Genomic DNA, 67,224 nt, shown 5'->3' on the forward strand with positions numbered 1-67,224 from the left:
AAGAAAGAAAGAAAGAAAGAAAGAAAGAAAGAAAGAAAGAAAGAAAGAAAGAAAGAAAGAAAGAGGAAGGGAGGGAGGGAGGAAGAGAAAGAGGGGAATGAAGGAAGGAAGGAAAAGGGAGGGAGGGAAGGAAGGAAGGAAGGAAGAGAAAGGAAGGAAGGAAAGAAGAGAAAGGAAGGAAAGAAGAGGGAGGGAGAGAGGAAGGAAGGAAGGAAGAAAAAAGAGACAGTGAATTGTGGAAGTGAAGGTGCAGAGGGATTTGCTAACAACTAGAGGAGTTAAAAAATCAACAACCCTCTTTAAGGCACTATGGGCTGATCCTTGCAGGGAGCTATGGATTCCCAGAGGTGGGGGAAGGAGGAAGAATGCTTTAGGCATATGGAAAGGTAACAGAAAGGTAAGTGGTGGAATGCTGTGTATGGGGAATAGCAGAGGAGACAGGTTTGGGGCAAGTGTACAACTGGCCTGGAAATATAAGTCAGAGTCAGATGGTGAAGGGCTTTAAATACCAAACAGGGGAGTGAGTGTTGTATCTTACAGGCAATAGGGAGCCAGAGAAGCTTCAGCAACATGGTAGGACTTGTGCTTACGAATAGTAATCTGGTAGCTCTGTAGAGGATGACATTGGGAGAGGAGACACTTGACCCAGGATGATGGATCCAGAATCTCTTAGGAAAGTCAGTATCCCCCTCCTGATGAGACAGGAAAACGAGCTGAGCCACCCCAGCCTGTGTCATTTAACCAGTCCTGGAACAAAGCCTGGTGACTCAAGCTTGGCAATGTAGTTGGGTTACGCTTTGCAGGCTCTACTTGTGTCCAAACACAGAGGAAACAGCACCAGCTTGGAAGGCAGGAGGCTTGGGTTCAAGCTCTGGCTCAGCCACAACCTCACCGTGGGACCTGAGGACAGGGAGAGGGAAGAGCCTGAGAGAATGGTCTGTGTGAAACGGATGCCCGTAGTGATCACCAAGCCCAAACCCAGGGCTCCAGTGTACTCAACTGAGCCGGACTCAGGTACTCCTTTAGCCTGACTTGTGTCATATTTCCTTGCAGAGAGAATCAGAGCTTTCTTACCACTGCAGAATGAATGATGAGAAGAGCTAGTGGTTCTGGAGAGAGCGCCTTGTATCTGAAATCTGAGAAGTTGGGTTCAAATCCCAACTCAGCTCCCAAGAGAAGTCATTTCCCTTCTCTAGGTCTCAGTTTTCTTTACTACTTTAAAGAACAGATGAGACTCCAGAAGCTCTAAAACCCCTTCCAATCTTTGCCTTCTGTGTTTTCTGGAGCTCTAAGGTTCTAGATTCCAAGGTCCTATAATTCTATCTTTCCTGCTCTGCTATGCTCCAAGACTCCTTCCAACTCTAAATTTCAAGATTTTTATGAGATGAGAATGTGTGCCCCATCTCCTGGGTTCCAGGTTTTAATCCTCTCCATGCTTATTTTTCTCAGGCCTCTGCCTACCCCTCCAGGTACCTGGTTGTGGAATGCTCAATGACTCTTCAAATCATGACATTATTTTTGAGATTTCTAGTGAGTTTTGGGCAAGCAGAAGACCGTGTGGTATGGAGCAGAAAACAATGGATTTGAAATCAGAAGCTTGGGATCAGAGTTCAAATCCCAGCTTTCCTACTTATGTGGCCTTGGGCAAGTTCCATAACCTTGTGTTTCTGAGATATGAGATTTGGACTAGATGAGCTCAAAGATCCCTTCCAGCTCTAAATTGACTGGGGGGTGGGGCAGGTAGAAGAATGACCCTGAGGTCACTGCTATCTCCCCTCTCCATCCCGCACCCCATCTAGGCAGTAATAGAACCAGTGGAGAGAAAGGATTGAGGAGGGGGAAAGACTGAGAGAACATTCGTCCTTACTTAAGAAAGTTAATCCTTCTGGTGTTTTTTTCTACTTACAAAATGGTAGAGTTGTATTAGATGGTCTTAAAGTTCTTCTGCAATTCGGATTAAAATGCTATGAAATTCTACAATCTATAATCTTGTGTCAAGAATGAAAAGTTACAGTTGCCACCTATTGACTGTAGAGGGCAGACAGATGCTTACATTTTGCTTTTTCTTAGACTAGAAACATATACATATATTTAGAACCCTGTTCACTGTTTTCCATGATCCCAATCTGTTCCTTGCCCCAGAGGCCCAACTTTGATCACCAGTAGTCTTCCAGTGATACTCTCTGATTGTAAATCATGAAATGCCAGAATCTCCAAAAGGGCACAGAAAGAAACAGATAAGGATATGTAGGTTGTAGCTTATCGCCAATGGTCATTTAAAGGGAGAAAGGAGAAAAGATCCTACTAAGTGCTTTGCAAATATTATCTCATTTGATTATCACAATAACCCTGGAGGCAGGTGCTATTATTATCCCCATTTTACAGTTATGGAAAAGTGAGGCAGACAGATGCCATGTAACCTGCTCAGGATCACCTGGATAGTAAATGCTGTAAAGTATCACAAAAGATATCATTCAAAGAATATTGTTGGAAAAGGAAGTGGGCTGGTCATGTCACAAGAGTAAAGGATAATAGATAGAAAGCAGTGTGCTATTCTCTTTCCCATGAAATATTCATAGTTACAAATCCCCATAGTTGCCAAAGTGATATTTCTTTTCTTTTTCTTTTTTTTTTTTAAACCCTTAACTTCTGTGTATTGGCTCCTTGGCACTGACTCTCAATCCACTTAGCTACCAAGCTGCACCCCCCCCTTTTTTTTTAAAAACTCTTACCTTCTGTCTTGGAGTCAATACTGTGTATTGGCTCCAAGGCAGAAGAGTGGTAAGGGTAGGCAATGGGGGTCAAGTGACTTGCCCAGGGTCACACAGCTGGGAAGTGGCTGAGGCCGGATTTTAACCTGGGAACTCCCATCTCTAGGCCTGACTCTCAATCCACTGAGCTACCCACCCGCCCCCTAAAGTGGTATTTCTGAAACAGGTCTCATCACATTATCCCCTCATTCAAACAGCAACAGTGACTCCCTATTGCCTCTTGCTTCTAGGATCTAATCTAATTTCCTCTCTGGTATTTAAAAATAAATTAGCTATTTATTCATTTTTATTGAAAAATTTTAATTAATCAATTTAGAATATTTTTCCATGGTTACATGATTCATGTTCTTTCCCTCCTCTCCTCTCCCCTCCATCCCCCATAGCCAATGAGCAATTCCACTGGGGTTTTCATGCATCACTGATTAAGACCTATTTCCATATTATTAATATTTGCATTAGGGTGATCACTTAGAGTCTACATCCCCATCAACCCATGTGTTCAAGCAGTTGTTTTTCTTCTGTGTTTCTCCTCCCACAGTTCTTCCTCTGAATGTGGCTAGTTTTCTTTCTCATACGTCCCTCAGCCTTGCTCTGGACCCTTGCATTGCTGCTAGTAGAGAAGTCCACTGTAATCGATTGTGCCATAGTGTATCTGTCTCCATGTAGAATGTTCTCCTGGTTCTGCTCCTTTCACTCTGCATCAGTTCCTGGAGGTCGTTCCAGTTCACATGGAATTCCTCCAGTTCATTATTCCTTTCAGCACAATAGTATTCCATCACCAGCATATACCACAATTTGTTCAGCCATTCCCCAAATGAAGGACATTCTCTCATTTTCCAATTTTTTGCCACCACAAAGAGCGCGGTTATAAATATTTTTGTACAAGTCTTCTTCCTTATTATCTCTTTGAAGCATGCTATTTATTTTTAATGTATTTTTTAAATTTTGAGTTCCCTTTTACCTCTCATGATGACGGCCCAGGATGCAGTGGATGACCTTGGCATCTTTGATGTTTGACCAAGCCCTAAGTATTCCATAGCACCTGCTTTGGTGGCTTTCATAGATGTTGGAACAAATTGTTCTCACCTTGGGGAAGCCTTCACATTCTTAAGGTAGACATTCCCCCTAACTCACCAATGGGTCTGAGGTCTGCTGGTTACCCTCAGCCTGGTTTAGTCCATGTGGGATGTGCTTTAGTTTCCTGGGGCCACAGGTGAGAGTAGGGTAAAAAAGGGATCCCCAAAAAGGGAGCAGTCCTGAAAAGGGATCGGCAAGCCCTCACACCAGTCCTCCCTGAACATCCCCTTTCTACTGAAACATGTTAAAAAGGAAGATTACTAGTTGGTCACTTGAACCCCCTAGGCAGGATTTATGGGGGGACATCGACAAGAGTCCCTTAGGAGCCCACGTGTATTGGGAGATCTGCACCATTGGAGGGATTGCCCCTGTTGATGAGATCATCCATCCAGGATCAGGGAAGTATAAGAAGAATAAGTCACTCAGTAGCTCCCAAACTCTTCTTCCTGAACAAAGAGATCCCAAAGGTAAATGGGAGCCATTCACCCGGTATGCCCCTCTGGACAAATCACAGAGGAGTTTGTATGAGATGATAAATAGTTTTACTTGGGAAAAAAGTGTAGCTCAACAGAACATACCCATTTCATGTCCTTAATTGGCTTAGCAAAAATGCAAAGCCAGCAAAGTGCTGTTCTGGGACAGTTTGCTCAAGAGGAGTGATGGGGATAAATGGGGCCAAGGTTGTTTAAGTAGAAGCTTCACAGCTTTATGGGGCTGTTTGCTTATAATGTATTAACAACAATACTGGCTGACATTTTATGGAATGCTTTTAAGATTTACAAAGTACACTATGTACATGAACTTGTTAGACCCTCCCAGCCTGTGAGGTAATTGCTAAAGGTATTATTAACCCCATTTTACAGATGAGGAAACTGAGGTGGAGAGAAAAGAAATAACTTGCCCAGGATTATGTAGCTAGGAAATAGGATCATAGGACCTCGGGTTCTTAGAACTAGAATTGAGAAGGGAGATAGAAATCATGTAGTCCCCAACTATCTCATTTTACACATGAGGAAACTGAGGCAGAAAGGGGTTAAATGGCTTGTCTGAGTATTTCTAGTAACAGAGCAGGGAATACAATCTGAGGCAGACTCCAAGTACAGAATCCAATTCACTAATGGACAACATTCTGTGGTTGCATTTATGTAGAAAATCAGTATTGCTTAGTGGAACGAACACTGGCCTGGCAGTCAGGAGACCTATGCTGAGTCAATAGTTCTGTCCAACTCATTATCCATGAAACCTCATACGCTAGCTACTTAACCCATCTGGGTCTCAGTTTCTTCATCTATAAAGTGGGGCTAATACTATGTGTTTTCCAGGTCTGTTGCAAAATAGAATAAAAAAGAATTAGGTTTGTCCAACTTGGCTCCAGAAGACAGAATTAGGAACAACCCATGGAAGAGTTTGAAAGGCAGATCAACTCCAAGTAAGGAAAACTGTCCCACAGACACCTATAGGAATCCCTTAAGTAGATCCAACTTCCCCAGAAAGTAGTGGACTTCCCCTCCCCTGAGGTCTTCAGGCTGATGCTGGATTTGGGGGAGATTGTAGGCAATGAGGTGGATAGAACTCTGAACTTGAAACCAGGAAAATGGGAGTTTACCTTCTACCTCAGTCACTTTCCTGTCGGTGGAATTTGGAGCAGGCCCTGCCCTGAAACTCTCTTGTCCTCAGTATTCTCATCTATTAAATGGGGATAACAATAGCACCTTCTTCCCAGAGTTGTTGTGAGGATTAAGTGAGATAGCCTATGTGAGGTTTTATTGTTGTTCAGTCCTGTCCAACTCTTCCTGGTCCCATTTGGGGTTTTCTTGTTGAAGATCCTGGAGTGGCTTGCCATTTCCTTCTCCAGCTCATTTTACAAATGAGGAAACTGAGGCAAACAGGGTGATGCAATTTGCCCAGAGTAACACAGCTAGTAAGTGTCTAAGGCCAGATTTGAACTCAGAAAAAATGAGTCTTCATGACTCCGGATCTAGATCTCTCTCCAGAGTGCCATCTATATAAATGCTAATGTTCTTGGGAATTTTTTAAATTTCCTTTTATTATTTGAGACTCAGGGCAGTTCCTCCAGCAAGTCTTGGTTAATCTGTCTTAATATTAACCTCCCCTGAACAAAAGTTGTCCCCTGGGATGTACAATTTGATTTAAGAGCCTTAGGCATAAAGAATCTCAGTCATCGCTTCTTTCTTTCTTCCTTCCTTCCTTCTTTTCTTTCTTTCTTTCTTTCTTTCTTTCTTTCTTTCTTTCTTTCTTTCTTTCTTTCTTTCTTAACCCTTAACTTCTGTATATTGGTGGGTGGGCAATGGGGGTCAAGTGACTTGCCCAGGGTCACATAGCTGTGAAGTGTCTGAGGCTTGATTTGAACCTAGGACCCCCCGTCTCTAGGGCTGACTCTCAATCCACTGAGCTATCCAGCTGCCCCTCATCCCTTATTTCTTAGTGAGATGTACTTCTTCCTTTTCAAGCAGCCTATTTATAATTTAAAATATAGTTTAGTCTGTAACCTGACTTAGTTTCCCTCTAAAGTCTGTTTGATAAGGTTTGTTTCCTTAGTGGTGGACATATGAGATCATGGCTGTTTAACTACATTTGTTCAACTTTTAGGACCTTGAGGGAAGTATGGGCTTCTTGGTCTATCTTTTCTTTAGCTTCTAAGATCCAAAAGGACTATAGAAGATTGAAATAGATAAATGAATTATTTCTCTGTCACGCTGATGTAAGTTTGCCTTACATCATAAGAAAGCTTGAGAGACTCTTACTCAGATTTTCTCTAAGCCCTGAACCTATGCTTGAGCAGAAAATAAAATTCAGGTTTGGTCTCTATACTTTCTGCCTTGTGGTGAAGATATAAGTGTCAGTAATGAACCCAGAGAGGGGCTATTTTCCCTGTAACACTAGGCATTTTTTGTGTTTTAGGGAGGAGTTCCCTATGGCTTCCAACTATGAGGTTCCAAAGTATAAAGTATCATAGATATAGAGCTGGAAAGGACCTTTAGAGTCATAAAATTCAAATCTGGCCTCAGACACTTCCTAGCTGTGTGACCCTGGGCAAGTCACTTAACCCCCATTGCCTAGCCCTTACCACTCTTCCACCTTGGAACCAATACACAGTTTTGAGTCTAAGAAAAAAGATAAAGGTTAAAAAAAAGAGAGTCATAAAATTATAGGATCATAGATCTTGAATTGGAAGGGACGTCAGATTCCATCTAGCCCTCATTTTAGAGGTGAGGAAACCAAGTCCTAGAAAAATTGAGTAATTTGTTCAAGGTCTTAGGGGTAGCAGTGATTTGAAGCCAAGTCCTCTGACTCCCAATCCAGTCATCTACACTGCACCATGCTGCTTCCTAGAAAGTGTCATAAAAATGGAAATAATGATTAGAACTTGTTACAGGGCAGCTGGGTGGCTCAGTGAACAGGGAGCCAGGCTTATAGACAGGAGGTCTTGGGTTCAAATTTGACCTTATACACTTCCTAGCTGTGTAACCCTGGGCAAGTCACTTAATTCCCATTGCCTAGCCTTTACCTCTCTTCTGCCTTGGAACCAATACATGGTATTGATTCAAAGATGGAAGGTAAAGACTAAGAAAAAGAAAAGAAAAGAAAAAAAAAAGAACTTGTTACAATAATATGAAGGAATCATTTAAGAAGAATTCATTCAGAGAGATAATCAGAAGTAAAAAAAAGTTCAAGAATTCAAACAAAGGACCTTAAAAGCCTAAGGAAGCCTGTCCCTCCCTCTCCCAACCCTATGTTGCCTTTTCTTTTCTGTCATCAGAACTGGGATTCCTCTGGCTAACAAGGTTCTTGGAAGATGCCTCCTGAGATACCCAGTTCCTCCCACCATCTTCTGGTCATTGGTTTGGAATTCCTTAAGAGAACTTTTCTTGTTTCTCCAGAGTAGGTATCTTCGAAGTGTCAGGCTCAGGCTTGACATGAACCTTCTCGGTGGCTCCCAGGGATCTGCAAGTCCTGAGAGAGAAAAGGCTCTTACATGAGAGGAGCAGAAAAATCCATCCCAATTTAAGTGAAGCGATTCATTCACCAATCAATAATACATAATCAATTGGCACAGTGAACGATACTGATTCACGGCTCCACCAACAATTCACCAGTGTGCCTATCTTCCCCAGACCCCTCTAACATAGACTCTTCTCATCTTTTGTACTCTTTATCAGTTTGAAAGGTGTGAGGTAAAACCTTAGGGTTATTTTTTATTGGAATTCCATTATTGCAATCCATAGACTATTGCCAGGGCTGGAGATATAAAGACTCATCTCCTGGAGTTCAGATCTGGCCTCGGATACTTACTAGTTGTGAGACTCTGTTTGCCTCAGTTTCCTCATCTGTAAAATGAGTTGGAGAAGGAAATGGCAAACCACTTCAGTATTTCTGCCAAGAAAACCCAGAGTAGGGTCATGAAAAGTCCAACACAGCTAAAAAGCAACTGAATAACCAGACAGTCTATTGTCCCACCACATCGTACTAGAGTAGGACCTCCATAAAAGGGGGACTCTGTTTTAAATTCTAAGAAGGACATCATCTTGGAGACCAGATTTTCTAGGCAGGATTTAAACAATAGTAAGGCAACTGGAGCCAAGTACCTCTACATGGTAGGCAGGCTCTGAGTGATTAAAAGCAGAAGCAGATATTCTACAATTTTTTTTTCATTGTCACTTTGGTTCCCCCCGTCTCCTTTTGGTTCACTGGTACAAGTTACTTTTGAAAAAAATCTCATTTTTTAAAAACTGAAACAAAAAGGAAAAAAAAAAAAACCTTTTCCCAAACCTCTTTCAAGACAGAAAAAGGTGAAAGGGAGGAAGGAAGACTGGATCTGCTCTATGGCCACCCAATCTTGTTGGTCTAATCCCAGAGCTCTGAGGAGGCCCCAGGCTCTTCTCTTTTGAGACTTGTCTGGACTGGTTGTAGGGAAATTCCTGCTGGTCTATGTATCGGCTGCTCCCTTCTCCTCAGCATCCTTATCCCTTATCCTCCTTATCCCTTATATCTCCTTATCCCTTCTCCTCAGCATCTCCTGGGGCCTGGGAAATAAACAAGAGAAAAGAAACATCTCTATAAGTAACTCAAAGATGGAGCAGTATGACAGATGAGTATGTTTGTTCTAGGGAAAGGGAAAATAATTTCCTTTGTCTGAATATGTTTAAGACCAAACTTTTTGTTGTTTGGTTGTTTTTCAGTCATGTCTGACTCATTGTGACCCCATTGGGGGTTTTCTTGACAGAGATACTGGAGTGGTTTACTATTTCCTTCTTCAACTCATATTAAAAATGAGGAAACTAGGAGCATGAATAGGCAATTTTCAGATAAAGAAATCAAAACTATCAATAAGCACATGAGAAAGTGTTCTAAATCTCTAATAATTAGAAAAATGCAAATCAAAACAACACTGAGGTATCACCTCACACCTAGCAGATTGGCTAAAATGATAGCAGGGGAGAGTAATAAATGCTGGAGGGGATGTGGCAAAATTGGGACATTAACGCATTGATGGTGGAGTTGTGAACTGATCCAACCATTCTGGATGGCAATTTGGAACTATGCCCAAAAAGCTCTAAAAGACTGCCTGTCCTTCAATCCAGCCATAGCATTGCTGGGTTTGTACCCCAAAGAGATCATAAATAAAAAAGACTTGTACAAAAATATTTATAGCCATGCTTTGTGGTGGCAAAAAACTGGAAAACGAAGGCATGCCCTTCAATTGGGGGAATGGCTGAACAAATTGTGGTATATGCTGGTGATGGAATACTATTGTGCTCAAAGGAATAACAAACTGGAGGAATTCCATGTCAACTGGAATGACTTCCAGGAATTGATACAGAGTGAAAGGAGCAGAGCCAGAAGAACATTGTACACAGAGACTGATACACTGTGGTAAAATTGAATGTAATGGACTTCTGTACTAGCAGCAATTCAATGATCCAGGAAAATTCTGAGGGATTTATGGAAAAGACGCTGCCCACATTCAGAGGAAGAACTACAGGAGTGGAAACACAGAAGAAAAGCAACTGCTTGAATACATGGGTGGTGTAGACTTGAAATGACCACACCAATGCAACTATCAATAATATGGAAATAAGTCTTGATAGATGACACATGTTAAAACCAGTGGAAATGTGCATTGACTATGGGGTGGGGGTGAAGGGGAAAGTAAAAACATGAATCATGTAACCATGGAAATTTTTTCTAAAAAAATAAAATATTAAAATGTAAAATAAAATAAAAATGAGGAAACTGAGGCAAATAGGGTTAAGAGACTTGCCTAGGGTCACACAGCTTATAAATTCCTGAGTGCCAATAGTAAGTCTCAATATTAGTCACTCAACAAATACTTATTACAGAATCATAGATTTATAAAATATGAAACCTAGAAGGAACCTTAGAACATAGACTATTATAATCTATCAGCAAGCATTTGTTGGGTTCTTAATTATATATCAAGTATCATAATAAGCTCTGGGGATATACAGGAAGGTAAAAAATAGCCTCTGCCCTCAAGGAGCTTATATTCTAAAGGAGGAGACAACAAATAAATAACAGAGGGAGTGGATGAAAAGAGACCTGAGAAGGAAGATATTAACTCCTGGGGGAACTAGGAAGGGCTTCCTGCAGAAGGGCAAACTTGAGAAGAATAGTTGGCATTCCCCAGTAATTAATGGTCAAAAGAAATAAACAACCAGTTCTCAAAAGAACTGCAAACTCTTAACTATTGTAGGAATGTTCCAAATCACTACTATGTGGATGCAAATAAGGAAAGCAAATAAAAATAACTCTGAGTTTTACTTTATGCCTTGCAAACTGTCAAAGATGACAACAGATGAAAATAGTTTATATTAGAGAGGTTTGGGAAAGATAGGCATACTGGTGCATTATTGGTGTAGCTATGAGTCAGTATAACTATTTTGGGAAGCAATTTGCAATTATGCAAATAAATTGACCAAGATGTTTATACCCTTTGACCCAGAGATTCCATCACTACCAAGGAGGTCATTGATAAGAAGAAAGTTCCTAAACACACCAAAATATTTATAGCACTACTTTTTGTGGTAACAAAGAATTGCAAACAAATTAAATGCCTGGGAAATGGCAAAATAAATTATGGCACATAAATGTAATGGAAAATTACTGTGCTATAATGATTTGGAAGCAAAATTACTATGTATAATGATTTGGAAACAAAAAAACCATGACATTAATTAAATTGCTAATGTTTCTATAGCATATATATATGTATTGACAATATGCACACACATACACATAGTGCTTTAAGTTTGCAAAGTATTTTTACAAAAAATTTTGCAAAGCAATTTATTTTGACCCACACAATAATTCTGTGAGATAGGTGCTACTATTATCCCCATTTCACAGATTAGATAATTGAGAGAAAGAGACTTCCTTAGATTGGACACCCAGATTTGAACTCAATTTTTCCTGCCTCCAAGATCAGTGCTATCATAGAACACAGAATCATAGGATGATAGACTTAGAGCTGGGAGAGTCTTTAAAATTGATCCAGCCTACAGACGAGGGAAGCTAGCCCCAGAGAGGTGATGTCATTTGCCCAGGATCAGTCATATAGGTAATAAATGTCTTAGGTAGGATTTGAATCCAAGTTTTCCAGATTCAAAGTCCCCACAGCTGGAAAGGAGCTTAGGACATGGAATAGTAGAGGTAGATGGGGGTAGGAGTAGGAGGGAAGGGAATTAATGTTTATATTACACCTACTATGTGCCAGGCACTATGCAAAATGCCTGATTTGAGGTTCGGTGAGTCTCACAACCCTGTGAGGTAGGTGCTATTATTATCTCAATTTTACAGATGAAGAAACTGAGGCAGATGAAGATTGAAGGTCATATGGGGGGCAGCCACATGACATAGTGAATAGAGCACCAGGCCTGGAGTTGGGAGGCTGAGTTCAAATATGGACTCAGACACTTCCTAATTGTGTGATTCTGGGCAAGTCACAACCTCAATTACCAAGTCCTTACCTTTCTTCTGCCTTGGAAGCAATACACGGTATTGATTCTGAGGTGAAAGGTAAGGATTTAAATTTTTAAAAGAAGTCACAGAGGTAGTGTTTGAAATGATCACTTGCAATTGTCTTAAGATTGGATCTGGGGGGCAGCTGGGTAGCTCAGTGGATTGAGAGCCAGGCCTAGAGCCGGGAGGTCCTGGGTTCAAATCTGGCCTCAGACATTTTCCTAGCTGTGTGACCCTGGGCAAGTCACTTGACCCTCATTGCCTACCCTTACCACTCTTCTGCCTGGGAGCCAATATATAGTATTGACTCCAAGATAGAAGGTAAGGGTTTTAAAAAAAAATTGGATTTGAACTCAGATCTAGGTCCAGGACTCTATCTATCCACTGTGCTGCCTCCAAGATGGGGCTTTAGAACATAGAATGTCAGCACTGGAAGAGCCTTAGAGATCATCTAGTCCAACTTTCTCTTTTTATAATTGAAGAAAACGAATGGCGTATGGGGTTAAATGACCTGCCCATGGGCACACAGCTAAGAAGTGGTAGTGCAGGATTTGTCCCTTGGGGTCTTCTGAGCCTAAGGCCATCACTCTTTTCACTATGGCTGTTATTTCTAGCATCATAACCAGTGATTAAATGGAGGGGGGGGGGGAAGGGGTTATACAATCAACTGACACCGGGCATCAGGATCTCAATTAGAATGGGGTGAATGGAGCTGGCCTCCATGTACAATTCCCCTCCTGGGACAGGTGTTCCTCACCAGGAGAGAGAGTTTCTGGGGTGCCACTGTCTCCTCAGGCTCCCTAAGATTTTGAGTGCCCTCTTCTGGTACAACTGAGGTAGGGACTGTGCCCATTTCAGCAGCACTTGTGGCTCTTCCCACCTCCCCTCACTACCCTGTTTACACCCCTCTCTGGACCTCTTTCTATTCTCTCCTGGGACTGAGTTTGGTTCTCTTCCCCACTCCCACCCCGACCCACCAAGTGAATTTCCCCCAAGGTAAATTGCAGCTAGTTATGGCTTTGCTGTGCATAAATGAACTTTTCCATAATCTCTTCATCCTCTTCACGAGAGTGGCACTGTGGATAGAGTGCCAGGTCTGGAGTCAGGAGAACCTGGGTTCAAATTTGACCTCAGACACTTGCTAGTTGTGGGATCCTGGGTGAATCACAACCCCTGCTTACCTAGCCCTTGCCCTTCTGCCTTGGCAGAAAGTAAGGGTTGGGGGCACCTGGATGGCTCAGTGGATTGAGAGCCAGGCCTAGTGATGGGAGGTTCTAGGTTCAAATCTGGCCTCAGACACTTCCCAGCTGTGTGACCCTGGGCAAGTCACTTAACCCCCACTGCTTAGCCCTTACCACTCTTCTGCCTTGGAGCCAATACACAGTATTGACTCCAAAATGGAAGGTAAGGGTTTAAAAAAAGAAAGAAAGAAAGGGTTAAAAAAAAAAGACTATGAGGCTCCAGTCTCTCCTTTTCTCTCCCCTACTAGGACATCTGCCCTGCCAGTTGTTTAAATTGTAGCAATGGCTGGCTTTGTATTGAAGCAGCCATGCTCTCCTCTGTCCCCTCCTTGCAGCCCTTACTGTTCTCTTTTCAGTTCCTCATCATGCCCCAGAAACCTCTTCCTGGAAGATGGCTTCAGTCCTGGAACTCAGACTTCAGAAGTACCCTGTGGCTCTAGGGTCCTACTCTCTGACTGATGGGTAGAGAGCTCCTCCCAGAACCCACCTTTAAGCATGGCGCCCAAGCTAGCCATCTCTTCATTTCCCACCTGGCTGCACTCTCGTGGACTCTGTCATACTGAAGCCTCACCAACCTGCAAATTCCCATCAGCCCTGGGACTGCCATTTCATCAGTCCTCTCTGTCACTAGGACCCCTATGAGTGAAGGACAGAGGGGAAAGCTTGTCCCCAAACCTCTGTTTGAGGAAGCTGCCCCAGCCAGGCATCTCTTCACCCCTTTAGCCTCCATCATGCCCCGGCACTGGGTACCTTCCCTCCCCACCTCTCCACCTCCTTCTTTTTTCCCTTTCCCTTTACATGTTGTCTTCTCCAGATAGACAGTAAGTTCCTTGAGGGCAGGGATTGTCTGCTTTTGGATTTGTATCCTGAGTGCTTAATATTTACCAGCTAACTGACCAAAGCAACTTGCCCAGTGTCACCTAGCTAGCTCAGAGCAGAGCTGAGAAAAATTTCCAGACTCCCTGCCTCTACCTAGCATGGTACTCTTTAAGGCCCACGTCCCTCTCCCTCAGTTTCTGGACCTTTCATCTTGGTCACATTCCTCTGCTCCTACTCCATCTGGCGCCCTTTGGAAAATGTGGCCCTCACTGACCAGAAGCAGAGAACTGTGGGACGGCTGCCACATTTCTTTTAATCCAGCCTAAGATCAAATCACCCTTTTTTGGCAGTCACATCACACTCCTGTTGGTGCATAATATTGAGGTCCTCTCATCTAAAATCTTTAGGTCTTTTTCATGTGACTTGCCTTTAAGTGCCATCTTCCCAATCCTGTTCTTGGGCAGCTGGGTTGGTTGTTTATTTTTTAAACCAAGTACAATCTCATTCCATTTATCCCTGTTGAAGTTCAGGTTATTATTTTCGTTTTTTAATTTTTTCCCATAGTTACATGATTCTGGTTGTCTCTCACTCCTTATTATTCATTTTAAAGATCCCTAGATCTAGACTTAGAAGCGACCATAGTCCAACACTCTTATGAAAAGAAACCACTCATTAGATGAAGAAACTGAGGCCTGAGTGACTTGCCCAAAGGTAGGCATCATCAAAGACAAGATTTGAACTCAGGTCCTCAGACTCCAAAATCGCTGTACTAAACTGTGTTCCCCCCTACCCTCCCATTTGATTTTCATTCATATTCTGGTCCCTTGAGAGGCTAGAGGGAATAGGGAGAATGATCCTCCTTGAGAAAATAGAATACAGAAATATAAAAGAATATTACAGGAAGCTATTCAAATCCAGGAAAAAGATAAATGTATTTGGAATCAAATCAAGCCCAAAGAAACTGTAACATAACTGGATCTGGAGGATGTAAGACACAAACACTGTTTTCATGATTGGAAACTCTTTATTTTGATGCCTTTACACTCCCAGCATGTTACATTTCTTGCTACATAGTCCTTGATCATATTTATCAGCTTGAATAGTTGAAGAAACTGTAGATCTCTGTGTGACTCAACAGTTTGGTCAAAGTATCCCATCCCCTCTGGCTCAGATGGTGGTTCTGAGCCTAGATGGCTCTTCTTTGAATTCAGATGCTGTTTGGGGAAGCCAAACCAATAAATACCACTTGGCTGGAGATTGTCTAGCAAACTGGGAGCCCAAAGTCAAGGGCCATTGCAGACCAGATCAAAGCTGGGAGGAGCCCCAAGGACACTCTACCGAGACCAGCCTTGTCTTCCAAGGCTTTTCCAGTGAAGTCTTCTTTCTTCAGAAGATCAGAACCAGGCAGGTGGGAGGACACAGACCCTCTCCAACCCTCTCCTATTTCCCTTTCCCTCCCTTTGATTATTATTTTATCTCGAGGCAAATAGGGTTAAATGACTTGCCCAGGGTCACACAGCTAGCAAATATCTGAGGCTGGATTTGAACTCAAGGAAAATGAGTCTTCCTATTTCCAAATCAGTGCCCTATACATCGTGCCACCTAGCTGCCCCTCCTTCCCCTTAATTATCGCCAACCCTTAGAATGAAACTGGCATGAGCTTGGGACCTGATGATCAGACTTCTCAGGTGATGCTGCAGGACATGTTTTTCTTTCTCTCTGCCAGGGTGTGTAGAAGTGTAGGGTTCCTGGGGTTGTTCTGCAGTGATTGATTTTGTGATTTCTGGATTGATGGTCCCAAGTGCAGCCTGATGCCAGCTGAACTCCAGAAACCAACGTCTCAGTCTGACCTGCGGAAACCTGTGAGGCGAAGGACAGAAAGTGAAAAAATGTTTCTCCCTCTCTCTGCCGCCAAAGTAGTCCCTTAAAATGAGAACAATGGAGTTGCTTTGGGTTCGGGTCTCCAAGATGTCCTATTTGACCCATTTATTTCTTCTTAGAACTAATTCGATTTAGTGATTAACTGCGTAGTTGTTTCAATGCATAATAACAATATACATAAAAACAGGAATTAGTTGCAATCGGTATTCTACTATTTTGATAGCATGCAATAAATACCTCTGGAGGGTCATCGGGGTAGAGCTAGAATATCATGTCATCTAAGAGTCCTTAACCTGGGATCAGTCAACTTTAAAAGGAAATTTAAAAAAAATGTATATTTCAATCTAATCAGTTTTCTTTGCAGTTATAAGTATTTTATTCAAAATCTTCACTTTAAAAATGACTAAATAGGGGGCAGCTGGGTAGCTCAGTGGATTGAGAGCCAGGCCTAGAGACAGGAGGTCCTAGGTTCAAATCTGGCCTCGGACACTTCCAGCTGTGTGACCTTGGGCAANGGAGGTCCTAGGTTCAAATCTGGCCTCGGACACTTCCAGCTGTGTGACCTTGGGCAAGTCACTTGACCCCCATTGCCCACCCTTACCAATCTTCCACCTATAAGTCAATACACAGAAGTTAAGGGTTTAAAATTTTAAAAAAAATGACTAAATATTATTAAGTATTTATTAAACAACTTAATTTATGAGTTTAATGAAAGAAATAGCTAAATGTTATTAAATAATTTCATTAATTAGCTTAATTAAACAGAGCTAAACATTATGAAATATAAAATAGTTTAATTTATTATTTAAAATAAATGTTTAAATATTTTAATTAAGTATTTTCATTTAGCATTTTTAATAAATATTTAAATATTAGAATGAAATAGTTTTATATATTAGTTTATTTAAATACCTAAATATAGCCATTCAATTAATTGATTATTTAATATTAATAATTGATTATTTGATATTAATAATTTAGTATTAGTGATAATTAATAAAATAATAACAATAGATTTTATTAAATAAATTATTTATTTTAAAAGTTTTTTGCCCCTGAGAATCCATAGGGTTTCCCAGACAGCCAAAGAGGCCCAAGACCTAAAAGGTTAAAACCCATTTGATAGAGTAGAGGCAGCTAGTTGGTTTGGTGAATTGAGAACCACCTAGCTGCCCCACCACTGATATTTGAGCTACACCCCAACCCCGCAAGGTAGATACTGAAAGGATCATCATCTCCATTTTATAGAGGAATTGAGGGGCTTGGTGGAAACCACACAACTGATAAGGGTCAGAGGCAGGACTTAAAACCTGGTCTTCTGAACTATCGGGTCATAGATTTAGAGATGGAAGGGACCTAGTCATGGCGAAGCTTTTAGAGGGGTGGGTGATGTGAGAAATGCCTTCAAGTGCCTGTGAGAGAGGGAGGGGAATGGCTTGGCCCCGAGTTCCTCTGGCTTTCTAGTAACAAACTCTTGACGAATTCTGTGCTGGGGTGATGGCACACGTGTCCACAGAATGGGCTCTTAGTCCCCCCTCTGGCACCTGTGCCATAAATATGCCATCACAGACCTAATCCAATCTCTTGTTTTACAGCTGAGGAAGCCGAGGTCCACAAAACTCATGTGTCTTGCCCAGGGTCACACATTTAGTAAATATCTGGGAAAGGATTCAACTTCAGCTCTCCTTGACTCCAGTTCCAGCACTCTACCACTGGGCCACCAAGTTGACTTATTATAATTTTTTTTTAAACCCTTAACTTCTGTGTATTGGCTCCTAGGTGGAAGAGTAGTAAAGGTGGGCAATGGGGGTCGAGTGACTTGCCCAGGGTCACACAGCTGGGAAGTGTCTGAGGCCAGCTTTGAACCTAGGACCTCCTGTCTCTAAGCCTGACTCTCAATCCACTGAGCTACCCAGCTGCCCCCTGACTTATTATAAATTAAGAGCCAGAAGTTTTGGGATTCAAGTCCTGGATCTGTTAGATGACTGATTTTTATTCTTCCAGGCTTCACTTACTTCACCTAAAAAAAATGGGGATTATAACCTCTCTTCCTGCTTCCCCTCAAGATTTATTATGAAAATAAATGAGATCATGGATGTCAAAGGGCTTTGGGGATAACAAGTCAGGGAGGGATCATCATTATTACCATCAGGAGACTTTGCCAGAGCAGAGTATCAGTGTCTAAAAGCAAAGGAATCATGGGGATTCAGGAAAAGTTCAAAACTTACCTATGAGTCTTATTTTCTGAAAGAGGGGGATAAAGCCTTGAAGGACTCTGTGAATCCGGTACACTGTTTAGAAACAAAAATGGGATTCATTAAGGTCATTGAATCAGAGCTAGAATAGTATTCAGAGGCTGTTTAGTCCAATGCTGCAATTAAGATAAGTGACTGACCCACCAGTTCAGGGCCCCTCTACTCCCTTATCTCTCAGATATTCCCTAAACTTTCTGTGGAAAGAAAAGCAGAACCATAACTAGGGCAAAGTGACAGGAGCTTTGTCATAGGGTGACAATTTCCATGAGGTAGCATATTTTCTCTCTGCAGTTTCCCTCTGGTCCATTGCCCCAACTCCTTCCTGTCCCCCATAAACCCATATCATTGTAGGGCAACAACACTGGGATGTTACTCTATGGCTCCTGTCACTGTGACAACTATCTTCCTGGATCATTTTTCTCCTATTTGCTGCTTAACATTTCCACCTCATCTTGTCTAGAGGGGTTGAGAGTCAGGAATTATTGGTTAAGATAGTTTCGGACTTATAGATTGGAATGCCTTGGACGCATCTTATCCTACTACCCAGGGGAACTGCATCTGATCACTGCAGTCTGTTCTCTGCTCCCCCAACCCCAGTCATTCACTTGACTAAATTCGTCCCAGAAACAAGAATTGCTAGTTATGGCCTTCATAGCACCACTTGACTTTACTACTTAGTGTGGAGTAAGACAATAGCCTCCCCTGCTTCTGGATCCATGTTCTAGGTAACTGCTAGAAGCAACGAGCCCAGAGTGGTTGAGTTACAACCATATTTCTAGGACTTTTCTTAAAGAGCAAAGCTGTGACAACTGGGAAATTTGTGTTGAGTGTCCTCCTGGTCCTTCTCTCACTCTCTTTTCTTTAACCTTTATCTTTTGTCTTAAAATTGATGCTAAGGATCAGTTCTAAGGCAAAAGAGCAGTAAAAGCTAGACAATTTAGATTAAGTGACTTGCCCTGAGACACCCAGCTAGGAAGTGTCTGAAGTCAGATTCGAACCCAGGACTCCCATCTCTAGGCCTGACTCTCTATCTTTGGAATAACTTAGCTGCCTCTGTCCCTCCATATTCTCTCTCTCTCTCTCTCTCTCTCTCTCTCTCTCTCTCTCTCTCTCTCTCTCTCTCTCTCTTCTTACCTTCTGTCTTAGAAAGAAGCAAGGTAAAGGCCTGGCTCTCTATCCTAGCTGTCTCTTATGTACTTAGTTTTGCAAACGATCTGAAACTCTTTTTGGAAGTAGATTAGGTATAAATGCTAAGTGAGGCCAATATCATGGACACTTTGCAATATGCTGCTTACAACTACAGCAGGCCAAGTTACCATGTGGTGGGACCACCCAGATCCATGGGGTATCTTAAGTCTTACTTACCTAGACCAAAATATATTCCAATGGTTTCCAGAGAAGCAAAGGTGAGCAAGCCAACGCCCAGAGACATAAACCAATCTGGGAAGTCAATCAAGGGAGAAAGTGGATTAGTTTCTGTACTAGCTCTCATGTGCCTCTCACTCCTCTTTACCCCCAAGCCTGCCTTACCTGCAGAATAGTGATAACAAACTAGCAGGGACCCAATAGCAAAACAAAGGAGAACAAAATGGAAAAATTCATCTGAAAAGGCAAGAACCAAAAATTAATCTGTCATACTCAATAGAAATGATCCACTTAAGAAATTTAAATAATTAAAGGAATAATTAAATTTAATTCATTAAAAACTATATATAATATTGATGTAAATAATTAAAGGAATGATTGGATTTACAAAAAGGAGTTTCCACAGGGAGTTATTAACTTATCTGTAACTGAAAACTCCCTGAGAACAGGGACCATGTGTTACCTAAAAATTATATCTCCCTTGCACCTAGTATACTGCTCTGTATACAGTAGGCCTTTAATAAATGTTGATTAAGTTTGAACTCATGTCCTACCTGTGCAACTCTGCATCTTAGTTTCCTCAATTATAAAATGTAGAGGTTGAACTAGATAGCTGCTAAGATCCTTTCTAGCTTTAAATGAATAAATCACCTACGAATTCTGCTTTACCATCTATTCCCCACAAACTCTTAATGAATGCTTACATTTATCCCAGTCTCATTTTTCTTAAGTCAAACAAAATTTTCCTTTTTTTTAACAGATCATGAACTTAGAATCCTAGAATGTTGGAGTAAGCACAGACCTTCCAGGTCATCTAGTTCAGCGATGAAATATTCAAATAGCAGGCAACATCTTGATTTAGAAAACCACAAATTAACATTATTTATGTTGTGTTGTATTTTTATTTTGTTTAACATTTTCCAAATGCAGAAAATAACATTTCCCAGAAATAGTTCCTCTGGAGTTTGACATCCTTGATCTAGTCCAACCCCTTCATTTGACGAGTGAGTTCAATTGTGTTGAGGTCACTTGGTCTTTCCTTCACAGAAACCTTCCTGTTCACTACCATTTGGATTTATTGTTGTTGTCACTTAGTTGTGTCCAACTCTTTGTGACCTTGTGTGCCAGGTCATGCCAATACTATTTATGGAGTTTTCTTTGCAAAGATACTGGAATGGTCTACCATTTCCTACTTCAGGGAATTAAGAAAAAAAGAAGTTAATTGACTTGCTCATAGTCACATAGCTAGGTCAGATTTGAATTTACATCTTCCTAACTCCAGACCCAGTGCTCTAGCCACTGTGCCACCTTGCTGCTTCCAGGATAAGTTCACTTTATATCCATCCTTTGAGGTCGAAACAAATCATTTGTTTTATTCAAATTCTGTCTTCTGAGCTTCTTCCTACTTCAGACCTTCTTAGAATTTCTCCCTAGCTTAATCTTCTGGTTCCATAGTTTTGTTCATTGCTCCCTATTCAGTCATTAAATATTAGACTAAGGAAGGAACTTAGGTCTTAGAGATAATCTAATCCAACATCATCATTTTACAGATGAAGAAACTGAGGCCAGAAAGTTTACTTTGTCCATCATCCCACAGGTGGTATCAGAGTTGGGATGTCAGACCTAGAAAGGACTTTAGAATATTAAATGTCAGAGTTGGAAGGAAAAAAAATTTTTTTTAAACCCTTATCTTCCATCTTTGGCTCCAAGGCAGAAGAGTGGTAAGGGCTAGGAAATGGGGGTTAAGTGACTTGCCCAGGGTCACACAACCAGGAAGTGTCTGAGGCCAGATTTGAGGCCTGGCTCTCAATCCACTGAGCTACCCAGCTGCCCTCTGGAAGGAATTTTAAGAGACCATCTAATCCATTTCCTTCATTTTATATATAAGGGAATTAAGAGATAGAAAGGAAAAGTCACTTGCTGAAGGTCATGAAGCTTACTAATGTCTCAGCATTGTGGGCAGCTAGGTGGTACAGTGAAGAGAATATCAGTCCTGTGATCAGGAAGACTCATCTTTATGAGTTCAAATCTGGTCTCAGACACTTACTAGTTGTGTGACTCTGGCCAAGTCACTTCATCCTGTTTGCCTCAATTTTCTCATCTATAAAATGAAGGAAATGGCAAACCACTCCACTATCCTTGCCAATAAAACCTCAAATGGAGTCAAAAAGAATTGGATATGACTTAAAAATTACGTAAGAACAACAACAAGATGAGCTACAGAAGGACATGTCAAAGCTCTTTACTAACTTTGCCAAGAAAACCCCAAATGAGGTCACAGAGTCAGACATGACTGAAACAAACAAAGAAGATCTCGACATTGTGGGAAGGAGGTCAATGTTTCTGTCCCATTTTTATTATCCAAGTGTGGACAATAGGCTACAATGAAATATGGTCCACTTAATTTAGAACTCTGATGCAGAGTGGGGAGAAGAAATTTTGAGTCTTGCTGAGTGCTGCTCACCGTCTTTCTTTATGTTAACTCTTCTTGACTCAGTCTCTTCCAATTCTGTCTCTTTAAAAAAAAAAAAAAGGATGAGTGTGTTACAAAGACAATGACTTTTCAGGGAGTGGTTTCCACTTGAAAAATTAATTTCTTCTCTTTTTAATTTTGTTCCAATTCAATTTTCTCTTTCAATTCAATGGATTCTTTTTCTGGAACCAAAGGAATAGCTCTAATTCATTTACTCTACAAGCTCACAATAGAGGATCCGGCTAGGGAACACAAACCCCCAAATAAGAGTGTTTAGTCTACTCTGTGACTTCTAAATCCAGGGCAAGTCTTATTGATGTTACCACCTACGCTATTACCACCTTGGATGGCATCACCCACTAGACTGTAAAGCTTCTTTCTTTTTAACTTTTTAAAAATTTTCAGCTCCAAATTTTCTCCCTCCCACAACTCCCTTCCCTACCCACTGAGAAGACGAGAAATGATGCCCATTATACATAACCTAAGTCAGGCAAAACATTTCCACAGAGTGTAAAGTTTCTTGAAGGCAGGTAACTCTAAGGTTTGACTTTGGTGCCTTCCCTCTTCCCTTTCTTCCCTCCCTCCTTCTCAATCCTAGTAAAATCCAGTTCTCCAGATACCTTGTTTTCAGCAAACTCTCCCACTAAGAGGATAACTAAGGATGGCTTCCTAGATATATTTAATATTTATTTTTTTAACCCTTTCCTTCTGTCTTAGAATCAATACTGTGTATTGATTCTAAGACAGAAGAGTGGTAAGGACTGGGCAATGGGGGTTAAGTGACTTGCCCAGGTTCAAACAGTTAGGAAGTGCCTCAGGCCAGATTTGAACCCAGGACCTCCTGCCTCTAGGTCTGATTCTGCATCCACTGAGCCACCTAGCTGCCCCTGGGATATTTAATATTAAGAATTGACATTTATATAGTGCTTTACAATTACAAAGCACTTTCCATACATTTTCTCATGAGGTGATCACAACACTCCTATAAGAAGAGTACCTCAAGCCGAATGACAAGTAAACTGACTTGACCACCATCACATAGCTCATTGCAAAAAAGGCAAGGACTCAAACCCAAGTACAAATCACATTCCCCTACATTACTGCCCAGGAACCCTTTAAGACCCAAATGAATGAATGGTGGCATGTCAGACACTAGGTTAGGGGGCAGAGACTCCTTCCCAGTGTACCTCCATTTCCACCTGGTAAATGGTTGTCCATTCAACCTGTATGTAGGACCACCCTGCGGTGTTGGGGTACTACTCACTCCCCACAGCCTCTGAATGTCTCTGGTAATGTTTTACGCTACAGGAAACCCAATATGTCATCTTTACGATTTTCCTTTATATATTTACCGTCTGATGGTACAACTTCTCTTCTTCTGAGCTCTGTAAACAAGAGGATGAACATGAGTTTGCACTCTGCCACTATCAAACAACTACATGGACATTACAGTTGTTTCTCCAATTGTTCGTAAGTGGGATATTTACCTGGTTCGTCATAAGGCTCTATCTCACCAGGTGTACCTACCCCGTCCCCCAAACAAAGAAAAACTCTCAGTATCTAATATCGGCATTGGTTTTAGCATTATGTTCAGAAATGGAGAAATAAAGAGTAAGTTTACTAGGGCATTTAGGAGACCCAAGGCTGTTAGAAATATCTTTTGATGAGCTCTAAGCAACTGTCAAATGCATAAAGACCAGTATTCAAGTGATAATTGGCTGGACTTTCTATAAAGTGGCTAATGGAAGCTGTCCAACTGCAAAGAACCAACTGATTCAGGACTTCAAACAAGAACAACGATCATTATTAAGGCTTAATAGATAAGGAAGGTCTAATATACTCCCAATAGGCTGAGAAATAGTGAGTTCAAAAATAAGTTAAAGTAAATTTTCTTGTTGATAATGAATAAATTGCTTTCTCTAGGACATCATTCTCAATTTTATCCCTTTGCTTCCCAGAGAAACATAGGAATTTCTTTGGCCATTCTTACCATTGTGTTGCCATTTTTCCAAACTGATGCCATTAAGAACTTACTGCAATAAGGGGCAGCTGGGTGGCTAAGTGGATAAAGAGCCAGGTCTAGAGTCCAGAGGTTCTGGTTTCAAATCTTGCCTAAGACATTTTCAGCTAATTGACCTTGTGCAAGTCACTTAACCCCAGTTGCCCAGTCTGTAACACTTCTGCCTTGGAACCAATACTTAATATGGATGCTAAGACAGAAGGTAAGGGCTAAAAAAATAAATAATAATTTATTACAGCAAGATAATGCATATAAAACATGTTATAAATTTGAGATTGCTGTATAAAATACAAGTAATAATGATGGCCAACATTTATATAGCCCTTTAAGATTTACAGATATTATCACATCTGATCCTCATGACCACCCTGTGATTAGGTGCTATTTTCATCCCCATTTTACAGATGAGAAAACTGAGGCTGGGAAGTTAGATGATTTTCCCAGGCCACACCACTAGTAAATGACAGAGGTGGGGTCCAGACTCTGAACTTTCTGATTACAAGTCTAACACCCTATCCATTATGCTACCCATCTGCCTTCTAAGTGTGAATTATTAATGTTACTTTGGATATCTCTTTGGTGATTCTTTTCTTAAAAGCATAGCATTTAATCTGACTTCTTCTGAAACGATGGTGACCTTCCCTCATATACCCCATGGTTAATGTTGAATTGCTTTCAAAATTATTTTAAAATTAATTTTTATTCATTTTACCTTTACATACTTTGTATTTACCTACCTGTGTAGGAGTTAGTTTTCCCCTTCTCCACAATAAAATGTAAGTTCTTTGAGGGCAGTAGTTGCTTTATTTTCATCTTTATATCCCTAACTAAAATCATACCTTGTGTATGTAAGGCAATATGGTTAGACTTGGAATTAAGAAGAATTAGGTTCAACTTCTGCCTTTTCTGCTAGCCGTGGGACTATGGGCAAAGTACTTAATCTCTCAGCCTCAGTTTCCTTATGTGTACAATGAGGGGGTTGAACTTGATGGCCTCCAAGGTCCCTTCCAGCTCTAAATCTAAGATATTAGGAAATGTCTTTTGAGTTGAATTAAGTTACCTTCATAGAGCTGAAGTTCGCCCCTCTTGATCTCCGACTCATCTTTGACAATATCTGGATGAGAACACAGACTTTCATTAATGTAGGCACAGAGGAGGCAAGAGAGAGAATATCATGTTCAGGGAACAAGGCTTTTTACCAGCTACCAGAAGGAGGAATAGAGATGAATAACCCTTAGTCTCTCTCTGTTGCTACAGAACTTGCAATCTAACAAGAGAGAAGAACCATGAACCCAAACAACTAGAATAAAAAGAAAATGAGAAAGGACAGAAAATGTGATCAAAAAGATTACATTCCTTTGGAAATCATGGACAGTATTGTATAAGTGGAAATCTTGAACCTTTGGACTCCATCTCCCAGAATTCTTTCCTCGTCCCAAAATTCCTTTTCCCTTTTCGTTTATGTTCATCCTTACATTATTGTTTATAAGTTTTGTGACTCCTTCCTCTCCCTCTCTCTCTCTTTCCTGCATGCGCGACTGGGTTAGCACCCTTCTTACTCTAGCTTTTTTACTTTAGTTATTATTAATAAACTTTATAAAATATAATACTTAGTTATTGTGTATATTAATTTTAATTCTCATAGTATTGGAGGAAGTAGTGTTGAGTGGTGACTTAAAGGCTGGAAAGGAATTGGATTGGGTTAAATTGAGGAGAGAGAGCATTCGCTATCTCTAGGGCACACTAACCCAAAGGAAAAGAACAATTTGGAGGGTAGAACTAAGATGAAGGGCTCTATATAAGGAAGAATTTCTGACAATCGGAGTCTTCCAGCAATGGAATGGATTCCCTTCCCAGAAAGAGTTCCATCAGACACTGGGTGACTGACTACCTGTCAGGGATACACGTAGAAGGGATTCCTATACTCATAAAAGGTTTGAACTAAAAAGCATCTCTTCTAACTAGAGCTGTAGCTAGGGTTGAGTGACTTGAGCTTGGCAAGAGGGTTCCAAATCGTAAAGGATGTTAGGAGCAGTTGGGATTGAAAATTTTAGCAGGTTAAAAATAATTAAACAAAGCATCATGTTAGCCAGAACAATTAGTCAGTTAAAAGATGGTACTTCCTCCCCCTTATAGCAATATCCCAAGAGAATCTTGGACCTGGACCTTTTGGGTGTCTTCCAAAGAGATAACATCCTTGGTGTTTCGCCAATGGACCAGCACGTTCCCCAAATGATGACTTCTGTCCAAAGGTCAAGGATCTTTTCTCAAGTCTCTCCCACCATTTCCCAGTTGAATTTGTCTTAAAAAGTTGGCATAAGGATAAACTTGTGGTTGCCCCAGTGCAGGATCATGGTAATGGCTCTGCTCCCAACTCTAAGAATCTCGAAGTGCTTTGATTTGCCTTCCACATGGCTCAACTTTGACACCACTCCTACCTAGTGAGCTTACCTGGAAGGGGTTTTCTTTTGATCCCATGATGTTCTTCATCGCTGTTGCTGTCTATAAGAACAGAGCACAGAGTTGAAGACAGCCATAAAGTCAATAAAGCTTTTCAAAAATTAAAAATAATAAAGAATTTTAAAATGAAATTAATAGAATTACTACTAAACGACTATAAAAGTCAGCTATGTTTCAGTGACCTCAAACGTCTCCCTGAAGAGGATGGAGATAAAGAACACAAGGCAAGAGATAATTAGAATGGAACAAATGGAAATGCTAAGCTGTGTGAGTGAGGATCAAACCACATCTAACACTGCCCTAAACATTCCAAGTGAGGATTATTTACTGATAATAGTAACAACTGAAATTTCAATGGAACATTGTTGTTGAGTTGTTTCAGTCATGTCTGACTCTTCATAACCCCATTTGGGGTTTTCTTGGCTCCTGGAATGATTTGCCATTTCCTTCTCCAGCTTATTTTACAGATGAGGAAACTGAGACAAACAGGGCTAAGTGACTTGTCCAGGGTCACACAGCTAGAATATTTAAGGCTGGATTTGGACTTAGGAAGATGAGTCTTCCTGATGCCAGGCACAGGGCTCCATCTACTGCTGCTCCTGTTACAAAGTCACACATCCCCTTTGCTCATTTATTATCCCTTTTTTGGGTCCTCAATAAAAGAAATTCCTTACCTTCTGTTTTAGAATTGATACTAAGTATTAGTGCCAAAGTGAAAGAGCAGTAAGGTCTTGGCAATGGGGATTAAGTGACTTGCCCAGGGTCACACAGCTGAGACCAGATTTGAAGCCAGGTCCTCTTGTCTCCAAGCTTGGCTCTCTTACCCACTGAGCCATCTAGCTGCCTTGTCCTCAATAATTTTAAGAGTGTTAAGGAGTCCTGAAACCAAAAAGTTTCAGACCTACTGGAGTAGTGGTGGATAAGGCAGTGGACCCAGATAGGAAAAACTTGGATTCATGTCTGCCTCTGACACCTCTGACAATGACTAGCAGTATGAACTTGACCTCCCTGGGCTTCAGTTTCCCTGTCTGGTAAAATAAGGGAAATGGGACTTCATGGACTTAAAGGACCCTACAACTTTCCCCCCAGCTATGCAACGTGCTCTCCACGCAGCTGCCAGAATGATAGCCCAAAAGCAAAGGTCTGACCTATTGCCCCCCTGCTCAAGAAACTTACCCAGGAAAAATTCTAAATTTCTCTTCTTGGCATTTAAAACCTTTCACAACCTGGATCCAACCTTTTGTTTCCTGACCACTTTCACATGATTCCCTCTTGTGCACCTGCTTTTCCAGCCCTCCTGACCTACCTGTTGTTCCCTGAATATGAAATTCTATCTCCTGCCACTTCTGTGCCTGGAATAATGCTCTTTACAGGCTCCTTTCATTCTGACTTTTGGAATCTCTGGGGCAACTAGGTGGCGCTGCAGTGGATAGAGTACCTTGTCTGGAACTAAGATGACAAACCTTCATGAGTTCTAATCTGACCTCAGACATTTACTAGCTGTGTGACCCTGGGCAAGCCACTTAACCCTGTTTGCCTCAGTTTCCTCATCTGTAAAATGAGCTGGAGAAGGAAATGACAAATCATTTCAGTATCTTTGTCAAGAAAACCCCCAAAGGGGGCAGGTAGGTGGCTCAGTAGATTGAGAGCCAGGCTTAGAGATGGGGGGTCCTGAGTTCAAATGTGACCTCAGACACTTTGTACCTGTGTCACCTTGAACAAGTCATTTAACCCCCATTGCCCAACCCTTTTCACTCTTCTGCCTTGGAACTAATACACAGTATTGATTCTAAGATGAAAGGCAAGGGCTTGAAAAAAAATTGATCAAAATGAAAATTGTTATACCTGATGATGATGAGGAAGATGATGATGATGAGGAAGAAGAGGAAGAGCTATCTTCTTTAATCCTATGTTCTCCTTTTGAAAGAGGATGCTCCTCTTCTTTTTTATGGTGCTCCTCTTCTTTTTTACGGACTTTGTCTATTTTTTCTGTGAAATACATAAGTCAGCAGATGCTGATCAGGTCCTTCTTTACCCTCTTGAATCAGATAGAGATCAAGGATGGCCAGAGAATTTCTGGATTTTCTAACCAACCAGGTGCTCTTCTGAACTTTGCTGAGCAGAAGGGCAACTGGCCATTGCAGAGAAGGCCTCAGTTTCTGGGATAATAATGCCAGTAGTATAGACCTACAAATGAGGAATTTATACTACATGATCTCTAATGAGGAGTTTACCCTGTTTGGTCCACCTCTAAGATCTCATGAATCCAAAGAAGAATTGACTTGCTAATTTTTTTTTATCAACATCTCTTTCCAAAACTATAACTCATTAGGTGTCCTTGAGATCCCTTAGGACTCTATTGAGCAAATGGACAATAAATATTAGTGGGATGGTCCTCACTGGACATGGCTGTGACTTGGAAGTCCCAATAATCTCCCTGGTCAACTAGTTCCAAGCCCTTATATCCACTCCCATTCCCAAATCTTTGATCTATCCCAGAGTGGTTTCACCATTGGATTTTTCAATATGACAGATTTAATAAATATTTAAGAAACATCCATGGTGTAACACAGGTCACTGTGTTAACTACTAGAGAAGCTAAAAATTCACTTAAGACCTAGGGACTTTAAGGCTTTTGATCTTATTGCCCATACCCTCTTTCCCCATAGTCCCTTTTCCGGGGCCAGAGGGAGTCATCTTTCAGATGTAAAGTCAAGGCCTCTCCCAGCCCCAACCCAAACATTTAAGAGCTCTAAGGCTCCATTGGAAATCTCTGCATCTGGAACTCATGCAAAACCAGGTAAAGGAATACCAGAAGCTACCTATGCCTCGGACCATAGGGCCAATGGCAATGGCAAGATACGGTGGGCCAAAGTCATTCTCCCCAAACCCTCCCCAGGCAAAGAGCTCCTTCCTCCAAAGTTCATACTGCCTAGTTCTGGAGAACAGTGAAAGATCTGGTCTAACCTGGCTGTGGAATATCTTCCTGGATTGTCTTGGGCTCATCCGGAGGTGGAGGTGGTGTTCCTGAAGTATCCATGGCCTTCCCTGCAGAAATAACAATGATTATAATGCTAAATTGAGCAATTCAATTCACCATCTAATTCCACCGTGTAATAGAAAGAATACTGGGTTTGGAATCAGAGGACAACAGGTTCAAATCTTCTTGACTTGATACTTAATCCTTTTTTAAAAAAATTTCATGTAGGAACAATTTTTTATCATTGTTTTCTGACATCCAGCTTCATTTCCTCTCCCCTTTCCTTCTTCCCAAAGGGGGTAAATAGTCCAAAATAGGTTATATCAGATGACACTTAATTCTGGTGACTTCAGGCAAGTTCCTTCCCCTCTCTGGGGGTGAGGTGGAAGGAGAGGATAAGATAACACACTTAGAGAGGGAATCAGCATCTATAAGGTGTCTACTGAGCCGCCTAGAGTTAGAGAGATCTGAGGGGAAATCCAGTGACACCGGCCTCGTGGGTATTCCACAAACAAAATACTCCATCTCTGGCCTGTACGGTTTCACTGGTTCTCCTCAGAGACTAGAATACCATCTGTGTACCTTCTCTCTGCCCAGTGGCTTCCCTGGCTTCTGAGCAGCTAAAAGTGAATAACTAGGATAAATCGTCGGAGTGAATATTTTTTGAGAAAGTAGCAAGATCAGATGTGTCAAATATAATTGTCTCTAATGGGATATAAAGGCCTTTAGCATGTTCTAAAACCAAGTTGTAAAAACCGGGTTCAGAATTTTTAACTAGAAGGCATCATTCTACAAGTCAGATCCTTAGAGATTCTTTTAAATTCTTCCAGCCCTTATTGGCAGTCTCTAAATCAAGTACCAACTTTTCCAAGTAGAGATAAAGACTATAGAAAATGCAAAATCCCTGTAGAAGTTCCTAATTTGATGTTCTTCATACTAATAAAAAGGTACGTTCCAGTTCTCACCATGTGACCTCCCTATTGGCAAAGCAAAATTAGAGTGACTATTTAATTTTATTGATATATTTTACAAGGCATTTTAGCAGAAAAAGATATTTACAAGTTACTAGGACTGGGAAAGTAAATCTTTGTCAGAGAAACTACACTAAGAGCAGCATATTCTAGAAGGCTCAAGGGAGGGAGATTTCCCAAAGGCCAAATGGCTACAATAGAAGATATCCTCTGAAATCAGGGAGGCACATGAGACTCTGAGTCCTAAGATATGATGAACTGATAAAATGGAGAGAGGGAGTGGGTTTCGCTTCTTCCCCATGCACGGTTATTTTTTCGCAAGCACTACTTGCCAGAGGGGACTGCCCACAGAGGTTTTCTGTCAACACATCAGCCAGTCTCTTTTACACTTTTTAACATCAGGTTGAAATACCTAAACCTCAGAGTTTAAAACCCTTGATGAAATGTTTGTCATATCAATTGGTGATTCACCGAGAGGATCCTGGGTCTCTCAGTGAATCAGAGAGGGGAGTGGATAAAAGGATTTTTAATATTGTGTCATTTAATTTCTTGTATCATTGCCTTTTGTGTCTAAACCTCTCCCTTACCTCTTCATACTGAGAATTCTAGAAATTTTTTTGCATTCCTTGCCCCAGAACATCTTCTAAAATTGGGATGGAGAAGAGAGTTTTCTCCTGTTTTCTGTTTTCTATAAACAGGAACTGACTATACCCTAGGGGAGTGATGGGCAATCTTTTGAGCTTGGTGTGTCAAAATTTGTCAAAAAACCGAGCATAACTCGGGTGGTGTGTCACTTCGAGAGAAAAAAACATAATTTTGAGATATTTATAGTTTAAATAACAAAAATGTATATTTGTAATATATAACTGTATTTAATAAACCAAAATAAGTCAACTAATATAGGTAGAATTGTCATCTACAGTACAAAGAGTGTCTACACTACATTACAGCAAATGTTTCATCCTTGGCATGCGGCTGCATGAGGCTGCGTGTCATCGAAAATGACTATGTGTGTCAGTGTTGACATGTGTCATAGGTTGGCCATCACAGCGTAGGGGCTAGGAGGTCTGTGACCTTGAGCTCCCCACTGAATTAAGAACAATTGGTCCATAGAGGAAAAATTTAACCAGATTCCACTCAATCTGCCCATGTAGATCACCAAGGGCTATTAGAATCTTTTGACTCAGGCGTATGAACCCACCACCACCATGAAGGGATCGGGGAGGAGCCAAAAAATATTAGCCCACCTTTTCATTAGGTATTCGCCAATTAGAGATATCTTTTGCTGTCCAGTGGAGGGCTGAATAATGAGCTGTCAGAACTTATTTAAATGATTTAAGACCCTGCATTCCTTGTCTCTGATCACTGAGAAAGATCACTGACCATTAATTTATTGATTATTGTTAGCCTAGTCAATAAATTGATTTTTCATACCCAGAACCCATCTCTCAATGTTTTATTTGCCACATTTCCTTCAGTTCCTGACTAAAATCCCACCTTCTACCAGAAGCTTTCCCCTAACCCCTCTTCATTTTAGTGTCTTCCCTCTGTTAATTATCTCCTATCCATCCTTTAGAGAGCTTGCTTTGTATATATTTATTAGAATGTTGTCTCCCCCATTAGATTGTAAGCTCCTTTAGGGCAGGGACTATCTATTGCTGCTTTTAATATTCTAAGTACTTAGCCACAGTTCTTGCCATATGTAGGCATTTAATAAATATTTACTGATTGATATCGGTAATACCTAACTTAGAGGTTGTTATAAGATTTGGAGGCAGTAAATGGATACAAAATGTTCTGTAATTCTTGAAGTCCTATATTCAAGGAAGCTATTATAATTCTATCACCAAACACGTCAACTTTTCTCCCCTCCACACACACTCACAGATTCATGACAGACACAAATTTAATAAGCAGGTCATTTGTGCTGTCATTCAACTCAATGCTAAAAAATTTGTTTTTTAATTTTAAGTTTTTTAATTTTCAGTTCCAAATTCTCTCCTTCTTTCCAGCCCCTTCCCCTACCCACCACGAAGGCAAACAATAGGATGCCTGTTATATATTGTGAAAACATTTCCATAAATGCTAAAAATGTTAAGGACAACTAGCATTTCTATAGTGCCTTAAAATGTGCAAAGTTCTTCACAAATATTACCTCATTTTATCACTATAATGATATTGTTATAGTAGATGCTATTATTATCCCCATTTTACAGATGAAGAAACTGAGGCGAGAGGTTACATGACTTGTCCAGGGTCACGTAGCAAGTGTCTGAGGCTGGAATTCAACTCAGAACTTCCTGACAAGTCCAACACTCTATCGTCTACCACCAGGCTGCCGAGAAAGGCCAGTTCCTTCAGCTAAGCTTTTGGACAGGCCACTAGAGAGAAGATAAATTAATACTGATCTTTAGATCTTTATCCATATTCTTTGGGAAATCTCCAACAGCAAAGAGCTCCTCCCCTCCAATAAAAACTCCCACCTGTCCCAGGTGAATCTTATAGAAATAATCAGAAGAAAAGAGTAAATTAAATGAATTCAAATAAGGTTTGGATGACTGGCAACTTCAAGGTTCAGGAGCTTAAGTTAAAGGGAACTACCTCTAACTCATTCGTATATACCTCCTGCTGAATGATTGTCTCTCTAAAGATGAAGTTTCAGGACAGTGACCATTTTAAGCAATATGGAGAAGCTTCTTGGGGGAAATTTTTACCCATAACTATAACTCTGACACTTATACCAATGAGACCTTGAGCTTATCTCCCTAGACCTCACCTCTCCTGTAACATAAAGTCAGAATAAATAAATCAATTTATTCACAAGCATTTATTAGGATTTACCACCTGTCAGGCAATGAGCTAAGTGCCGGGGATACAAAGAAGTGAAAAGAACAAAACAAAACAACCACAGTTTCTACCCTCAAGTAGCTTATATTCTAATAGAGGCTAAAAGGTGTAAAAAACTAGGTATCTACAGGATAAGGACAGAATAGATGGAAGGTAGTCTTTGAGGCAGAGGTGGAAGCTGGGGGCCCTGAAAAGACTCAGAGGGAGCTGTTTGAACAGAGTCTTAAAGGAATTCAAGTATTTTAAAAGTCAGAAGCAAGGAAGGAGAACATTCCAAGTATGGGGAGCAGGAGGCAGGCAATACAAAGACATGGAGGCTGGAGATAGACCTTGTAGTGTGAGAAATAATAAATTGGTCTATATAGCTGGACCAAGGAGGTCTTGGAAAGGAGTAATACATAAGATTAGAGAGACAGGAAAAGACCTGGTTATGAAGGACTTTAAATGCCAACGAGAGGGATTTATATTTGTTCCTGGAGGCAATAGGGAGCCAGTGAAATTTATCGAGTAGACAAGTGATGAAAGACTGGTGCTTTAGGAAAGTCACTTTGGCAGCAGTGCAGAAGATGAATTAGAGAGGAGAGGGAGCTGAGCCAAAGGGTCCAATTAGGAAGCTATTGTTGTAGTAGCTGGAGACAGAAGATATGGGCTTGATCAGTCTAGGGATGGGAGTGAGGGATGAGTGGGGACTCTCTAAGTGGAGACAAAAGAATATCTCTTAGATATGTCTCAGAGAAGGGAGTCCATAGGTTAGAGGGTCTGTGAACTTGGATGGGAAAATGAGATGCATCTTTATTTTCACTTACTTCTAACTGACATTTAAATTGAGAATTTCCTTCAATTCTGAATATAGGCAAGGAATCTCCAGGGTACTGGTAGTACCGCTTGGTGACTCAGTGACCCCAACAGAAATCACATTATGTGGCCAAAGTGTTTAAACCCCAGCTTCGCTCTTCAACTTTCCAGTGAAAAGGCTGAATGAATTGCTTTAAGCATTGACTGATTTGATCTCTTAAGAACATCTATATAGGCATGTGTATACACACACGCATACAATACTCTATGTATGTATACACTAACTCAATACAAGGTCATTTGGGGGAGCAGTCAGGGGAATCAGGAAAGGACTCATGGCGCAGATGTACATATATAAGTACATATACATATGCAAAGTACAGACAAGATAAATAAATAAATACAAGGTAGTTTGGGGAGGGAGGGAATAAGCAGTTGGGGAATGAGGAGAGGCTTCATGTAGATGGACGATGATGCTAGAACTGAGCTTTGAAGGAAACGGGGAATTTTAAGAGATCCATTTCAGATCTGTTCCTCCCATTCCATTCTGGCCCATTCTCTTAAACCACATTGCATAGTCCTATACGTGCCAGACATTGGCCAACATATTGGGGGCTCTTCCAGAGAATTCCAACTCTTGTCCTCTAGTCCTGAGTGCTAGGGAACAGGCTCAAGCCAAGTATGGTAGGTAACAAATAGTAATTACAGTTATGCCTGAGTTATATATAGACTAGATATAATTAGACATTGACAATGACACAGGGGAAGCTAATGGAGCTCTCTCAGATTTAATAGTACATTCCTCAGACTCTGAGGCTATTTTGGGCTTCTGAGGGATTTAGTTACTCTGACTGGAGTCATGTGAAGATTGGGGTGTGGAAAAAAAAATTTGACACATGGTACCAGTGCCTGGAAGACCAGTAGTTTGACCTTCGCTTTTTGCCCTAATTCCTATCTTTCAGTGGCCTTCCCCTGCCCCCCCCAACTTCTAAGAGTTCAGGAAAAGGAAATTCTTAATGCAAAAGAATGAATCCCAAATGATAGAATTCCAGGTATTAACTCTAAAATAATGGGATATCTTTGGGTGGGTGGGAATTGGGGTCTTGCTGGAACTTCTCAAATAAGATCAGATTGGTGGAGAACTACTTTGGTCAGTATAGAGGAAAGAAAGAAGAAAGGAAGGAAAAAAGAAAGGAAGGAAGGAAGGAAGGAAAGGAAGGAAAGAGAAAGAAAGAAAGAAAGAAAGAAAGAAAGAAAGAAAGAAAGAAAGAAAGAGGAAGAAAGGAAGGAAGAGGAAGAAAGGAAGGAAGAAAGAAAGGAAGGAAGGAAGGAAGAAAAGAAACAAAGAAACAAAGAAAGAAAGAAAAAAAGAAAAAGAAAAAAGGTCTTTCCCTCCTTTAATTGGATGAAATTCTAAATCTTGGTGCCTTTGAGCCATTCAGATATGTAGTTCCAGAAACATAGATTTTTCCCTTCAAAAATTCCCAAAGATGGATCAAAGAAAATTAGGTTCCTTTTCCTATTCCTGCCCATCTTCCCAAGAGAAATAGTCAGAGATGAATTCTATAGGTTAAATTCCCCAGGTGGAAGAAGACTTCAAAAGAAGTCCCTCTAGGGCTCTGAATACAAAGATCTAGACTAGTATCATAAGGGATCTTGGTGCAGGAAAGAGAGGAAGAGACAGAGATTAAGGAAGAGAAAGAGGTGATAGAGCAGGATGCTAGGTATAGATAAATGATAAATATGATAGATTAATAAGTGATAGCTAGAGGTCAATAGATGCTAGATATATATGAAGAAATAGATGATAGGGAGGATAGTGGTAGAGGCAAGATATAGATAAAAAGACATGATAGATGCTGGTAGATATAGATAAGAATAGATATATACTAGAGAGAGATTAAAAAATAGGTAGAAAGAGATAGATAGATAGATAGATAGATAGATAGATAGATAGATAGATAGATGGATAGAGAGAGATGATAGAGATAGATAGTTCAAATCCTCCAATCCCCTACTATCTCCCAACAGCCTAAACAACTGTTGGGGCCACTTGATGCAAGGGAAAGAGCCTTATCCACAATGTTTAGGAAGCCCGGGTTCACTACAAACTCCTTGGGTAAAGTTGATTAGTCACTTCTGTTATATTCAAATCCTGAGAAATGTTGGATGTCACCTTGATTGACAAGGGACCTCTCTTTCTTTATAACACTTCTCTTTTCTGGGGCTCATTTTTCTCAACTATAAAATGAGTGGGACTGGACTAGATCATCTCTGGGACAACAATCATAGCTCATATCAATTTGGCACTTTACAGTTTAATAATAACTGATCCTGGGGACAGGTAGGTGATTCAGTGGATTGAGAGCCAGGTCTTGAGATGAGAGCTCCTGGGTTCAAATCTGACCTCATATATGTCCTAGCTGTGTGACCCTGGGCAAGTCACTTAACCTCAATTGTCTGGCCCTTACTACTCTTCTACCTTTGAACCAATACACAGTATGGATTCTAAGTCAGAAGGTAAGGATTTAAATAATAATAACAATAATAACTGACCCTTATAGAGCTCATTAAGGTTTACAGTGCTTCACAATGACCCTTTGTAGAAGCGATTACAGGTATTATTACCATTTTACAGAACAGGAAACTGAGGTTAAGAGAAACAAAGTGATTTGCCCATGTTCACATACCCCAGGAGGATTAGAGCTGTGAAAGGGAATTTTTTTTTTTTTATCTTAACTTAATCAAGGTGTTCCACCCTTTTAACTTAATCAGCAGGAACTTGTGAATCCTTTTGATAAGCATTCACACCCTCAGAGGACAGGAGGTGAATCCTCCCCCCCCCCCCCACAAATTATAGAGAGGCTTTGATTGGTTCCTGTGAAGAGGGGGAGATAAAAGGCAAGGCCAAAGGACAAGACACATTCTCTTGGCTTCCTTGGTTCTTAGGTGAGGAAACCCTCTCTCCCTTGGTGCTTCGGTGAGACACTCTCTTCAGTGTGAGCTCTGATGAGATTCTTCGAGGCAGTCCCCTTTTCCTGGAATCGTTCTGGACTGGAGTTTTCTGCTCTGGAGAGGATTATTGGGAGAGTGACTGGAGCTGAGGGAAGAGGCTTGCTGAGGATGCCACTGGGACTTCCATGTGAATATTGGGACTTGATGGAGCCCCTGCTGGGGGCTGAGTCAGACTTCACCAAAGCAGCACTTAGGGTGAGGTAGGCTAGACAAGGCTCTGTCTCCTTCCTACATTTCCCATTTTCAGTATCTCTACTTTGTTGTAAATAAAAGGCTGCTAACAGTCATTTTTTACTTAAGGGCTAATATTTTATAAACAGAGACCACAATCTCACTTTTATAACTCTCATATTGAGTCAAATTCAATTTAACTCTTTCAGAGTCTGGGACTTCCTGACCCCAAGTATCATACGCCATCTATCAGGCTACTTCATAGCTCTACAGCATGCCTTACAATGAAAAAAAATAAAAATAAAAACATAAAATAAAAAATATAAAAGATTCAAGTTGTTTTTTTCAAAGTCAGCCTTTAAAGTAGATAGTACAGGTATCATTCCCATTCCACAGATGGCAAGACTGATGCCCAAGTATTTGCACAAACTAATAAAGGACTGGGACTAGGAATCATTTGATTCTGAGTCTAGAACTCTTGCCACTCAGTCACACAATTTCTACAGTTCTCTGACTCTATTCCATGGTACAGAGGGCTCACAGCCACAGCCTAGGAAGGAGGAGGCGTATGTGGAAGGGATTTTCTCAGGGTCGATTTCTTACAGAGACTCTATCTGTCAAGCCAAGCAGTAACCACAGTTTTGTTTCACTCCAGTCTCATCCCATCTCTTTGTCTCTAAGCCTGAGACACAAGCAAAGACATGTCAAGAAATAGGTGCGCAAGGAGGTGCAGGTATTCCTTCCACATCCTGACCCACAGCTTCGATGGAGCTTGACTCAGCATAGGAAATTAAATGAGGATTTGGGGAGCAGTTTTGTAGGAGCCACAGACAACACGTGAAGAGCAGCAGACAACCCAGCAAAAGTTCAGAAACTCAGAAATGCATAAAATAGAGGAAGCCTCTGCTGATCACAAGGCTGCTGGGGGTTTCCTGAGACCCTGAAGACACTGAATGAAGATGAAGACTACAAATGGGAATAGGTATTCACTGTGGATGAAATTGCCCTTTATTGGAAAAAAAAATGCCTCAGCAGATATACACCAGCCAAGAAGAGAAGCAAGCCCTGGGTTTTAAAGCCACAAGGGATAGGGTAGGTGCTGTAAACACCCCATAAAAAATTCAGACTTCTCTGGTATGAAGGGGAGACCAAAACATTTTACCCAGATTTTCCAGATCATAGAGGGAGACGCTGAAGAATCGCCTCTACTCACACGGTGTGGAAGGAATAGCTGTATTTTCTTTTCTTTTTAAATAACCCTTGCCTGCCATCTTAAAATCAATACTCTGTCTTAGTTTTAAGGCAGAAGAAAGGTAAAGGATAGGCAATGGGGGTTAAATAAATCATTTGCTAGGACCACACAACTAGGAAGTATCTGAGGTCAAATTTGAATCCAGGACCTCCTGTCTCTGGGCCTAATTCTCAATCCACTGAGCCACCTAGCTGCCCCTAATATCTGTATTTTAAATTGGGTGGCCTGAGATGAATTCTGCTTAGAGGGAACATGCCTTAAGGATGCTCCAGGTGATCAGAATGGGAGGGAGAGAGATTGTCTAAGTTCCATAAGTAGAGTCAAAAAGACTGTGGTTCAGATCTAGCCTCAGACTCTTTGTTGGTATTGTTGTTGATCTATAAGTCAAGACATCAACAATGATACCATTAGTCCTCTTCAAAAAAGACAAATAACAACAACAACCTGTAAAATGAGAATGATGCTTAACACACAGTATTATTAGGAAGCTCAAAGGAGATGCTACCTTGACTGCTCAATGCCTTGGAGATCTGGGATTTATGACTATCCAGGTCAATCACTTCACCTTTGGGCCTCAGTTTCTCACCTGTAAAATGAAGCAGTTGGCACAGATGCCCCCTGAGATCCTTCCAGCTTTAAATCTTTGATCCTGTGTTCCCTAAATTCCTTTCTAGATGATTGCCCTGTGATTCTAGGATCCTGCTACCGGCAGAGGAAAGATAGTGAGTGTGATAGGATGAAAAGGACTCTCAGAGTTCAAAATCCTACCTCCGGCACTTCCAGCCAGTGGGATTTGGGGTCATTCACTTAACCTCATTTTCCTCAGCTGTAAAATAAGAAGGGTAGACTCCCTTCCACCCCTAAATCTATGACCCTATGGTCCTAAGTAGCTTAATCAAAGCCTCAGTTTCTCATCTGTGAAATGATGGGGTTAGACTTGATGGTCTCTGAGATCTCTCCCAGCCCTGAAACTATGATTCTGAATGTGGGCATTTCAAGGTTCAGCAGCGAATGCCCCCAAAAGTATCACAATCAGCTTTACATCGCAGTCAGATGGGGAGTAGACCTAGCCCTGGTCTGGAAAAGAAATACTTGTCCAGTGGAGGAAACAGACAAATTCTTTGCCAGGTTGCTGTCGGAAGTTAGTATAGAATGGAAGATCTCTCCCATCTCTGCTCTCTCACCCCACAGGAGACACATGTGATTAGTGCACAGATACCAACACACTTGGGTCCAGAGGTGAGAAGCACTTGTCCACGTCCCCATGAAAAACCTTCAAAGTTCTGGACTATTCCCAGAGTCTTGGAATCTCAGAATGAAAGGAAACCTCAGGGGCTACTTAGCCCAACCTATTCAGTTTAGTCCGCAAAGACCCACCTGAAAAAGAATTCTCTTTATGACCAATCCAATAAAAGGTCACACTTATGATTGCTGGAGTCCTTATTCTCTAAGTTTAGATTTTAGGCCCTAAGGGAGTGATGAGACTAAAAGGCTTTAATTATTTAAAGTGCATGAATAGCCCTTGGTCATCACTGGATCCTGAATGAAAATAGGCTAAATATATCAAAGCCCACTTTGGAAGGGAATCCATAGAAACCTGAGTGGAGGAGGGAGGGTTTGGGGAATTTAATGAGTTGTTTATTGCTTCTGCAAGACTGTCATTATTGACTTTTGTATATGGCCCTAGGTGAGAGCCTGGAGAGCATCACCTATTTATACTGGCAAAATGTTTATGCTTCTTTTCTTAGACATTGTTTATATTTAGTAAAAGGGTGTTTCGTAAATTTGCCTCATTGACTCCACCTTTTAGGTCTCGAATTTGATCCAGACCTTGCATTTGGGGCCAGCATGCACCTGGACTAAGATGGTGATAAATTTCACTTTGGGACAGCTCCAGCCATAAGGAATTTTTTTCCTGATGTCAAGCCTAAATTTGTGCCTTGCTCCTGGTACTGCCCTCTGGGGCCAAGCAGAATAAGCCTCTCCTAGACAATTCTTCAAACATTTAGTCTTCTCTTTTCCTTGATTAAATATCCCCAGTTCCTTTGACCCATCCAAATATGGTAAGATCTCCAGGTAGTTCACCAACCTGGTTGCCATTCTCCATCTACCCTAGAGCCGTGTTAGTGAACCTATGGCACACACGCCAGAGAGGGCTGCTCCCCTTCTCCTCTCCACATGTGCCTGAGGACATTTGTCTAATCATCCACCCCTCTGCTTAGCAGCCCAATGAGAACACCTCCTCCCTCCCCTTTCTGGGGTAAGGGAGCAGCTCACATACAGTGTAAGGGGTGCAGCTTGGGCACTCAATCTCTAAAAGGTTCACCATCACTGCCCTAGAGCTTATCTAAGTCCTTAAAATATCAAGACCAAAACCAAACACAATGATCCAGTTTGATCAAGCCAGGGAGCTTTGTTGTTCATTTGTTTCAATTGTGCCCACCTCTTCTTGATTCCATTTGAGGTTTTCTTGGCAAAGATCCGGGAGTGATTTGCCATTTCCTTCTCTAACTCTAAGGCAGAGTTAAGTGATTTGCCCAAGATCATACAGCTAATAAGTGTCTGAAGCTAGATTAGAACTCTGGTCTTCCTGACTCTAGGTTCAGTGCTCCATCCTCTGACCCCCTAGCTGTCCAAAGGCAGGAGACAGTTCTGAATAAATTCTGTCTTTTGTAGGAATTTCCAAGGGGCGTCCCATTCGCCCTTCACCCTCTTGATCCACATTTTACCTTGAAAGGAGAGAAGTAGACATGTAGGAGGGAACATATTAATAATATTATTAATAGTAATTGATAATATCATTAATAGTTAATAATTTAAATTTATATAGCATTCTACTTCTTTGAAAACTCTAGACAGCTTGGCCAGATAGAAGTGACTTAACCATGGTCACACAACATGACAGAAACAGGAGCAGGGCAATGGTAAAGGCTTGGAAATAAAAGATCAGGAGTGACTGTAATTTGGGTTCAAATACTAGTTTTACCATATGCTTCTCTTATCTTGGGCTACTCCTTTCATCTCAAGGTTTCATCATCTGTAAAATGAAAGGTTTGGAGTAGAGGGAAGGATTTTGCCCACTCTGAGAACCTTTCAAAGGAAGGTTGGCTTCCAGATGACAAATGATATCTGGAAAATGAATGTTTGGTCTTCCATATCTAAGGTCAGGGCAGCTAGATGACACAGTGGATAGAGCACCGGGTTTGGAGTCAAGAGGACCTGGGTCCAAATCTGACCTTAGATACTTCCAAGCCATGTGACCCTGGACAAGTCACTTAATCCTAATTACTTAGTCCTTGCTGCACTTTTGTCTTAGATTTGATACTAAGATGGAAGGTAAAGATTTATTAAAAAACAAAAATGAAAAAATTCAAGGTCTCTCAGCTATAACATTCTAGGATTCTAAGAATCTAAGATCAGACACATTCAAAGCCTTTACAAAAATTTCAAGGTAGAGGATTTGGGGTTTGGTTTCTTTCCCTCTTCCACCACTTCCATCAGTGGCCTGCCTCCCATCATCTAGCATTCTTTCTATCCCAAATACCTAGAGGTAGACAGGTAGTTCCGTGGATAAAGAGTTGGACCCGGAGACAGGAAGACCTGAGTTCAAATCCAGCCTCAAACATTTCCTAGCTTTGTGGTCCTGGGCAAATCACTTAATCTTTGTCTCCCTCAGTTTCCTCAACTGTAAAATGAGGATAATAGCACCTTCCTCCCAGGGTTGTTGTGAAAAATCAAATGAGTTAATATTTGAAAAGCACTTAACACAATGCCAATACATGCTTAGATACCTATGTGGCATAGTGGATAGAGTACTGGGCTTGGGCTCAGACAGACTCACCTTCCTGAGTTCAAATCCAGCCTCAGATATTTATTTCCTTGGAATCAAGATTCATCTTCCTGAATTCAATTTTGATCACAGACACTTAACGAGTTATGTGACCGTGTGCGAATCACTTAATTCTGTTTGCCTCAGTTTCCTCATCTTCAAAATGAGCTGGAGAAAGAATCGGCAAACCATTCCAAGCATCTTTGCCAAGAAAACCCCAAAGAGGGTCCCGATTGCTCATACACAATTGAACAACAACAATAGAACAAACACTTGCTTGGAAATGCCAGATGCATGGAACCACTCTCAATTCTATCCTTCCAGAATGGGTAGATAAACTAGAAAGCAGGAAACCTTGTCCTAAGGGCTCTGACTTCCTCCCTACAAAGAAGGAAACATTCTGGGCCACCAAGTCACATCTATCCTAATTCACTCTTTCTTGATTCTCCCCTTGCCCTTCCCAGGTGGGCAGTGAGAGGAAGGCAATCATAGAATTCTTTTTTTTTTTTAAACCCTTAATTTTTGTGTATTGGCTCTAAGGCAGAAGAGTGGTAAGGGTGGACAATGGGGGTCAAGTGACTTGCCCAGGGTCACACAGCTGGAAAGTGTCTGAGGCCGGATTTGAACCTAGGACCTCCCGCCTCTAGGCCTGACTCTCAATCCACTGAGCTACCCAGTTGCCCCCAATCATAGAATTCTAAATTGAAGCCAAGAAGGGCCCTGGAAGCTCACCCCCCCCCTCCCCATATGTGTTTAGTGAGAGAGAAAACGGATCCAGAGAAGCAAATCAGCTCATCCCAAGTCACATAGCAGTGGCTACACTGGAGGTGGGTTCTAAATCTCTTAATTGATGTCAACCCCACCCCAATCACTCATCAACCAACCTAGCATTTATTCACACCTGTGCTAAAGATGCAGCAGATACAGAAACCTAAACAGATGCTGTCCTCAGGCAGTTTAAATTCTGTATCACTCACATTCCTTTCAGAAGCATTAACTGGTGCCCAGTGAATATTCTTTTAATGAATCAATGAACATAATCAGGTTTATCCATCGGTTTTTTTTCAATTCTACCTCATTAACCAAACCAAAAACCTTTGGTTTTTACCATTGCCACACAGAGAGAAGCACTTTATGCGGTTCAGAACAAGGGCAGTCTATTATCTCGTGGGATCCTCCCTTAGCACCCCGGGAATGAGAGCAGGTAATTATTATACTCATTTTATGGGTAAAGAAGTAGAGGTCAAAAAAGGTGAAATAGCCTGGGGACTTTAGGTCTCTAACTCAATAGAAATGGGACCACCAAACCAGACCTAAGGATCTTAGTGAGCCTCTTTGACTTAGAAAACCACAGATTCACATCATTTGTGCTCTATTGTATTTTTAATCTATTTTGTTAAGTATTTCCCAATTATGTTTTAATATGGTTCCAGAGCACTAGAGAGTGTTGCTGGTTGTGTGTTTGACTTTTCTGGTCTAGAGGCAACAGGGTATGTATGTAATGAAAAGAATGCTATTCTTGAGATTTAAAAAGATCTGAGTTCAAATCCTGCCTCTCATACTTTCCAGTTATGTCGCCCTGCTAACAATGCCAACACCAAAAGACATTTCTGTAGCACTTTATGATTTGCAAAGGACTTTACATTAGATGCTCACAATATGCCTGTGATCTAAGTCTTATAGAAATCATTATCCTCCCCCACCCAAATCATTATCCCCACGCTTCTTGTTTAATCATTTTCAGGCATGTCAGATTCTTCGTGACCCCATTTGGGGTTTTCTTTTCTTTTTTAAATTTTATTTAATTGATTAATTAAGAAAAATTTTCCATTGTTACAAGATTCATGTTCTTTCCTTCCCCTCTCCCCATACCCCTCACCCTCCCATAGCCAATGAGCAGTTCCACTGGGTTTGCATGCGTCATTGATCAAGACCTGTTTCCATATTATTGATATTTACACTGGGGTGATCATTTGGAATCTACATCCATTTGAGGTTTTCTTGGCAGAGATAGTGGAGGGGTTTGCCATTTCCAGCTTCTCCAGCTCACTTGACAGATGAGGAAACTGAGGCAAACAGGGTTAAGTGACTTGTCCAGAGACATTTAGCTAGTAAAAGTCTGAGGCCAGATTTGAATTCAGGAAGATGTGTCTTCCTGACTGCAGGCACAGCTCTCTATCCATGGTGCACTTAGCTGCCCATTCTATATATGAAGAAATTGAGTAGAGTGTTGGATTTAGAATTTAAAGGACCTGGGTTCAAATCCTGACTTTGTCACTTAGTACCTATGTAACCTTGAACAAGTGACTTAACCAGGGAAGATAGGTGACTCTGACTCAGTGAATAAAGAGCTAGGCTTAAAGATGACAGATCCTGGGTTCAAAAATGTCCTAGCTGTATGGCTCTGGGCAAGTCAATTAATCCCAATTGCCTAAGCCCTTACCATTCTTCTACCTTGGAACTGATATATAGTACTGATTCTGAGACAGAAGGTAAGAATTTTTTTAAAGCTTCTCTGGGCCTTAGTTTCTTTATCTATAAAATGGGGAGGATAAATTAGATAGCCTCTAAACCTCTGTCTTTAAATCTATGATCCTATAACTCACCCAAAGTCTTTGGACTGGTAAATTTCTCAAGTTGGACTTGAACCTCTTCTTCCTAACTCTAGGGCAATGAGGTGGCACCATGGATAGAGCCCCAGGTATGGAGTCAGGAAAACCTGAACTCAAATCCAATCCCAGACACTTACTAGCTGAATTACCTTGGACAAGTCATTTCACTTTGTTGGCTTTGGTTTCCTCATTTGAAAATGAGCTGGAGAAGGAAATGGCAAACCACTCCAGTATCTTTGCCAAGAAAATCTCAACTAGGGTCAGGAAGAGTCAGGCACAATCGAACAACTTCTTAACTTTAATCCCAGCACTCTATTCATCACACCGTGCTCACCAAGTCTCTGTGTTCTCATCTGTAAATTGGGACTTATATGCTTTACACTACCTCCATCAAGGGGTTCTATAGAAATGAGTTGTTTTTCCGTGGCTTGCTTAACATCCCCACAACCAGTTAGTGGCAAAGCCAAGTGGCAAATTCCCATAATTCATTCTCTTTCTATACCAAGAAAATCAATTAAATCATTCAGCTGACCTTTGCTAAAGAGAAGCTACTTCCTGTGCTGGAGACTCTGCATTTGAGGACTGGTTGAAAAAAGTAGGAAAGTTTTTAACCTTAAGAAGAGAAGACTTACAGGGGGGTTGATGGCTGTCATGCTTAAGTGACCCTGGGTGACACTTCACCCTCTCTGCCTCAATTTCCTCATCTGTAAAACCAGCTGGAAAAGGAATGGCAAACTGTTCTAGTATCTTTGCCAAGAAAACCCAAGAGGCTGTCCTCAAGTTTCTTAAGGGCTGTAAGTGAAAGCGGGGACAGCTAGGTGGCCCAGTAGATAGGGTACAGACTCATCTTCATGAATTCAAATCCAGCCTCAGACACTTACTATCTGTGTGACCCTGGGCAAGTCATTTAATCCTGCTTGCCTCAGTTTCCTCATCTGTAAAAGGAGCTGGAGAAGGAAGTGGTAGACTAATCCTATATCTTTGCCAAGAAAACCCCAAACAGCATCACAAAGAATTAGTCATGAATGAAATGATTGAACAATGTAAAAGCAGGATTAAATAGTCTATTTTACCTCAGAGGACAGAATGAGGAAATATGGGTAAAAATTGCAGAGAGGAAGATTAAGGCTCATCTTGGGGGTGGGGATTTTCTAAAAATTAATGATATCTCCAATGGAATGGACTGCACTGAGGAGTAGTGAGTTCTCCATCATGGGAGGTTTTTGAATGGAGGCTAGATGACCCTGTGTCAGGGACAGCAGTAAAGAGATTCCTGCTTGGATTCAAATAGGACTAGATAGCTTCTGAGGTCGCTTCCAATGCTAAGATAGATAATGTGATTCGGTGAGGTTCCATACTGGTGAGTTCCCATAAAGAAAACCCCGATTCTATTCAAGAAAAAGGGAACGAAGAAGCCTTAGAAGAAGATAATCTTGATTTATTTTCTCAAGGAGAAATGATCCAAACTTAGAAATAACTTTTCTAATAGTCATGAAACTCCTGATGTTCTTGGGATAGAAGAGAACGCTAACTTCATTCATTTGAGAGCAATATCGTCTTTTGGGTAGACACATTGGTGAAATTAGAAGGGGACGATTTCCAAAACTATAGAATCTTAAAGCTAAGAGGGACCTTAGGATAGAGAATGTCAGAACTTAGGACAGGGGGATATAGAATGTGAAAACTGGAAGGGACCTTAGAACTCAGAACATTGAAGTTCAAAGTTACATTTCGGTTGTTCAGTTGTTACAGTAATGTCTGTCTCTTCATGACCCCATTTGGGGTTTTCTTGGCAAAGATATTGGAGTGGTTTGCCATTTCCTTCTCCAGCTCATTTTAATGAATGAGGAAACTGAGACCAACAGATTGAAGTGACTTGCCCAGGGTGACACAGCTAGTAAGCGTCTGAGGCTGAATTTGAACTCAAGGAGATGAGTCTTCCTGACTCCAAGTCTGATACTCTATCCACTGTGCCACCAGCAGCCCAAAGCTAGATAAAAGATCACCTAGTTCAAAGATTCTTAATTTTGGGGGGGTGTCATGGACCTTTCTGGCAATCTGGTGAAGCCTAAAGATTCCTTATTAGAATCATATTTTTAAATACACTAAATAAAATATAGATTACAAAGAAAACTAGCTATATCTGAATATATTTATGAAAATATATTTAAAAAACCAAGTTAATGGAGTTCTTGTTTAAGAGGCTTTGATCCTAGTCCAATTCCATTTTGTAGAGGAGGAAACTGAGGCTCAGAGATAAAATTACTTACCCAAGATCCCATAGCTTGTTAAGGTGACAGACAACACTTGAACCCAAAACTCTTTCCCCTTAATCCAGTGTGTTTCTACTACATCCCCCCCAATTTCCAAAGTTTCTATTAAGAAAAGTTCCCAAGACAAGGGAAGACAATAAACAATCAGGCTTCCCCCTCTCAAGAAAACAAGCCACAACTAAATAATTAAAAAGAATTCCTAAACAAACTGAAGCCCTGCCGGTGGTCTTCCTTCCTTCCTTTCCTTCCCTCTGACCCATTCCCCTCAATAACCCAGAGGGAAACCACAATCCCACTGAAAAATCGGCCAAGTGGCCCCCTGGTACCTGTTCTTGGAGGCAGGAACAGTGAGTACTGCTGCTGTGTGCTTCAGAAGATTGTGGCAACTGATGGCCACAGAAGAAGATATCAAGGAAGAAGTCAGGCCTGCCCAAGCATGGATGACGGGCTATGAATGAGCAACCACGTGAGCCTGGCCAGCTCCCTCCCCGCTGGGCCTCATGCTCTGACTCATCTCTGGAGTCATGTCTTGTTCCTCCTTTCCTGTGGCTTCCTCTCCTCTCCTCTCCTTCTAAGGGGGAGGGCGCCCTGCAAGGACATGGACCACAGAGGCGCTGGAGCTCCTGATATCCTGTTATCTGACCCTCTGGACCAAATAGATACAAGGGCTTCTCTTCCCTGTCTCCAGGCTGCCTGGATTTCTTCAACACTGTGGCCCAAGGGAGGTAGAGGCAGTGTGAGTTCCTCCAGTCTGGCACAGCTGCCTACCCATGTAAACAAACCTGCCTGATGAGTCTGGGTGGAGATGGAACTGGTTTGGCTCCCCAGCTGTGGGAAGAACCAGAGACGCAGGTCTGTTTGGTAACCAATGGAGGAGACGAAGGTTGGGGGTCTTTTGGGGTACAGCAAGAAAGAAAAGATTCTATTGCTTGGAAGACTAGGTCTCTCGTAGCTCCCTCCTAGCCGACCGTGGAAAGCCAGGAGCTCTTGGGCATCACATCTGGAAAGTCTCATTTTAGCTCCACCACTAATTAGCTGAATGACATTGGGCAAACCTTTTTCCTTCTTTGGGCCTCAGGAAGAGCATCTAATGTAGGGGTACAAATTCCTTACCTTCTTGGAGGCAAATGACTCAGACTGTGTTGTTGTTTTTTTAAATTATGACTTTATAAATTTATAAATTATAAATTCAATATATTCTATATATTTATAAATTCTATATATTTGTAAATTTATAAATTATAAATAAATTACATAATCATTAGGGTGACTTCTAGCTCCAAGTTGAAAGATTTAGTTTGTCTAGTCCTTTCATATGCAACTCTAGATTCTTCCTGAATTTAATGGGGAAGACAGAGAGGGCATCATTCCCTTTTGAGAGATGAATCAACTAAGATCCAGATCAGTTATGGACTTGCTCAGGATCACCAAATAAGACTATTCTAGAACTTATTATGTCCTAGATCACACTACTCCTACAGATGGATTATGTACTCTTGAACAGAAGGGTCAAAAAGAGGTTTGAGCATTCTCATCCCTCACTCAATATATGAGAAACAAACTAGAATATGCTGGAAATAAAAAAGATGCCCCGATACTTAATTCAGTCCAACTAACACAAATAAAGCTCCTGTTGGATGGTAAACTTGTCATCCAAATGGGTAGAAGATCTTTTTTACTCAAGGAGTTCTCTAGGCTAATGAAACCACAGGCTTGGACAAAAAAAATTGTTCTAATTTCTAGGGAAGCAGAGGAAAAGCAATATAGTTCTTGTCTTCAAAGAACCTACATTCTTTTGTTTTATTTTATAACCCTAAAAATTACAATTATAATTCCTTTTTCTATAGCACTTAAAGATTTACAAAGTGCTTTCCTATAAAAACAAAAATAATTCTGCAGAGTAGATAGTAAAGTACTATTATCTCCATTTTGCAGATAAGGAAACTGAGGAAGCACCTACATTCTAATAGGACAAATCTATTTTATGTTGAATACAGCAGGAGTCACAATAGGGGAACGGCATAGGATTGGCTGATCCTCTTATGAAGATGATATAGCATGGTGTAGTACAAAGAGGCGATCCAGGCAATTTGTCCAATTTCAAAAGGAGCCCCTTAACATACCTTTTGAAAAACAAGTAATAGGGTCAGATTTGATAGTATCTACCTGTCATCCCTAATACTAGGGAGGCTGAGACTGGTGGATGGCTTGAACTCAGAAGTTCAGAGCTTCAGTGGGGCTCAAGACAGTTGAGTGTCCACACTAAGTCCAGGACCAATATGGTGAGTGCATGGGAGCAGAAGGGCACCAGGCTGCCCAAGGAGAGGTAAATCAGTTCAGGTAGGAAATAGAAGAGGTCAAAGCTCTCCTGCAGATCAGTAGTGGGATCAAGCCCATACATTTGTAGCCATTACATTTTTTTCTTTTAAAAAATTATTTGTTTCTTTGTTACATTAAAATATCCAGGTAACTCCCTCCCTTTCTCACTTCCCTCCATTAGAGAAGGCATCATTTGACAAAAAGATAAGTGTCTATATAAAACTATGTCTTGCTTATTTCTATTCATCAGTTCTCTCTCTGGAGGTGAACATACACAAATCATTCTTCAAACAATATTTCTGTCACTGTATATAATGTTGTCTTGGTTCTGCTCATTTCACACTTTATAATTTCATGCAGTTCCTTCCATGTTCCTTTAAAACATGTATTCTTAAAAGTTCCTTTTGAGAACTTTTTTTGGTAAAGATATTTTATTTCAAAAGAAGAAAAAAAACCAGATTGCCCTTAGGAAATTTTAATCCCTCAAACTATTCCTTGAAAATTCCATCTTTTTTAATCCCAATTAAAAAAATTTTCATTAATTTTGCTTTCACTTCCAATGAAAGACTCAAATACACACATATACAAATGAGGACAACCAAAATCACAAACAAATTCATGAGAATAAAATAGCAATTATATGGATCAGCAATTTCTCACAGTTTTCTGAAGTGATATGATCCAAATTGTCTCCCTCCCAACCTTTCCTCCCCTTCTTAGAGATGGCAAGCAATTTGATCTGGGTTATGCATGTATTACTACGCAAAAACATTTCCATATTGTTCATTTTTGTAAGAGAATAATCACATAAAACCAAAACCCCAAAATAAAAACCTAAGGAAATGAAAGTGAATAATAGTATGCTTTGATCTGCATTCCAACTCCAACAGTTATTTCTCTGGATCAGTATTACTGAGAGTAGCTAAGTATTTTGCCGTTAATCATTCCTCCATATTGCTGTTACGATGTACACTGGTTCCACTTATTTCACTCTGCATCTGTTCATATAGGTCTTTCCAACTCTTTCTAAAATCATCTTGTTCATCATTTTTAATAGCACAACAGTATTCCATCATCATCATATACCAAAATTTGTTCAACCACGCCCTAATTGATGGATATGCCCTCAATTTCCAATTCTTTGCCACCACAGAAAGGGATGCTATAAATATCTCTATATAAGTAATTTCATTCTTCCTCCTGTTTAAAAAAAATCTCTTTGGGATATAGACCTAGAGGTGGTATTACTGGATCAAAGAGTATATGTACTATCTTATAGCCCTTTGGGCATACTTCAGAATTGCTCTCCAGAATGGTTGGATCAGTTCACAACTCTACTAACAATGCATTAGAGTCCCAATTTTGCCACAATCCCTCCAACATTTATCACTTTCCTTTACTGTCATTTTGGCCAATATGATAGGTGTGAGGTGTACCTCAAAGCTGCTTTAATTTGCAATTTTCTAATCAAGAGTTATTTGAAACATTTTTTCATAGGATTATTAATAGCTTTGATTTCTTCATCTGAAAACTGCTTATTTATAGCCTTTGACCAGTTGGGGAATTAGCCACTGTATTTCTGCCTGTGCAAGATAGGAAGACCTAGTCCAAGGAAAGAAGAGAAAAGAAAGGAGTTAAAGAAGTAAAGAGTAGAGGGGAGGGAGAAAGAGAGGAGGAAAAGGGAAAAGAGAAGAGAAAGAAGAGAGAAAACAATAAATAAAAACAAACAGAAATACCAAAGGTTTAAAAAAATCTAACCATACACACACACACACACACACACACACACACACACACACACACACACAAATGAAAATCTATCAAAAGTGGAAAGAGTAAAGCTAAGAAAAGTGCTAACCATTATGAAGCAATAGAAATAGCTAAAGGACCAGGAACATCCAGATGGATGGGATAGAGAAGAGGAAGAAAAAGGGCATAAGATAATCTCAAAGTGAAGGTCTCATTATTGAGAAGTGAGAAGTCTTTATTAGAGAAAATAGCATAGTTAAGAACATAAAACAAAATTTTGTTTATAGTAGTTCAGTTAAGCCTGGATTGAGCCATACAAAAACTAACAATAAGACAATATATATTCCCTATTGGAAGGACTGAAGAAAAGACACCTAAAAAGTGACATGCTACATGTAAATTTATGGAACTCTCTAATAAAATGAACAAAACTCACAGAATGGAATTTTAAAAAAATCTAGAATCCAAAAAATATACTGTTTAAAGAAAATCCATCAAACACATTTAATGCTCTAAGGAACCCTGAGTATTGCCATGTGACCTATAGCTACACTGTCTTGTTCCAACCTCCCATTAGAATGCAAGGACCCTGAAATAAGAAACTAGCTAGTTTTTTCATTTGTATTCCTCAGTATGCAGTACAGTGCTTGTCTATTTTTTAATTCATTCATTCAATGTAGGAATATTTCAATAGATTCAAAATGAAAGAGTCATTATAGAACTGCAGAATTGCAATGTCAGAAGGCATCTCAATGGCAACTTACCTGAAAAGTAAAGTTAACCTGAAAAAAGAAACTTCTACACAACATACCTAAATCAGATTTATAGTTTCTTTGGTGAGAGAACTTCTTGTAGAGAAACTCCTTCCCCATCAGCTTCTCCTCTACAATTTATAGTTGTATATACATACAATGAATTTGACAAGTACGAATTCAGTCTTTGTTTTTAGACCACTAGTGAAGAGAACTCAATTCTCTTCCAAGGAATTCATCCTATTTTGGGGGTTGCCTTTAAGTTTTCCTTTACTTAAAACTTAAATTTGCCTCTTTTCAAATTTTATCCATTACTTCTAGTTCTATTCTCTAGGATCAAGGAGAACAAGATTGCTACAAGAGCTTCAAGTACTTGAGGAAAGCTCTTCTAGTCTTCTTCAGACTTTTCCAGACTATTTTTATCCAGGCCCCTCAAATGATTATGACATGGTGTGAACTTACCATTTATCATCTTTGTCATCATCCCCTGGATCTACTCTTCTTTATCTATGCCCTTCCCCAAATGGTTTTCAGAATGGTACACAACATTGCGGATGTGGCTGGAACAGGACATACACAATGGGACAATACTTCCTTTGCACTCCTGAATGCTATGCCATTCATAATATGTAGTATTTTTCTTGGTCACCATATCACACTGAGTTTGCAGTTCACTAAAACACTCAGGCCTTTTTCACATAAACAACTCCCTATCCATACCTACCCCAGGTTGTGAGGTTTATTTTTTAAAACTCAATTTTAAGATTTCACTTTTATTCCTATTAAATATAACATTTGTTTTGCCCCGATATTCTAGTCTAATACTTTTGAAACCAAATATTCATCTAATGTGCCATTGACAAATTACTTAACAATACCATCTGTGCTTTTATCCAACTTGATTAGTAAACAAATATTTATGAATCATCTACTGTGATTCCTGCACAGAGCTCCGAGCTGGGGCCGCAGAAAAAAAATAATAAAACAATCCCTCCTGTTAAGAAACTTATTTTATTGGAGAATAAAACATGTACATAAGTATCTGTTAGAATAAATAAATAAATAAAAAAAAAATATATATATATAGAATGAATACAAAATACACGTTGAATCTCACATTATAAATATAATATGGTTAAATAAAAGAGAGTCATGAGAAGGGCACTAGCAGTTGGTAAGGGGGTCATTTCAAAGGTAGAACTTAAACTACATTTTGAAAGACTTAGGTATTCTATAAGATGGAGGTGAAGAAAGAATTTATTCCAGGTATGTAAGACTTCTACTGCAAAGACAGAGAGACTGGAGATGGAGTGGCTTGCGTGAAGAACAGAGAGAAGACCAGTTTATCTGGACTATAGAGTGTGGGAATGGCAGTAAGGTATAATAAGGCTGGAAATATAAATTAGAACCATATTGTAAAGATACCTTAAAAACCAAAGGGGGGAGGTTTATGTCTTGAAGGCGATAAAAGTCCCTTTAAATTTATTGATTTGGAGAGTGAATTGGTAGGATCTAAGCATAAGAAAATCACTTGGTAACTAGGTAGAAGAAGGATTGGGGTGGGGAAAAATATAAGATAAAATGACCAAGTAGGAAATGATTACAAGAGCCTAAACAAGAGGTGATAAGGAACAACAACAACAAAAAAAAAACTAAGGTGGCAATTGTGTGAATAGAGAAAAGGTGCTGGATGTGAAAGGTGTCATGGAGATAGAGATGTCAGGACTCTGCAGTTGATTGAATATGGGAATGAGGACATGTAAGGAGGGTGTGAGAAGTCTTTAGAAAATTATTAAACTGGGTAGAGCCAACCCAGCACAATGCACCAGAGATCTCTTTCCAAGTGACATAGACCTCTTTAGACCCAAGCTCATTTCCTTTCTCTTCAGAATTATTCTCTGCATCTTCAGAATTTCATTCTTTAAAAGTTCTTGCCTTTGGGATGTCAGCCCCATAAAATGTTAGGCTGTGGCACCTACTTTTTCTTTCTCTGAACTCTTTGAAATCTCTCCCCAAATCTAGAGTACACGTCAGGCCTAGTCCTAGTTTTCTCTCCTTCTTTAGAACAAATTCTAAGATGGGAGTGGTAGATATTTTGCCCCCAAGAGACCCATTCCTTTTTTTCAATGACAGTAAGATCAAGAATGCAATTTCCCCTTGTTGGTTCTGCCACTTTTTAGAGGATAAAATGATCATTAAGGTACTTTAAAATGAATAACTGCTCTGGTCCTGGCAGGGAGAAGTTCCAGCTCCCCCCGTATAATTGAACCCTTCTCATCATTATTAAGACTTGTGAGATACAGGTATACAAGTGTAGTGGATAGCAAGTTAGCCATTGAAGCAGGAAAAGTCAAACTCTCGTCCTGCCTCTGACATGTACTGGCTAAATGACTCTGGACAAGTAATTTTCAATGCCCCAGGAAGTTCTCCGAAACTCTATGTCAAATTGCAGATGCTGATGTGGAGGGGGATTCCTCTCAAGAAGTTCCCTATAACAGTGAAATCCACTCAAAAAGAAGCCGTTGATATTTATAGGAATTTATACTATAGCATCAGTGTTATGAAAATGAACAAATAAGAAGATTTTTATGAACTGATGAAGAATGAAATGAGCAGAACCACAACAATTTATACAGCAACACCCACACTGTAAAGGCAAACAACTTTGAAAGCTATAAGAACTATGATCAATACAATGACCATCCATGATTCCAGAGGACTGATGAGGAAACATACAATCCATTATAAAGATATGACAGATTTACTGGGCAGAAGGAGACATGTATTTTTATATATGTAGTTATTGAGAGAATTTTTTTGCTTGATTATACATATTTGTTGCAAAGGAATTTTTCTTTTTTTCCCCCAATGAGGTGGGAGGAAAAGAAAATAGATGTCTATTCATTAAAAAAATTAAATTGTAATTAAAAAAGACAATTCTCACCTCAGCCCTGATATGTGTCTACTCATATGTATGTACAATATTATACATGCATACATATTTATAAGAATTAATCACTTAAATGCACATTCACACATTTGCACATATGTGGACATATATACATACACTCAAATGAAAACAAAGCCAAAGGTGACAGAATTTCAAATTGTCTTGGGAAGGGACAGAGACTAAATGCATTTTTCAGGTGTTTATTGTCTATTATTTCACTTAATTCTACTTTATTAAGCACTGAAGATTATGTAAGATTTTATATATATATATATATATTTGATTACTTATCTTTATTTTATTTTTAAGAAAAAGGAAAGAACATTGGATTTAGAGCAAAGATCCTATTTTTTAATCCTCCCTCCAATATGTATAAACTGCTCATGTATTTTCAGACAAGTCCCATAACTTCTCTGGGACTCAATTTTCTTTCCAATAAAACGGAAGGATCAGAATCAATACTCTCTGAGGGCTCTTCCAAAACAATCCTTTGATCCCAAGACTTATATAGGATTATCCAAACCTGGTCTAATAGAGAAAAAGGGAAACCAGAAATGGAATTTTTAAAAATTTATGGGAGGGCAGCTGGGTAGCTCAGTGGAGTGAGAATCAGGCCTAGAGACAGGAGGTCCTAGGTTCAAACCCAGCCTCAGCCACTTCCCAACTGTGTGACCCTGGGCAAGTCACTTGACCCCCATTGCCCACCCTTACCAATCTTCCACCTATGAGACAATACACTGAAGTTAAGGGTTTAAAAAAAAAAATTATGGGAGCAGCTGGGTGGCTCAGTGGATTGAGAGCCAGGCCTAGAGATGGGAGGTCCTAGGTTCAAATCTGGCCTCAGACACTTCCTAGCTGTGTGATCCTGGGCAAGTCACTTACCCCCCATTGCCTAGCCCTTACCACTCTTCTGCCTTGGAGCCAATAGACAGTAATGACTCTAAGATGAAAGGTAAGGTTTTAAAATTTTTTATTTTATTTATTTATTTGTTTTGTTTTATTTATTTATATTCATTTGCTCATCCCATTTATTTATTTTTGTTTTGCTTTGCTTTGTTTTATTTCATTCATTCATTCATTTTTTTTTCAGAAATGGAATTTTACCATTTTCTTAGGTTGGATTTGATATTCAAAGAAACTAATCTAGGGACAGCTAGGTGGCTCAGTGGATAGAGGCAAGAAGTCCTGGGTTCAAATGTGGCCTCAGACACTTCCTTGCTGTGTGACTATGGGTCAATCACTTAACCTTAATTGTCTAGCCCCAACTTCTCTTCTGCCTTGGAACCAATATATAGTATTGATTCTAAAATGGAAGGTAAAAGGAAGGAAGGAAGGAAGGAAGGAAGGAAGGAAGGAAGGAAGGAAGGAAGGAAGAAAGAAAGAAAGAAAGAAAGAAAGAAAGAAAGAAAGAAAGAAAGAAAGAAAGAAAGAAACTAGTCTAGCCAGTTCAGGGAAAAACATAAAAGTGTAACCAGGTGCACAGCAAGTAAACTAACGAAGAGGGAACAGTAAACAAGAGAAGAACTGAGTCAATAGATGGAGAAATCACTCCTAAGTAGAAAACATGGCAACCACTGGTATGATGAATTGGTAGAAGAACATTTCCTGAACGCTTGGGACACTCAATTAGACTTAGATTGGCCGTGGACCACCAATTCTCATAGAGGTGTTAGAACTCAAAGAGACCTTAGGAATCATACAGTTCAGAAAAATTAAGGCTTTTTAAAGAGATGGGGAAATTGTGGCTTACAGGGGGAAATGACTTGCAAGTGGCTTTCCGCCAGCCCTCAGGCTCCCAGTGATCCAACCCTCCTCTGAATTCCTTTATCCTCTACTAGTCAAACGACAATTCATCACTAACATGCCAAAGATGGATGCTTCCATATGTTGTACAGATCTTTAAACATTTATTCATGCATTTAAAAACAATATTATGGGACAGGTAGGTAGCTCAGTGGATTGAGAGCTGGGCTGAGAGACAGGAGCTCCTGGGTTCAGTTATTTGTACTTTTTTTGATCTTTGCAAGGAAGAAGACTACACTCAAAGTGGCATTCAACATTTCCAGTCTGACCTCAGACACTTCCTAGCTGGGCGACCCTGGGCAAGTCACTTAACCTTCATTGCCTGGCACCTAGAGACTACCAAAGCATTCCACGACCCAAACAAGATTATGGAGACCTAATAGAATATAAACACCTTGAGAGCAGGGACTATTTTGTTATTGTCTTTTTTGTCCCCAGCCCATATCACAGAGCCTCACACATAGTAGGTGCTTAGTATCATCTATGAAAATATGTATAGATAGGTAAGTATATTTATACACAGCCTGTTTAGTTATGTATCCCCCTACTGAGAATGAGAGTGGCAGAGTGGCTAGAGAGCTGACTGTCAAAGCAGATAGAGCTGAGTTTTGAGTTTTGCCTCTCACATATAACTGGTTGGATGACTTCTGGATGAGCCTCTTAACCCCTGGATGTTCCAGGCAACTCTCTAAGCTGATCAGTGCCAGAGAAGGTGCTCTGGAGTTCCCTGTACCCCCATGACAGAGAGCAGAATGTCCTGGAGGGCAGGGACCACTTTTGCCAGTCCCCAGGATTTAAGACAATACTTAACAAATGGTTTGTTGTTTAATAAATCTCTCTGATTCATTGCCTGACTCCGTATTTGTTTCATTGGATGTAGATTTTTCTCTGGAGTCCAAGGATGGAGAATTGTTCGTGGCACCACAGTGCCCTGTTAGCTAATGGCCAAGAGAAAACTTTTAGGAGCTCTCTGCTTGGGTCTGTTTGGTCTCCTTCAGAAGGGAAGAGGCTCTTGCTGCCTGAGAGCTGATCTCTAACACCATGACCTGGGGTTAGGGTTTGCAGAAAGCCTGACAGATGGCTCAGGACTATTGAGTCAGAGTGATGTCCCTAGAAACGATGCCAAATACCGCACGAGTTAAGTGAGTTATGACAGAGTAACTGAATTCAATCAGTCAACAAATAATTGGGCTCATTATTGTGCCAACCTCTGGACTGAATACTTTGGATAATGAAGATGACTTTAACATATGATCGCTGCCTTCCACAACATGGAAACTCATAATCCTAGAATGCTAGGGTTGGAAGAGGTCTTAGTTCTTTTTTTTATTTGAAATTTTAATTTATTTAATTAATTTAGAATATTTTTCCATGGTTTTTCCCTCCCCTCCTCCCACCCCCACCTCCCGTAGCCAAGGAGCAATTCCACTGGGTTTTACATGTGTGATTGATCAAGAAGGAGGACTTAGTTCTGCCCCATTCGTTAAAGGAATAATCTGAAAAGGCAAAATAACTTCCCAGATCTCACATCTGGTTGGTGATTAAGTTAGTACTTGAACTCGGGTCTCCCAAAGTCCAATCTTTCTTTTCACCATACTAAATTGTATCAAATAGTGGAGTAAGAGATGAGCAATGGATGGATGGGAGTCAAGATAGAAGGGATTATTAATATCATGGCTTACTAATTAATTAATAATATTAATATTACAAATTCTTAATCTCTTTTTATGTCACGGACCCCTTTGTTAATCTGGCAAAATTTATAGACCTTTTCTCAAAATAATGTTTTTAAATGTGTAAAATGGAATCTAGAGGATTACAGAATAAACCAATTATATTGAAATGAAGTTAAATTTTTTTTTTGTTAAGTTCATAAACCCCACATTAGCTTTGGGCCTGGAGTCAGTTAGATATAAGTTCAAATCTGTCCTCAGACACTTTACCAGGAGGGTGACTTTCTCCTAGCCTCAGTTTCCTCAACTGCAAAAGGGGGATTGCAATGGCACTTACCTCCGAGGGTTTTGTGAGGATCAAATGCACTAATCATTGCAAAGGGCTTAATACAGAGCCTGGTACTTAGTAGGCATTTAATAAATGTTCTTTTCGTCCTTCCTTGATCAGGAGCCCTTGGCACAGACAATAAACATTACATTAACTTAGGAGCCAAGATTCTAGATTCTAAATTTAGAGCTGGCGAGGACCTCCAAGGCCATTGAGTAGAACTGCCCTTATTTTACAGATGAGAAAATGGAGGCACAAGGAAGTTCAATGACTTGTCCAAGTCATTGTTCCAAGGCACGTGGAAGACATGTTGATTTTTTGTAGCATATAGAAGAGTCTGAATACCCTGAACCTGATGGGAATTTCCTGAAATGGCTTTTCAGTCCCCACACATGTCATGGCAGGGATTTGAAGCCAAGTCCTCTGCCTCCAGTGTTCTTTCTATTGCAGCAGGCTTGGAAGAAAAGACTTCACAGAGGAGAGGACCAAAACAAATTCCTTGACAGAAGGGCTGTTTGAAGGGCTTTGGAACTTCAAGGAACAGAGTGATATCTTGGCCAGCTTGAAAAACCAATAGGTATATTGAGGAATATAGGGAGAGGGAGGAGGAAAATGCTCAGCTGGTGACTGCTACATTCCTTAGAGGAATTCAAGGTACCTGTTAGAGGATGAGTAACTAGTCAACCAGTCACAAGGTGACTTCTTCTCCCAGGTACTCTTGGAGAAGGACTAAGTATCTGGGACCCACTTGACTCAGAGGTCACACTGGCGATGAGTTGGATCATTTCTTAGTATGGCACCTGGAAGGCATGTTGATCTTTTGTACCATATAAAAGAATTTGAATACCCCGAGCCTGATGGGAGTTTCCTGAAATGGCTTTTCAGTGTCCAGTCCTCCTGTCTTCCCTTCCCCACAGATTCAAGAAAATTACCTTTTCAAATTTTAGAGAAACCACTTAAATCACTATTTTATAATAAAGTGTGTTATGGAACCATTGGGATTCCCAGGACAGATGGGTCAGGCTTATGGGTTAGAAAAATCATTTTGAAAGCCAAACGAAAGATAGCCTGGAGTGGGAGAGACTTGAAGTAGGACAACCAGTTTGAAGGTGATTGAAATAGTCCAAGTGAGAGGGATGAGGACCTGTCCCAGGGTGTGGCATGAGAGCTGCCTGAAAGACAGGTAAATGAGAGATATTGTAAAAGAAGAAAGACATGATTTGGCAATAGGGTCTAACCCTAAACACACTGTCACTGTCACAGTTGGTTTGAAGATGCTGAATTTCCCTAAACTGCTTTTTTTTCCTTCCTCTCTTTTTTCTTCATTTTTATTATTACTTGTTGCTATTGCTCATTCATCCCTGGCAAAGTCAGTGGGGAGAATCAAAAGTGACATAAAACCCAAAGATAATAAAATTAAAAAAAACTGTTTTGAAGAGGTTTGGGAATTTTGTAACTGTTCATAGCCCTGCAGGAGAGTATACTTGGACAGTGTGAAAGAGTTCTTGCTTTAGAACTGGAAGACAAGAGGTATGCTGGTAGATGTTTAACAACCTGGCTCTGAGAAAGAAAAAAATGTATTCAGGTCACACTTTTAAATTTAATCTACTCTCTCTCTCTCTCTCTCTCTCTCTCTCTCTCTCTCTCTCTCTCTCCCTCTTTAACCTTTCCCTTTTGTTTCAGAATCAATATTGTGTATTGGTTCCAAGGCAAAAGAGGGGTAAGGGCTAGGCAGCAGGGTTAAATGACTTGCTCTGGGTCACACAGCTAGGAAGTGTCTGAATTCTCTCATTGTTATAACTAGAGGGCAATCTTCCTTCCAGAACTGCAGGGTCAAATGTGACAGACATCCTTGATAATGCTAGATGATGCTGTCTAGGTACAGTAGGATGGGCATTTCTCTTCTAGAAAACATCTACTCAAAAAATGGGCATCTTCCTCCCTCTGGTCTCCTTACTCTTTTCTCCCCTCCACACAGCAATATTGGTATCCTTGCTCTTCCTCACACATTGCTCCCTCTGCCATCTCTGGCTTCCTTCAAGATCCAGTTCAGGGGGCAGCTGGGTAGCTCAGTGGATTGAGAGCCAGATCTAGAGATGGGAGGTCCTATGTTCAAATCTGACCTCAGACACTTCCCAGCTCTGTGACCCTGGGCAAGTCATTTGACCCCCATTGCCTACCCTTACCACTCTTCTGCCTTAGAACTGATACACAATATTGACTCCAAGATGGAAGGTAAGGGTTTAAAAAGAGATTCAGTTCAGATCCTTCCTTTTTTAAAAAGCCTTTCCCAGTCTCAAACCCTCACCATGTTAGTGTCTTCCTGATGCAATGGCTTCCAATTTACCCTGTGATATCTTCTAAAAATATATTGTTTGTATGCTATGTCTCTCATTATATATAATGATATATAATATAAGCTTTATAAGCTTTTTTGGTGGCAAGAATTGTTTTTTTTTTTCCTTTCTTTGCATCCCCCAAATTCTTAGCACGGCATGTGTATTCTGATTCTTTTTTTTTTTTTTAAACCCTTACCTTCCATCTTAGAATCAATACTATGTATTAGTTCTAAGGCAGAAGAATGGTAAGGGCTAGACAATAGGGGTTAAGTGATTTACCCAAGTTCACATAACTAGGAACTCTAAGATCCGATTTGAACCCAGGTCCTCCCATCTTAGATGCCCCCCTTAACAAGATATGTTTTGTGGTCAAGATTTGACTTAGATGACCTCTAAAATCCCTCCCAAATCTGAGGTCTTCTGGTCATTCTGTGATTTGTGATTCCACCCTCTCTGAACCCTACACACACATACACAACCCTTCTCTTTTGTAACTTCCTTAGATTTCTTGTTCTTTTGTAAAACCACTTTTGTGCAATGCTTCCCTATTGCTAAGAACATTAACCTAGCCAGGAATGTTCTTTGTTTTTTTCCAACCATATTTTACTGGTTCATATAAAGATAGGGGTGGATGTAAATGGAGGTGAGAGCCCCTAGATGTTAGCACATCATGATTTGGTCATACTCCTCTGGAGAAGATCCTGTTAGAAGATATACCCCTGCCCCACTCCCCGGACACTCGGGGCATGGGAGGGGTAGACAGGGTAGTTCTCTTGGTCTTCATATTTCCTTTCTGAAAGGAAATTTGCAAATATCAAACTTTTAGGAGAAGGATCTTACATCATTACCCAGGGCTTTTGTCATTTACAACCAATTTAGATCTGTACCATATCTCACAGACTCCATAACTAAATACTTTGTGTTTGTTTTATTCTGTGTCACAAGCTTTGCTAAGAGATGAAAATAGAAAGAAAGGGGGAAAATAATCCCTGCCCTCAAGGAGCTTCCATTCTAATAGAGGAGATAATGTATAAAGGAACAGGTTCATGTCCACACAAAGTGGATAGAAGGTGACTCTGGAAGGGAAGCTACAAGGTGATAGAAGGACCAATAAAGATTTCCCTCCCAAGGTGGCTCTTGAGCTGATTCTCAAGAAATCTAGGAAAATTAAGAGGTAAAGTAAGGGAGGAAACATTCCTGGTCCAGAAGTGGTGCTCCTTAGAGAGCATCTTAGTTCAAGCTCTTCATTTTAGAGTTAAGGAAACTGAGATTCAGCCGAAGATCACATAGGTAATAAGCAGAAGAGCTGAGATTCCAAACAAGGCCTAATTTCAAATCCAATAGTTTTTCTTGGGGGTCCAGTCATCAAGGGACAGGACCATAAACCGAGAATTGGAAGAAATCTCAGAAACCATCTAGTCTCCACCGCACACATTTTATAGTTGAGGAAATTGAGGGCAGAACCTGGGTTTAAGTAACTTTCCCATCATCACACAGTTAGTGTCAGAAGTGAGATTTGAATCCAAGTCCCTTGATTCTAGAAGTATTGGCCCCTTTCCCCCAACTTTTTTAGTAGAGATCTGGAGAAAACTGAGCATAGATCAAAGGACATAGACATCTGAGAGTGAACTTTGGTTTCTGAGGGTGACCAGCATATTGGCACAGCTTCCTCCAAAAACCAACTTAACTCTCCTCCTCTTGGTTCCAGAGAACCAAGAAAACCAGAGAACTATGGTGGACCTAGAGAAGTAGTGAAATAGCAAGAGTTCCTGGACCCAGCCCTAGAGAGGTGCCACATAATTCATAGGACCATAGATTTAGAGGTGAAAGGGAATTTCAGAAGCCATCAAATCCAAACTCTTTACTTACCAAATGAAGAAACTGAGGCATAGAGGTTGAGACAACCAAGGTTGCACAGCTAGTAAGTATCTAAGCATTCCCATGCCAATCTTCCTGATTCCAGGTTGAGCTCTCCATTAGAGACAATGAGACGGTGCAGTGGTTAAAGCTGGATTTCTGTGAAGACCTGAGTTCAAATCTGACCTCAGATATCTACTAGCTGGGCAAGTTACTTAGTATTATTTTATCTCAATGATCTCATCCAGAAGATGGGAATAATAATGGCATCTACTTTCCAGGGTTATTGTGAGACTAAACTAATATTTATAAAGTTTTATAAACTTTAAAGCAGTACACAAATGTTATTATAACTATCATCATCACTATTTTGATTTTGATGATGATGATGATGATGATGATTATCCACTGTGCCATTTAGTTATACCTGTACCAGACTACTTGGTCCCAACAAGAGTTCTTGAACCCAAACCTTGAGAGAGATAGAGGAGTTCCTGAGCATTGTCAGGCTCAAGGTTGCCTCTCTAGCTACTCCAGGTTCAAGCGTTTCATACTCCAGACTTCTAGAGAAGGCAGCTTGATGGCATATAATGGATAAACTATTGTTCACAGGAGCTAGAGGTGACGGCACACCCTTAATCCCTTCTGCTCCTAGCCTGGCTGAGTCTGTCATACAAACCTCCAAGGATGGGAGGCCACCAGGACGCTGAAGAAGGGCTTAATGTACCCAAGCCAGAAATGGGCAAGGCTAAAACTTCTGAAGTGATCAGGGGTGGCACTGGGTCAGTGAGTGCCAGCTGGACTTTCAGCCCAAGACCTAAACAAGGAAGGGAAACTGAGATATTCAAAAAGAATGCATGGAAATCAGAAGTAGGAGTGACACCTCTCACTTCGGAATTCTGGTGAATTGGGGAGAGGATCAGGTAAAGTTTCAGGTAAGAGGTGGCATAAGCAGCTTGTAATCCAAGAGCCTGGAAAGGAAGTGGGTCTTGCCAGTTGTTAGGTTAAAGCAGTGGAGGCAATATCTGAAAAAGCCACAAGATGGGGGTGTTGCTATGGGGAAATGTGCAAACTTGGGGGATTTTTTTTTCTTTTCTGAATTTTTTTTTTTCTGAAAGTTCAAACGATTTGCCTTCTAAATAGGGAAAGGAAATTTTGAAAGAAAACCCATGCTCAGGGGCAGCTAGGTGGCTCAGAGATCCAGGCCAGGAGACTGGGAGGTCCTGGGTTTAGACATTTCCTAGCTATGTGATCCTGGGCAAGTCACTTACCTCATTGGTCTTCTGCCTTGGAACTGATACTTAGTATTGATTCTAAGACAGAAGGTAAGGGTTACTTAAAAAAAAAAAAAAAAAAAAAAGCCTAGCGTCTCAAACTTCATTCAATAAGAATTTAAGGGTCACAAACAGAAGACCACAAATTTAGAGCAAGTAGGGACCTAAGAGATTGCTTTGTCCTTTTCAGTCATGTCTGACTTTTGGTGACCCCATTTGAGATTTTCTTGGCAAAGATATTGGAGTGTTTTGCCTTCTCCAGCCCATTTCACAGATGAAGAAATTGAGGCAAATAGGGTTCAGCAGTTAAAGTGCCTGAGCCTGGATTTTACATGAAGTGTGGCCCTGGTGGTGGTGGGGGGGGGGAGTTTTTTGGTTGAATTTTCTGCAATTTAGTTTCATTCTTCATTCCTCTAAAGGATATTACATTTTTTTAAACCCTTGACTGCCCATCTTAGAATCAATATTATGTATTGGCTCCAAGGCAAAAGAGCAGTAAGGCCAAGGCTATGGATGTTAAGTGACTTGCCCAGGGTCACAACTAGGAAGTGTCTGAGGTTAGATTTGAATCCAAGACCTCTTAGTCTCTGGCTCTCAATTCACTGAACTACCCACTCTCCCTTAGGGACCTTACATTTGAGGAGACTCCATTATTTTGAATAGATCTGCTAATCTAATCAATACTTATTCATAGCTATAAATAGCTGTGATTTAGTATTTCAAATACCTTAAAATGTGACAATAGTTTTTTTTTTCTTTTTTTCTGGGGTACTATCAAACCTGTCAGTGAGTTAGGGGGGATGTACAGTGTCGTGGGCATGTGCAGACATCCCTGGGTGGAATGTGTAGATGATAACAATATGGTCCAAGACCAGAAAGGTGGCTGAAGCAGGCAGGTATTGTGATGAGAGCTTGGTCAGACACAGAAGACACCAAGGTCATCCCCTGCATCCAGGGCCATCACCAGTCATCCTGGCTTTTGTCTTGCCACTGGACCTCGACGGCTGTGGAACAGAGAATGAGACTGATGACTTGCTGCAATTCTGTCAGGATTAAATCCAATTTACAAACAAGTCACAACATCAACCCACAACGTCACCGATCCTCTTTGAAAAGGAGGAACAACACTATTGGTTTCCTAGGAGCAAGTTTCCACAAGTAAGCCATATACGGAGCCTTAAAACAAAAGGGTGGCACCTACAAGAGCTATCAGTGAATCGAAAGGTGAGCCTTCTTTGCTAGCCTGCTAAGTGCAGACAACACAGCACCCACCACCTTCCTTCCCCTCTAGTTAAATAGCTTGCACCTGATCACGCGGTCCGTACATGTCAGAGGTGACAATGAACCCCGGGTCTTCCAGAATCAGAGGAGGTCTTGCTCTCCCTCTTTATTTCCCACAGGGCATCACTCTTCAGGACTTTGCCATCAAGTCCCAGGAGGCTCGCCATCCTGCGAGACCACTTCAACCCTGCAACCAGCACCTCATCTGCCCTTGGGGTCCCTCTCTCCTTCCCTCTGGGTCAAGAGCTCTTCCCAGAACCTCCATTTAAAGAGTGTGCCCAGGCTGTCCATTTCTTCATTTCCCACCTGGCTTCACTCCCCTGGACTCTGTCTGTCCAGGTGCCCTGTACTTTATCCCGACCCATCCCCCTTGCCCTTTTCCGGCTTCCCTTTGTCTATGCCCCCCTCCTATTATATTGTGAGCTCCTGGAAGGCAGTGACTATCTTTTCTTTAAAAAAAAATGCACTATGTATGTATATGTGTATATGTATATGTGATTGTATCACTCTCTGAACTTCTTCCCATTTTCTGCTGACAATAGCACTGTGCCTATAAAGCTTTTATATGTAGCCTTTAAACGCTCTGGGAGTCCTCAATCTTATTTGCAAGTTGGGTTCTGAGGATTTGATTGAATCTTCCTCTCTGGGCTCTAGGAGTGCCCCACAAGATGTTGGGAGTGTCTTTCTTTTTTTCTTATTTTAATTACAAGTAGAAGTTATTTTTGAGGATGGTTATCTGACATTTTGCAATTCAGATTCTCTCCCTCTTTCCATGCCTTCCCATTTCTCTGAGAGGTAGTTTGATATAGGTTATATCAGTGCTATAGTGTTTGTACATAGTTCCATATTCCTTATGTTGTGAAAGAAGACATACATAAAAATCTCACAAAGGAAATAAAGTGAAAAATGGCCTGCTTTGATCTGCAATCAGACTCCAACATTTCCTTCTTTGGCTATGGTTAGCATTTTCCATCATGAGTCTCTTGGGGTTATCTTGGAAACTTAGTTTGCTGATAATAGTTAGTTCTTCATAGGTGATCATTGTACAATATTTCTGTTAGTGTATATAATGTTCTCTTGGTTCTGCTCACTTCTTTTGCATCAGTTCATGTCTTTCTAGTTTTTTCTGAACTCATCCTGTTCATCATTTCTTATGGCACAATCATATTCCATTACAACCATATATCACAACTTGTTCAGCCATTCCCCAATTGATAGACATTCCTTTGTTTTCCCATCTTTTTGCCAATTCTTTGCCACTGCAAAAAGAGCTGCTAAAAATAGGAGGTGTCTTTCTAATACCCTTGGACAAAGGCTCAATTCTAGTATGTTCTCCCCAATATCAATCACCAATGAACAGTTCTGGGTATCTCGTAACTATTGAAAGTTATGCTGACTTAGTGACCCATTGTTCCTAGTCCTGTTTGTCAATCAGGAGGCTGTATTAGGGGAGGCTTCACTGTTTGCAGCTTTTATATTACAGTTATTCAGCAGAAACATTCCTACCTGTTAACATCATCTCCAACCCATTAAACATCACACACCTGCCACCTTGGGGAAGAGCTGAGATGCAATGGCCCTATCTCTTTTTGCTGACATGGACCTATCTGAATTGTCTTTATGTCTCATTGTCTCATGAAAAAAAATCTGTAAAAGCTGGCTCAATTTTGAATCCCTTGCTGATCTCTAGTGATCAATTTCTTCCTTTTTCCTTCCTTCCTTCCTTCCTTCCTTCCTTCCTTCCTTCCTTCCTTCCTTTCTTTCTTTCTTTCTTTCTTTCTTTCTTTCTTT

At 40.6% G+C, this 67,224-nt stretch overlaps 1 protein-coding gene across 1 annotated transcript; it reads right to left on the bottom strand.

Annotated features, from left to right (window-relative positions):
• Positions 1-15,707: 15,707 nt before the first annotated feature.
• TMEM40 (transmembrane protein 40) lies at positions 15,708-47,475 on the bottom strand. The gene is made up of 12 exons (XM_044656857.1): positions 47,435-47,475; positions 29,331-29,411; positions 28,209-28,352; positions 26,355-26,405; positions 24,964-25,017; positions 23,371-23,406; positions 23,236-23,268; positions 21,875-21,925; positions 19,576-19,647; positions 19,411-19,485; positions 18,019-18,081; positions 15,708-15,769 (listed from the first exon to the last, which is right to left on the bottom strand). Exons 2-12 carry the CDS (start codon positions 29,401-29,403, stop codon positions 15,750-15,752), a joined length of 672 nt encoding a protein of 223 aa, XP_044512792.1. The 5' UTR covers positions 29,404-29,411; positions 47,435-47,475; the 3' UTR covers positions 15,708-15,749.
• Positions 47,476-67,224: the final 19,749 nt, after the last annotated feature.

This window comes from Gracilinanus agilis, chromosome 1 (genome assembly GCF_016433145.1).
Source record: "Gracilinanus agilis isolate LMUSP501 chromosome 1, AgileGrace, whole genome shotgun sequence".
In the NCBI taxonomy this organism is placed as follows: Eukaryota; Metazoa; Chordata; class Mammalia; order Didelphimorphia; family Didelphidae; genus Gracilinanus; species Gracilinanus agilis.

What these genes read in the sequence shown, in the direction of transcription:
- TMEM40 (XM_044656857.1), bottom strand. Translation starts at nt 29,403, where the DNA reads ATGGATACTTCAGGAACACCACCTCCACCTCCGGATGAGCCCAAGACA. An exon ending in GGAAGATATTCCACAGCCAG is followed by an intron (nt 28,353 to 29,330) that starts GTTAGACCAGAT and finishes TGTATTTCACAG; the next exon opens with AAAAAATAGACAAAGTCCGT. An exon ending in CAAAAGAAAACCCCTTCCAG is followed by an intron (nt 25,018 to 26,354) that starts GTAAGCTCACTA and finishes GTTCTCATCCAG; the next exon opens with ATATTGTCAAAGATGAGTCG.